The sequence below is a fragment of the Ranitomeya imitator genome, chromosome 8 (genome assembly GCF_032444005.1).
Source record: "Ranitomeya imitator isolate aRanImi1 chromosome 8, aRanImi1.pri, whole genome shotgun sequence".
Lineage (NCBI taxonomy): Eukaryota > Metazoa > Chordata > Amphibia > Anura > Dendrobatidae > Ranitomeya > Ranitomeya imitator.
In genome coordinates this window covers 79,799,225-79,871,313 of record NC_091289.1, presented here as the reverse complement: position 1 = coordinate 79,871,313, position 72,089 = coordinate 79,799,225, and positions in this window count along the sequence as shown.

Genomic DNA, 72,089 nt, shown 5'->3' with positions numbered 1-72,089 from the left:
AATTATTTGTTCTCCATTTTACAAAGGGCAAATCTTTTTATACTTTCCAAAGAGGGTTCATTGTTGCAGTAAACCATGTGAAAATGTCATGTCTTCTTATGTTTGCACCACCTATTTTTTTGTGAAAATTTACCAAACCCGATTGACCAGTCGATTCTCTGCTGGCATGGAAAATCTCACATTTCTTAAAATGAATCAGATTTTTATGGACTGACCTGAGTTGGAGAAGTGATATTGCAACCACTAGAGACAGCGCCAGTAGGTGGCGCTTTCAAGTAATAGCCGGAGGTCGGTACACGGGGCAGCAGTATAGTTGGGAGGATAAGCAGGTATCATGGTTGGGAAATAGCTGGAGCAGCAGTAGAATCTTGAAGATAAGCAGCAGAGATGGAAAGAAGCTAGACAAGAGGCTGGGAGCTCAATAATCTCGCAATGAAAGAAGAGCAGTGCCAGGTTTAAATAGGGTAACTCTGCCTTTGGGCAAGGAGGAACAGGCCACAGCAGGCCACAAATGTGCATGTGTCTGCACAAACAGTTAGAAATCGACTCCATGAGGATGGTCTGAGTGCCCGATGTCCACTGATGTGGGTTGTGCTCACAGCCCAACACTGTGCAGGACGATTGGCATTTGCCACAGAACACCAGGATTGGCAAATTCACCACTGGCGCTGTGTGCTCTTCATAGATGAAAGCAGGTTCACACTGAGCACATGTGACAGACGTGACAGAGTCACCGTGGAGAGCAATCTGCTGCCTGCCACATCCTTCAGCATGACTGGTTTGGCAGTGGGTCAGTAATGGTGTGGGGTGGCATTTCTTTGGAGGGCTGCACACTTGTGCTTGCCAGAGGTAGCCTGACTGCCATTAGGTACCGAGATGAGATTCTCAGACTCCTTGTGACACCATATGCTGGTGCGGTTGGCACGGGTTCCTCCTAATGCAGGACAATGCCAGACCACATGTGGCTGGAGTGTGTCAGTAGTTCCTGCAAGAGGAAGGCATTGAAGCTATGGACTGTCCCGCCCGTTCCCCAGACCTGAATTGAACACATCTGGGACATCATGTCTCGCACCATCCACCAATGTCACATTGCACCACAGACCAGGAGTTGGCAAATGCTTTAGTCCAGGTCTGGGAGGAGATGCCTCAGGAGACCATCTGCCGCCTCAATCTGAGCATGCCCAGGCTTGTAGGGAGGTCATACAGGCACATGGAGGCAACACACACAACTGAACATCATTTCCTTGTCTTGAGGCATTTCCACTGAAGTTGGGTCAGCCTGTAATTTGATTTTCCACTTAGATTTTGAGTATCATTCCAAAACCAGACCTCCATGGGATATTCACTTTGATTTACAATGATCATTTTTATGTTTTATTGTTCTCAACACATTCCACTATGCAATGAATAAAGATTTGCAACTTAAATATTTCATTCAGCGATATCTAGGATGTGGTATTTTAGTGTTCCCTTTATTTTATGAACAGTGTACATGAGTCGCCCGCAGGGCAGTGGGGTACTAAGTACCGGGTCCGGTCGCAATGTGGATGTCATGGTGGCTGCGACCCGGTCCGTGGCCCTGGGCCTCAACGATAAAGGGGAAAATGTTCAAAGTTTGTCATGATGCCACCTGTGGTGTTCAGTCAGTAGTTGGGCTGATGCTGCGTTGAAGGGTCTCCTGTGGGGATGTTGCGGCAGCACAGATGTTACACTTCCCAAAGGTAAAGCGGGGTCCCCAGGGGTCCTATGGTGTAGGGCGTGGATGGTATACCCGGTATATAAATGGAGTAGACAAGTTGTAGGTCTTTACCTGGCTTACTGCAGATGGTAGGCCACAGTCCAGGTCACCCGCAACAGGTACATTAGGAGTCCAGGCAGTCCAGAGACAAGTGGAATCCCCTTGGCAAGTCAGGTTGGGGGCCTTCCACTCTGTACTTACTGTGTCTGAGGTCCCTGATACCACTAAGTGCTCCAAACAAGGTCCTAGTTGTTTCAGTTCTTTCCCCTGTCCTGGGACAGGTACCTGTATGGTAGGCAGTTTGAGCCGTGCTTACTGGGATCTTTTCATGGAGACTCCAGGCTCCAAGGTGCTGCTTTACCACAGGTGAACATGGGCAAAGCCCATGTAATCCTATGCCCTCCGGTTCTGCTCTGTGTCTTAGTACTCTGTCATGATTCCAATGGCAGGGAATCACAAAAGGACAAGCACCAACGAGCTCTAGGGTGATGGAACCTGAGCTGACCGCGACCCTAAACCTGAACACACAAATAACAATAGCCGGGGAACGTGCCTACGTTGATCCTAGACGTCTCGCACCAGCCGAAGATCTAACTTCCCCTATTAGAAGAAACACAGACCTCTCTTGCCTCCAGAGAAATACCCCACAGAAATAGCAGCCCCCCACATATAATGACGGTGAAATGAGAGGAAGGCACATACACAGTATGAAAACAGATTCAGCAAAATGAGGCCCGCTAAAACTAGATAGCAGAGGATACAAAAGTAAACTGCGCGGTCAGCAAAAAAACCTTCAAAAAACCATCCTGTAATTACTTGAACTCATGTTCCAACTCATGGAACATGAGGAGCAATTACAGCCCACTAGAGCAACCAGCAGCAAAGAAACAATTATATGCAAGCTGGACAAGACAAAAATAAAGCAAAACGTGGAACAAGAAAATCAAAAACTTAGCTTGTCCTGAAGATTACTGAAGCCAGAAGCTGAGGTAACAAAACACTCTGATAACCTTGATAGCCGGTGGGGAAATGACAAGAAAGCCCGGTTAAATAGGAAACTCCCAAATCCTAATAGAACAGGTGGACACCAGAGACAGCAGAACACAAATCACCCAGTACCATCAGTAACCACCAGAGGGAGCCCAAAAACAGAACTCACAACAGTACCCCCCCCCCTTGAGGAGGGGTCACCGAACCCTCACGAGAACCACCAGGGCGACCAGGATGAGCCCTATGAAAAGCGCGGACCAAATCATCAGCATGAACATCAGAGGCAACCACCCAAGAATTATCCTCCTGACCATAACCCTTCCACTTGACCAAATATTGGAGTTTCCGTCTGGAAACACGAGAATCCAATATCTTCTCTACAACATACTCCAATTCTCCCTCCACCAGCACCGGAGCAGGAGGCTCAAGCGAAGGAACAACAGGTACCTCATACCTCCGCAACAACGACCGATGGAACACATTATGAATAGCAAACGATGCCGGGAGATCCAAACGAAACGACACAGGGTTAAGAATTTCCAAGATCCTATAAGGACCGATGAACCGAGGCTTGAACTTAGGAGAAGAGACCTTCATAGGAACAAAACGAGAAGACAACCACACCAAGTCCCCAACACGAAGTCGAGGACCCACGCGGCGACGGCGATTAGCAAACTGCTGAGCCTTCTCCTGGGACAACTTCAAATTGTCCACCACATGACTCCAAATCCGATGCAACCCATCCACCACCATGTCCACTCCAGGACAATCAGAAGGCTCCACCTGACCAGAGGAAAAACGAGGATGAAACCCCGAATTACAAAAGAAAGGAGAAACCAAGGTAGCAGAACTAGCCCGATTATTAAGGGCAAACTCGGCCAGCGGCAAAAAGGTAACCCAGTCATCCTGATCAGCAGAAACAAAACACCTCAAATAAGTTTCCAAGGCCTGATTAGTTCGCTCCGTCTGGCCATTCGTCTGAGGATGGAATGTAGACGAAAAGGACAAATCAATGCCCATCTTAGCACAGAACGTCCGCCAAAATCTAGACACAAACTGGGATCCCCTGTCAGAAACGATGTTCTCCGGAATCCCATGCAAACGAACCACGTTCTGGAAAAACAGAGGGACCAACTCAGAGGAGGAAGGCAACTTAGGCAAGGGTACAAGATGAACGATTTTAGAAAAGCGGTCACACACAACCCAGATGACAGACATTTTTTGAGAGACAGGGAGATCCGAAATAAAGTCCATGGAAATGTGCGTCCAAGGCCTCTTAGGGATAGGCAAAGGTGACAACAATCCACTGGCTCGAGAACAGTAAGGCTTAGCCCGAGCACAAACCTCACAAGACTGCACAAAAGAACGCACATCCCTCGACAAGGAAGGCCACCAAAAAGACCTGGCCACCAAGTCTCTAGTACCAAATATTCCAGGATGACCTGCCAACGCAGAAGAATGGACCTCGGAGATGACTCTACTGGTCCAACTATCCGGAACAAACAGTCTCTCAGGCGGACAACGATCAGGTTTACCCGCCTGAAACTCCTGCAAAGCACGTCGCAAGTCTGGGAAGACGGCCGACAAAATCACCCCATCCCTAAGGATACCAGTGGGCTCAGAATTTCCAGGGGAGTCAGGCACAAAACTCCTAGAAAGAGCATCCGCCTTCACATTCTTTGAACCTGGCAGGTATGAAACCACAAAATTGAAACGAGAGAAAAACAGTGACCAACGAGCCTGTCTAGGATTCAGACGCCTGGCAGACTCAAGGTAAATCAGATTTTTGTGATCAGTCAAGACCACCACACGATGTCTAGCACCCTCCAGCCAATGACGCCACTCCTCAAATGCCCACTTCATGGCCAAAAGTTCCCGATTACCCACATCATAATTCCGCTCAGCGGGCGAAAATTTTCTAGAAAAGAACGCACATGGCTTCATCACCGAGCAATCGGAGCTTCTCTGTGACAAAACCGCCCCCGCTCCAATCTCGGAAGCATCAACCTCAACTTGGAAAGGAAGCGAAACATCAGGCTGACGCAACACAGGAGCAGAAGAAAACCGGCGTTTAAGTTCCTGAAAGGCCTCCACAGCCGCAGGAGACCAATCAGCAACATCAGCACCCTTCTTAGTCAAATCCGTCAAAGGCTTAACAACACTAGAAAAATTAGTTATAAAACGACGATAGAAATTAGCAAAGCCCAAGAACTTCTGCAGACTCTTAAGAGATGCAGGCTGCGTCCAGTCACAAATAGCCCGAACCTTGACGGGATCCATCTCAATAGTAGAAGGGGAAAAAATATACCCCAAGAAAGAAATCTTCTGGACTCCAAAGAGACACTTTGAGCCCTTTACAAACAAGGAATTAGCCCGCAGGACCTGAAACACCTTCCTGACCTGCTGAACATGAGACTCCCAGTCATCAGAAAAAAACAAAATATCATCCAAATACACAATCATAAATTTATCCAGATATTCACAGAAAATATCGTGCATAAAGGACTGGAAGACTGAAGGAGCATTAGAAAGTCCGAAAGGCATTACCAAATACTCAAAATGGCCCTCAGGCGTATTAAATGCGGTTTTCCACTCATCACCTTGCTTTATTCGTATAAGATTATACGCACCCCGAAGATCAATCTTAGTGAACCATTTAGCCCCCTTAATGCGAGCAAACAAATCAGTCAACAAAGGCAAAGGATACTGATATTTTACGGTAATCTTATTCAAAAGACGATAATCTATACAAGGCCTCAAGGACCCATCTTTTTTGGCCACGAAAAAAAAACCTGCTCCCAAAGGGGACGAAGATGGACGGATATGTCCCTTTTCCAAGGACTCCTTAACATAATCCCGCATAGCAGTATGCTCTGGCACTGACAGATTGAACAAACGACCTTTAGGGAATTTACTACCAGGAATTAAATCTATAGCACAATCGCAATCCCTGTGAGGAGGAAGCGAACTGAGCTTAGGCTCCTCAAAAACATCCCGATAATCAGACAAAAATACAGGAACCTCAGAAGGAGTAGATGAAGCGATAGAAATCAGAGGTGCATCATCATGAACCCCCTGACATCCCCAGCTTAACACAGACATTGTTTTCCAGTCAAGGACTGGATTATGAGTTTGTAACCATGGCAGACCAAGTACTAGAACATCATGTAAATTATACAATACCAGGAAGCGAATCACCTCCTGATGAACAGGAGTCATACGCATGGTCACTTGTGTCCAGTACTGAGGTTTATTCATAGCTAAAGGTGTAGAGTCAATTCCCTTCAAAGGAATAGGGACTTCCAGAGGCTCAAGACTAAACCCACCTCGCTTGGCAAATGACCAATCCATAAGACTCAGGGCAGCGCCTGAATCTACATAGGCATCAACGGAAATGGATGATAATGAGCAAATCAGAGTCACAGACAGAATGAACTTAGACTGTAACGTACTAATGGCAACAGACTTATCAACCTTTTTTGTGCGTTTAGAGCATGCTGATATAACATGAGCTGAATCACCACAATAAAAGCACAACCCATTTTTCCGCCTATAGTTTTGCCGTTCACTTCTAGACTGAACTCTATCACATTGCATTGTCTCAAGTGCCTGTTCAGAAGACACCGCCAAATGGTGCATAGGTTTGCGCTCCCGTAAACGCCGATCAATCTGAATAGCCATAGTCATAGACTCATTCAGACCCGTAGGCGCAGGGAACCCCACCATAACATCTTTAATGGCCTCAGAAAGGCCATCTCTGAACTTTGCAGCCAGGGCGCACTCATTCCACTGAGTAAGCACTGACCATTTCCGAAATTTTTGACAATATATTTCTGCTTCATCTTGCCCCTGAGAGAGAGCTAATAAAGCTTTTTCAGCCTGAATCTCCTGGTTAGGTTCCTCATAGAGCAAACCCAATGCCAGAAAAAACGCATCCACATTAAGCAACGCAGGATCCCCTGGTGCCAATGCAAATGCCCAATTTTGAGGGTCACCCCGCAGGAAAGATATAATAATCTTAACCTGCTGAGCAGGGTCTCCAGAAGAGCGAGATTTCAAAGAAAGGAACAGCTTGCAATTGTTCCTAAAATTCAGAAAACTAGATCTATCTCCAGCAAAGAACTCTGGAATAGGAATTCTAGGTTCAGACATAGGAGCATGTACAACAAAATCTTGTATATTTTGAACCTTAGCAGCAAGATTATTCAAGCTGGAAGCTAAACTCTGGACGTCCATGATAAACAGCTAAGGTCAGAGCCATTCAAGGATTAAGAGGAGGAGAAAAAAAAAATCAGCCAGGCTGCAATTAAGGCTAGGCAGCAACCTCAGAGGAGAGAAAAAAAAAAAACTTCCTCAGACTACTTTTCCTCCTACTTCAGCCCAAACATTTAGGCCGGCTATACTGTCATGATTCCAATGGCAGGGAATCACAAAAGAACAAGCACCAACAAGCTCTAGGGTGATGGAACCTGAGCTGACCGCGACCCTAAACCTGAACACACAAATAACAATAGCCGGGGAACGTGCCTACGTTGATCCTAGACGTCTCGCACCAGCCGAAGATCTAACTTCCCCTATTAGAAGGGGCACAGACCTCTCTTGCCTCCAGAGAAATACCCCACAGAAATAGCAGCCCCCCACATATAATGACGGTGAAATGAGAGGAAGGCACATACACAGTATGAAAACAGATTCAGCAAAATGAGGCCCGCTAAAACTAGATAGCAGAGGATACAAAAGTAAACTGCGCGGTCAGCAAAAAACCCTTCAAAAAACCATCCTGTAATTACTTGAACTCATGTTCCAACTCATGGAACATGAGGAGCAATTACAGCCCACTAGAGCAACCAGCAGCAAAGAAACAATTATATGCAAGCTGGACAAGACAAAAATAAAGCAAAACGTGGAACAAGAAAATCAAAAACTTAGCTTGTCCTGAAGATTACTGAAGCCAGAAGCTGAGGTAACAAAACACTCTGATAACCTTGATAGCCGGCGGGGAAATGACAAGAAAGCCCGGTTAAATAGGAAACTCCCAAATCCTAATAGAACAGGTGGACACCAGAGACAGCAGAACACAAATCACCCAGTACCATCAGTAACCACCAGAGGGAGCCCAAAAACAGAACTCACAACAGTACTCCACAATAGCCTCGGGCTCCGGGTACCCAGATTCTTTGCACACTGACTCCCTGGAGGCCTACTCGTGGCCTCCTGGAGTCCTGTATCTCCTCTGTGCTCCCTTCCTGTCTGTCCTCACTCACAGACTCCCTGTACAGACTGAACTAACTCTGCCTCCAAACCAGGATTTTCATTGAGGGAAGCTGCCCTAAAACAGGGTTTTGAGCTCCCACTCCTGGACTGGATTTGGAAGGTGATGTGTGTGATAACCTGCTAAAGGGAATCTCACTTGTCTCCAGGCATAGCACTACCCTCCCCGAGAGGAAGGCAGCACTACTGTGGTACCCAAACTCCTGGGGTGCCACATGGCGTCCCCCCCCCCCCCCCAACTCCGTTAAATCCAGTACTCCTGGACTGGGAAAGAAAACATAAACAACAGGTTAAAAAGACATTTTTGTAAATACATTGGAAACACATCAAAACAGGTTAAACTTTTCATCCCTTACGGGAGGCACGGTTCTTGAACGTTGCAAAACCAATTTTTAAAAGTATATCTGGCCTTATACCAGGGTGTCTATGTTCATAAATTTAACAGTACCGATGCGAGGGACCCGTCATAAACCCCCAACGTAGGCTTCAAGGCATATCCTGACCAGGTGTTCACCATGCCAGACGGTTTTATCTTCGGTCTGGTGAAACAAAGGACGTTCTATCCATGCCGGCAAGTGGGCAGAACCAGGGTGCACCTTGAGGGTGCCAAACTATTTACAACACAGTTTTGGGGTAATTACTGTCCATAACTCCATTGTCCATATTTTAACTGATAATAAATATAAACAAATCATTTCAAACAGATAACATAAATTATTGACATTTTAGTTCCTGTAACGAGCTGGAATTTGGCCTTTAGTGCTATGGGTAGACCTACATAGTACAAGGATTGCTTTTGACCTCACGCGGTTCACTGTCCTCGCTACTACTGGTGTAATGCACTCTCTTATGGCTACACTTCTGGTGAGTCTACATAGCACTGGTATACTGGACCTTCTGGGACAACTTCTACTCACTGTAGGCAGGGCAGATTCACCGATAGCAGAGGGTTCCACTGCTGGTGTGACATTTTCTGCTTGAACCTGCTGGTGCAAAGTCTCGTCTGATTCAGGATGGTTCTGAGTCACTTTTTCTTGTATTTCCAGCTGGGGAAAAGTTAAGACAGGTATAACCATGGCCTGATGTATCTGAGTCCAAGACTGGGGAAAATCTCCAAGAACTGTGTGAATTTTCTTTTCTTCTTCTTCCATGGGTGGAGATGTTCCTGGGTCTGTCTCTTTTGTTCCTCAGTTTATCAGGGCATGCTTTGAGATGGTCTCTGGATACTGCAGTTGAAGTTTCTCCATCTTTACTGATAAGGCAGAGTTTCGTGTTGTCGAAGTTTGAAGGTACAATAGTATACAGTTCTGCTTCTCACTGGTCGTCAAGTATGTGCATTCTCCTTTTACGTTTGAGCACTTGTTCACCTGGTGACAAGGGAATTGCAGGGGCACGTTGATTATAGTCTCTTTCTTGTTTTTGTCTCGCTTGTGATAGACTTCTTTCGACGCACTCTTGTACTTGGCGGTACTTTTGTGGTCTCTCAGTAACCCAATCTGTTTCTTGTAAGGTATTTTCTGGGTTTAGGACTCCCATGTCTAGATCAACTGAAAGTTTACTAGATCTTCCTCTCATCAGGTATGCTGGAGTGCAGTTGGTGGAATTCACTGGTATGTGGTTGTGCAAATCTACCAAGTCTGGCAACATCTCTGGCCATACATTTCTTTCATGTAAAGGCATGGTCTTCAGTAAGTTGCAGGTTACAGGTTGCAGAATTCTTGAAATACTTCTGCTTCAAATGCTGGTCCTTGATCAGTGAGTACTTTTTCAGGATATCCATGTGGTCTACAGAAGTGCTGTTGGAAGGTTCTGGCTGTTGTCTTTGCTGTCTGGGCCTTGACAAGAACAACTACTTGGAATCTGGAGTAGTGATCCACAATAGTCAAAGCGTAGACGTAGCCTGACCGGCTTGGAGTTAGCTTCACATGGTCTAAGGCCACCAATTCAAGTGGCTGTTTGGTGACTATGGGCTGTAAGGGAGCCCTCTGGCTGTCACGGTCCTTTCTGTGCAGGTTGCATGGGCCACACACTTGGCACCACTTTTCGATGGCTTTTCTCATGCCAATCCAGTGAAACATTCCACTTAACAGGATCTCCAACTTCTTCCATCCGAAGTGTCCTGCTCTATCGTGATATGCTTCCAGGAGCATTGGCGCATCTTGTCTTGGGACCACTATCTGCCAGACTAACTCATGAGTGCGTGGATCAATGTTTCTTCGGCACAGCTTACCATCGTAGATGAATAGTTTGCCTTTCTCCTTCCACAGTTGTTCCACGTCTCTTGTGGATCATCTAGACCAGGGTGTGAATCTGCCTGCATCAGCAGCTCTTTCACCAGATGGACCACGGGGTCACTGTCCTGAGTCTTGGCCAATCCATGGTGGGGCAATGGGCTCAGTGTGGCTTCTGTTGTGAATTCTGTGGCTGAATTCACTCCTGTGGTCACAAGTGGTATTGCAGCCTCTGGGCTTCCTCCCTCAGGTGTTTTGGTGAGCTCGTTGGCTGCCTTGCTATTTAACTCCACCTGAGTCTGTCTTCCTTGCTCCTTGTCAATGTTCCAGTGTTGGATCTGAGCTACTGCATCTTCCCTGTGACCTGCTGCTCTGCTAGATAAGTGTTACTTTGTTTTTGTTTCCGTTTTTTCTGTCCAGCTGTGCTATTCTCTTTTGCTGGAAGCTCTGAGACGCAAAGGGTGCACCGCCGTGCCGTTAGTTCGGCACGGTGGGTCTTTTTGCCCCCTTTGCGTGGTTCTGCTTTAGGGTTTTTTGTAGACTGCATAGTTCTCTTTGCTATCCTCGCTCTGTCTAGAATATCGGGCCTCACTTTGCTGAATCTATTTCATTCCTACGTTTTGTCTTTTCATCTTGCTAACAGTCATTATATGTGGGGGGCTGCCTATTCCTTTGGGGTATTTCTCTGAGGCAAGTCAGGCTTGTATTTCTATCTTCAGGCTAGTCAGCTCCTCAGGCAGTGCCGAGTTGCATAGGTAGTGTTAGGCGCAATCCACTGCTGCTTTTAGTTGTGTGAGGATAGGTTCAGGTATTGCAGTCTGCAGAGATTCCACGTCTCAGAGCTTGTTCTATTGTTTTTGGGTTATTGCCATATCACTGTATGTGCGCTGATTACTGCACACTGTGTTGCCTGATAGCACAGCATAACAGTACAAGGAGCCAAACCAATGATTCTCAATAGAGGGAAAAAAGAAGTCCTGACATCATTTTTTATTTTTTTTTCCTCAGCTCTGTCTTCAGTTTTTTTTTTTTTTTTTTTCCCCTAGACATTAGAGTGCTTCAGGACACAGCTGTGGACATGGATATTCAGGCTCTGTGCTCCTCAATGGATAATCTCGTTATAAATGTACAAAAGATTCAAGATACAATTGATCAGAAATCTATGCTAGAACCAAGAATTCCTATTCCTGATTTGTTTTTTGGTGACAGAACTAAGTTCCTGAGCTTCAAAAATATTTGTAAGCTATTTCTGGCCTTGAAACCTCATTCTTCTGGTAATCCTATTCAACAGGTTTTGATTATTATTTCCTTTTTGCGTGGCGACCCACAGGACTGGGCGTTTTCTCGTGCGCCAGGAGACCCTGCATTGAGTAATGTTGATGCGTTTTTCCAGGCGCTTGGATTGCTTTACGATGAGCCTAATTCAGTGGATCAGGCTGAGAAAAATTAGCTGGCTTTATGCCAGGGTCAGGATGATGTAGAAGTATATTGTCAGAAATTTAGGAAGTGGTCAGTACTCACTCTGTGGAATGAATCTGCACTGGCGGCTTGGTTCAGAAAGGGTCTCTCTGAAGCTCTTAAGGATGTCATGGTGGGTTTTCCTATGCCTGCTGGTTTGAATGAGTCTATGTCCTTGGCCATTCAGATCGGTCGTCGCTTGCGCGAGCGTAAATCTGTGCACCATCTGGCGGTATTGTCTGAGAGTAAACCTGAGCCTATGCAGTGCGACAGGACTATGACTAAAGTTGAACGGCAAGAACACAGACGTCTGAACAGGCTGTGTTTCTACTGTGGTGATTCCACTCATGCTATTTCTAATTGTCCTAAGCGCACTAGGCGGTTCGATAGCTCTGCCGTCATTGGTACTGTACAGTCCAAATTCCTTCTGTCCATTACCTTGATATGCTCTTTGTCATCGTATTCTGTTATGGCGTTTGTGGATTCAGGCGCTGCCCTGAATCTGATGGATTTGGATTATGCTAAACGTTGTGGATTTTTCTTGGAGCCTTTGCGGTGTCCTATTCCGTTGAGAGGAATTGATGCTACACCTTTGGCCAAGAATAAGCCTCAGTACTGGGCCCAGCTGACCATGTGCATGGCTCCTGCACATCAGGAAGTTATTCGCTTTCTGGTACTGCATAATCTGCATGATGTGGTCGTGTTGGGGTTGCCATGGCTACAAACCCATAATCCAGTATTATATTGGAACTCTATGTCGGTAACCAGCTGGGGTTGTCAGGGAGTACATGGTGATGGTCCATTTTTGTCTATTTCGTCATCCATTCCTTCTGACATCCCAGAGTTCTTGTCTGACTTTCAGGATGTATTTGAAGAGCCCAAGTCTGATGCTCTACCTCCGCATAGGGATTGTGATTGTGCTATCAATTTGATTCCTGGTAGTAAATTCCCTAAAGGTCGATTATTTAATTTATCCGTGCCTGAACACGCCGCTATGCGCAGTTATGTGAAAGAATCCCTGGAGAAGGGACATATTCGCCCATCGTCATCACCATTGGGAGCAGGGTTCTTTTTTGTAGCCAAAAAGGATGGTTCGCTAAGACCGTGTATTGATTACCGCCTTCTTAATAAGATCACTGTTAAGTTTCAGTATCCCTTGCCATTAATATCTGACTTGTTTGCTCGGATTAAGGGGGCTAGTTGGTTTACTAAGATTGATCTTCGTGGTGCGTATAATCTGGTGAGAATCAGGCAGGGAGATGAATGGAAAACGGCATTTAATACGCCCGAGGGTCATTTTGAGTATCTGGTGATGCCGTTCGGACTTGCCAATGCTCCATCTGTTTTTCAGTCTTTTATGCATGACATTTTCCGTGAGTATCTGGATAAATTCCTGATTGTTTACTTGGATGACATTTTGATCTTCTCTGATGATTGGGAGTCTCATGTGAAGCAAGTCAGAATGGTTTTCCAGGTACTGCGTGCTAATTCCTTGTTCGTGAAGGGATCAAAGTGTCTCTTCGGTGTGCAGAAAGTTTCATTTTTGGGGTTCATCTTTTCCCCTTCTACTATCGAGATGGATCCTGTTAAGGTCCAGGCCATCCAGGATTGGACTCAGCCGACATCTCTGAAAAGTCTGCAGAAATTCCTGGGCTTTGCTAATTTTTATCGTCGCTTCATCTGTAATTTTTCTAGCATTGCCAGACCATTGACCGATTTGACCAAGAAGGGTGCTGATTTGGTTAATTGGTCTTCTGCTGCCGTGGAAGCTTTTCAGGAGTTGAAGCGTCGTTTTTGCTGTGCCCCTGTGTTGTGTCAACCAGATGTTTCTCTTCCGTTCCAGGTCGAGGTTGATGCTTCTGAGATTGGAGCAGGGGCGGTTTTGTCACAGAGAGGTTCTGGTTGCTCAGTGTTGAAACCATGTGCTTTCTTTTCCAGGAAATTTTCTGCTGCTGAGCGTAATTATGATGTGGGCAACCGAGAGTTGCTGGCCATGAAGTGGGCATTCGAGGAGTGGCGTCATTGGCTTGAGGGAGCTAAGCATCGCGTGGTGGTATTGACTGATCATAAGAATCTTACTTATCTCGAGTCTGCCAAGCGCTTGAATCCTAGACAGGCCCGTTGGTCGTTATTTTTTGCTCGTTTTGATTTTGTGATTTCGTACCTTCCGGGCTCTAAAAATGTGAAGGCGGATGCTCTGTCTAGGAGTTTTGTGCCCGACTCTCCGGGGTTATCTGAGCCGGCGAGTATCCTCAAGGAAGGAGTCATTGTGTCTGCCATCTCTCCTGATTTGCGGAGAGTGTTGCAGAAATTTCAGGCTAATAAACCTGATCGTTGTCCGGCCGAGAAACTGTTCGTCCCTGATAGGTGGACTAGTAAAGTTATCTCTGAACTTCATTGTTCGGTGCTGGCTGGTCATCCAGGAATCTTTGGTACCAGAGAGTTAGTGGCTAGATCCTTCTGGTGGCCATCTCTGTCACGGGATGTGCGTGCTTTTGTGCAGTCCTGTGGGATTTGTGCTAGGGCTAAGCCCTGCTGTTCACGTGCCAGTGGGTTGCTTTTGCCCTTGCCGGTCCCGAAGAGGCCTTGGACACATATTTCGATGGATTTCATTTCTGACCTTCCCGTTTCTCAAAAGATGTCGGTCATTTGGGTGGTCTGTGATCGCTTTTCTAAGATGGTCCATCTGGTGCCCTTGGTTAAATTGCCTTCCTCCTCTGATTTGGTGCCTTTGTTCTTCCAGCATGTGGTTCGTTTGCATGGCATTCCTGAGAATATTGTTTCTGACAGAGGTTCCCAGTTTGTCTCGAGGTTCTGGCGAGCCTTTTGTGGTAGGATGGGCATTGACCTATCTTTTTCCTCGGCCTTCCATCCTCAGACTAATGGCCAGACCGAACGAACCAATCAGACCTTGGAAACATATCTGAGATGTTTTGTTTCTGCTGACCAGGATGATTGGGTGTCATTTTTGCCGTTGGCTGAGTTCGCCCTTAATAATCGGGCCAGCTCGGCTATCTTGGTCTCTCCATTTTTCTGCAATTCTGGGTTCCATCCTCGTTTCTCTTCAGGACAGGTTGAGTCTTCGGACTGTCCTGGTGTGGATTCTGTGGTGGACAGGTTGCAGCAGATCTGGACTCAGGTAGTGGACAATTTGACCTTGTCCCAGGAGAAGGCTCAGCTTTTCGCTAATCGTAGACGCCGTGTGGGTCCCCGACTTCGTGTTGGGGATCTGGTTTGGTTATCTTCTCGTCATATTCCTATGAAGATTTCCTCTCCTAAATTTAAACCTTGTTTTATTGGTCCGTATAGGATTTCTGAGATTCTCAATCCGGTGTCTTTTCGTCTGACCCTCCCAGACTCCTTTTCCATACATAATGTATTCCATAGGTCGTTGTTGAGAAGATACGTGGCACCTATGGTTCCATCTGTGGAGCCTCCTGCCCCTGTTTTGGTGGAGGGGGAATTGGAGTATATTGTGGAGAAAATTTTGGATTCTCGTGTCTCTAGACGGAAACTCCAGTATCTGGTCAAATGGAAGGGTTATGCTCAGGAGGATAATTCCTGGGTTTTTGCCTCTGATGTCCATGCCCCAGATCTTGTTCGTGCCTTTCATGTGGCTCATCCTGGTCGGCCTGGGGGTTCTGGTGAGGGTTCAGTGACCCCTCCTCAAGGGGGGGGTACTGTTGTGAATTCTGTGGCTGAATTCACTCCTGTGGTCACAAGTGGTATTGCAGCCTCTGGGCTTCCTCCCTCAGGTGTTTTGGTGAGCTCGTTGGCTGCCTTGCTATTTAACTCCACCTGAGTCTGTCTTCCTTGCTCCTTGTCAATGTTCCAGTGTTGGATCTGAGCTACTGCATCTTCCCTGTGACCTGCTGCTCTGCTAGATAAGTGTTACTTTGTTTTTGTTTCCGTTTTTTCTGTCCAGCTGTGCTATTCTCTTTTGCTGGAAGCTCTGAGACGCAAAGGTGCACCGCCGTGCCGTTAGTTCGGCACGGTGGGTCTTTTTGCCCCCTTTGCGTGGTTCTGCTTTAGGGTTTTTTGTAGACTGCATAGTTCTCTTTGCTATCCTCGCTCTGTCTAGAATATCGGGCCTCACTTTGCTGAATCTATTTCATTCCTACGTTTTGTCTTTTCATCTTGCTAACAGTCATTATATGTGGGGGGCTGCCTATTCCTTTGGGGTATTTCTCTGAGGCAAGTCAGGCTTGTATTTCTATCTTCAGGCTAGTCAGCTCCTCAGGCAGTGCCGAGTTGCATAGGTAGTGTTAGGCGCAATCCACTGCTGCTTTTAGTTGTGTGAGGATAGGTTCAGGTATTGCAGTCTGCAGAGATTCCACGTCTCAGAGCTTGTTCTATTGTTTTTGGGTTATTGCCATATCACTGTATGTGCGCTGATTACTGCACACTGTGTTGCCTGATAGCACAGCATAACAGGCTTCCTGTTTGTTAGTGCGCCTGTTCCTCACATAATGAAAGTACTGAGTTGCTCCAGGGCGATGAAAAGCTGGCAGCTCTACCTTTTCCAGTTCCTCTGAATCCTCTTCCACTTGTGGTATGTTGGGCATCCTGGACAATGCATCGGCATTTTTGTGCCCTGCACGGTATTTGATGGTGAATTCATAGTTAGACAACCAGGCCATCCATCGCTGCTCCAAAGCACCTAGTTTCGCCATCTCCAGGTGAGTCAGCGGATTGTTGTCCGTGTAAACTGTGAATCTTGCTGAGGCCAGGTAGTGCTTGAACCACTCTGTTACTGCCTAGACGATGGCGAGGAACTCCAGCCTAAAGAAACTATAATTTTCAGGGTTCCTTTCTGTAGCGCGAATCTTGATGAAGTCTTTAATAAATCTTCTGTAATAGCCTACCAACCCTAGGAACTGCCGGACTTCATGGAGGCTACTGGGTTTTGACCAGTTCTTGATCACGGTGACCTTGTCAGGGTCTGGGGCCACTCCTTCAGAGCTCACCACATGGTACAGGTACTGTACTTTGGATTTCAACAGGTGACATTTAGATGGTTTTACTTTCAAGCTAAAGTTGGACAGGGTTTCAAACACTTCGGCCAGGTGCTTCAGGTGATCTTCATACATCTTGGAGAAGAAAATGAAGTCGTCCAGGTACAACAAGATAGTTTAGAAGTTCTTGTGCCCGAGACAGCACTCCATCATTCTCTGAAATGTCCCTGGGGTGTTGCACAGTCCAAATGGCATGCCATTAAATTCAGCAAGACACATTGGTGTTGAGAAGGCCGTCTTCTCCTGGTCCGCCTCTGCTACGGGAGGCTGCCAGTACCCACTGGTGAGATCCAAGGTAGAAAAGTAATTAGCAGATTTTAACGCAGCCAATGACTCTTCTATTCTAGGCAACGGGTGTTAGGACTGGCGGAACGCACCAAGAAAGGTGATATAGATGCGTTCGCAGTCCGGGGTCCACCGTGCAGGTGAAAACCTGCTGCTAGTAAATACAGGCTATATGGCGGTACACTAAAGTATATACACGTGGGTTCAACCTCATCCAGCGTGAAGCGAGCAATCCTGTTGCGTCACAGGATCGCGGTACCGCACCTAAAGCGCGAGCAAGTAGTCAGCGTACTTAACCCCAACTGGGATTGAAGTCCTATTAGACCCTCGCTGGCACTACACCGCAACTGGGTGTGTAAGGTAACTAAATAAAAATATATGAATGCACAGGAGTGCGAGCAATGCCGCACTGACGGACGCCACCAACCACACTGGCTTGGGTATGGAAAGCGCAAGGCAAGCGCACGGCGCCATACAGGCAGACACAGCAAGAGGACGCTGCAATGTGTGTTTCGTGCTGTTGGATAAGTCGGGCGCTAGATTAGCAAACATACACCTTCCGCGAACAGATATTCAATAGGGAGGGTTATTTAAAGAGCGACTTTCTCTCACAACACACACACATATTTACAAGACAATACTAGCGCATGGCCGTGCGGTCATGCGCAGTTTATATAGTTGCAGCACAGGAAGTGGCTACAGAACTTTTGCCCTTTCAAGACCTGCCAAAAGGACCAATGGGATGTGCTGCAGCACCTGACCATGTGACCCTCGATCTCCAACAGGAGAACTTGCCCTGGGCATGCTCAGTGCGTGCAAACAAGGACTTAGATCCAGAAACGTCCACTCGCCGCTGCCCAGCACTGGCCTTAATGGCAGAAGCAGGAAAAGCAGCAGCAACTCTTCGCACAGAGTCAGACTGAGCGAGACGCTGGGATCGACGTCCCTACTGAGCAGACTCCACTGCGGCTGGAGGAGAATGGGAGACCGCAGCGGAGACGGATCGAGATTCCCCCTGTGCAGCAGAGGAAACTCGACTCCTAACATTACCTCCCCTCCTAGGGCCCCCCCCCCCTTGGGCCTCGCTACGTTCGAAGGCAGCAATGAGCTGCGGAGCCCGAATGTGCTCAACAGGCTCCCAGGACCTGTCCTCGGGACCATAACCCTTCCAGTCCTCCAAATAAAATTTTTTACCACGCACCACCTTGCACCCCAAAATAGCATTCACCTCATAATCGTCCGTAGACGAACCCGATGTCCCAGCAGATGACTCGGAGAACCGGGACATATACACGGGTTTCAAGAGGGACACATGAAAGGTGTCGGTGATACCCAGGCGTGGCGGAAGGGCCAAATGATAGACCACAGGATTAACCTGCTCGAGGACCTTGAATGGGCCCAAGTAGCGAGGAGCAAATTTAGTGGACTCAACTCGCAGCCTGATGTTACGGGCGGAGAGCCACACCAAGTCGCCAGGAGCAAAGGTCGGAGCGGGGCGCCGATGAGCATCGGCGGAGGACCTCATTCTCTCCTTAGAGGCCTGAATGGCATCCTGAGTGCGGTCCCAAATATCCCGTGCCTCCACAGCCCAGTCTGCCACCCTGGAGTCGGCGGAAGACACGGGCATAGGCACAGGTACCCGTGGATGCTGACCATAGTTGAGGAGGAATGGGGTTTGTCCAGTGGAGTCGGCTACGGCGTTGTTCAGTGCAAACTCTGCCCATGATAGCAAGGATGCCCAGTCATCCTGCCTGGCTGAAACAAAATGTCGCAGGTATGTGACCAAGGTCTGGTTGGCCCTCTCTACCAACCCATTCGTCTCGGGATGATAAGCGGACGAGAGATTCAACTCAATACTGAGAAGACGACAGAGCTCTCTCCAGAACCGAGACGCAAACTGGGGACCCCGGTCACTGACAAGATATGCCTAATGAACAACGCTGCCAAGGCCCGTGCAGAAGGTAACCGTGGTAGCGGCACCAAATGCACCATTTTTGAGAAATGATCGGTGATGACCTAAATGATGGTACAGCCGCGAGACTTGGGCAAACCCACAACAAAGTCCATCCCGACCATCTCCCAGGGGATAGAGCAAACCAGCTGGCCTTTGACGCGGAGATTTATTTTTGGCGCAGGAGACACACGCCAGAACATAATCCCTGACATCCCGGACCATATGCGGCCACCAGTACGTCCTCGCCAGTAGCTCAGATGTCCTCTTTGTCCCAAAGTGTCCACCCACCCTGGACGAATGAGCCCAAGAGAGAACCTCCGGTCGCAAATTAATGGGCACAAAAGTCTTGCCCGGAGGCACAGACTCTAGCAAAACCGGCGCCACGGTTCTCAGGCTCTCGGAAGGGACAATAAGCCGAGGCTCCTCTTCCTCCTCCTCAGTTGACATAAGGGAGCGAGAGAGAGCGTCAGCACGGATATTCTTCTCCCCGGCGAGATAATGAAGAGAAAAGTGGAACCGGGAGAAGAACAGGGACCATCTGGCCTGGCGAGAATTTAGCCGCTGGGCTGTCTGCAAATAGACCAAATTTTTGTGGTCCGTGTAAACTTGGAAGGGAAACCGTGCACCTTCCAGAAGGTCAAAATAGTTAAATACGACATCCATACACTGATCAAGAATAAAGACCATATTTTATGCATAGTAGCAGAAATATCTCAGGGCATGTACGATAGGACATAAGCTGGGACAACTGCCAGCATACATATGAAAAAGCTCACAAGGAAAATTGCAGTCAAACAAAGTCCCATTAAAAGTCAAATTTTATTAACAAACAAATGAATAAAAAATCATGTGAACAGGCCTCTGGAAAACAGAGGACGAATGAAGCACAATATGGCGGTACTTAAAGTGACCAAAGGACACGGACACCCATCACTGCGGAACTAATCACATACTCATATATCACCGGGACCCTTGGCCTAAATACATATTATAAGGATCCATGATCCCATATACAGCAACAGTGGCCTATGTACATAACTATATACAAATAAATAGATAACTCTAACATGACCAAGGGACACCCATAGAAGGTTTAGTTACCTACCAGTGCCACAGTGAGAGGTCCGGAGTCCACCTTCCAGAAGGTGTCTCCACTCCGAAAAGGCCAACTTCATTGCTAGCAACTCCCTGTCTCCGATGGAGTAGTTCCTCTCCGCTGGCGTGAAGGTCTTAGAGAAGAAGAAGCATGGATGCTTCCGACCTTGAGCATCCTTTTGGTAGAGGACTGCTCCAGCACCAACGGACGAGGCATCCACCTCCATTAGGAAAGGCTTATCCACATCGGGACGATGTAAGATGGGAGCGCTAGCAAAGTGGGACTTAATAAAAGTGAAGGCCTTGGAGACCTCTTCCGACCACAATTTGGGGTTCGCTCCCTTCTTGGTGAGGGCTACCAAGGGAGCTACCAGAGTTGAGAAGTGGGGAATGAACTGGCGGTAATAGTTTATGAACCCCATAAAGCGCTGCACCGCTTTAAGAGAATGGGGCTCTTGCCAGTCCATCACAGCCTGTAGTTTGGCAGGATCCATAGCCAATCCCTGGGCGGAGATGATATAGCCCAGGAAAGGTAAGGACTCCTGCTCAAACACACACTTCTCCAACTTCGCATAAAGAGAGTTTGCCCGTAGGAGGTCGAAGACTTTGCCAACATCTCTCCGGTGGGAGTCAATATCAGGAGAAAAGATGAGAATATCATCCAGATAGACTACCACCGAGGTGGAAAGCATATCCCGGAAGATGTCGCTGACAAAGTCTTGGAAAACGGCAGGTGCATTACAGAGCCCGAAGGGCATCACCAGATACTCATAGTGCCCATCTCTGGTGTTAAATGCCGTTTTCCACTCGTCCCCCTCACGGATGCGAATCAGATTATAAGCACCCCGCAGATCTAGTTTAGTAAACACTCTAGCTCCCCGAAGCCTATCGAAAAGCTCAGATATCAACGGCAAAGGGTACTTGTTTTTAACTGTGATAGCATTAAGACCCCTGTAGTCTATGCATGGACGTAGTTCTCCATTCTTCTTCTGCACGAAAAAGAACCCTGCCCCAGCAGGTGACACTGACTTCCTGATGAACCCTCTTGCCAGATTCTCTTGTATGTACTGAGACATTGCCTCCGTTTCCGGGAGAGATAATGGATAGACTCGACCCCGGGGAGGCTCAGCACCAGGCAAGAGATCAATAGGACAGTCATAGGGGCGATGGGGCGGAAGAGTCTCCGCTGCCTTTTTGGAGAACACGTCTGCATAAGACCAATATTGCTTGGGGAGAGAGGAGAGATCTGCGGGTACCTCTGTAGTAGTAACCTGAACGCACTCTCGATGACACCTGTTCCCACAAGATTCACCCCATCCCAGAATTCTGCCTGAGGACCACTCGATGTGAGGAGAGTGGTACCGTAACCAAGGTATCCCCAAGAGAACCTCATCAATTCCCTCAGGAATGACGAGTAGAGATATAATCTCCTGATGAGATGGTGACATGGACAATTGTGAAAGGGATAGTTTGATGTGTAATCTGTGTGGGCAGTGTCGACCCATTCACCACTCGTACCGTTACTGGTTGAGATAGTATGACCAGAGGAATTGCGTGACGTTGGGCGAAGGCTGAAGACATAAAATTGCCCTCCGCCCCAGAATCCACGCAGAGTTCTACCGAGTGAGAGGATAAGCCCAATGTTATTGTCCCCTTAAAGGACAATTTGGAGGCAAACGTCGCCGTGTCTAGTGCACCTCCACCAACTACCACTAGACGCTGACGTTTCCTCGACCGCTGGAGACATCTGGAGGCAAGATGTCCAGACTGTTGGCAAAGATGACAAATCTGGAGTGCACGAGCGGTCCGGGACTTAGATCCTGCTCGAGACTCTACCACAGGCTCATGGGGCTCAGGAGCCTGGTCTGGAGATTCCAAAGGTTTGGCGAAGGTGGGAGCCAGCCGAAACCTCTGCCTACACTGGGCTCGCTCCAACCTCCGCTCGTGAAAACGGAGATCAATTCGAGTGGATAGAGTTATTAATTCCTCCAGTGTGGCGGGAATCTCCCTAGTTGCCAGGGCGTCCTTAACGTGGTCAGCCAGCCCTCTCCAAAATATTGGAATGAGGGCTTTATCCGACCACTCCAGCTCAGATGCTAAGGTGCGGAAGTGGACGGCAAAATGACTGACCAAGGACGAGCCCTGAGTCAATGCCAACAATTGGAGCGCTGTATCATGGCTGACACGAGGTCCCAAAAAGACCTGTTTCAGAGTGCTCAGAAACAACGGAGCACTCTGCACCACATGATCGCTACGCTCCCATAGCGGCGTAGCCCACTGCAACTCTCTGTCCGACAGAAGAGACACTATAAATCCCACCTTAGCCCGCTCTGTAGGGAAACGAGAGGCCAGAAGCTCGAGATGGATAGAGCACTGACTCACGAAACCCCTACAAGACTTACTGTCACCAGAGAATTTCTCTGGAAGCGGGAGGCGAGTTAGAGTCGGGACAGGAGCGGCAGTGGACAAGGTGGCTGCAGCAACACTAGCAGCCTGTACAGCGACAGCAGTGACATCCACAGCTGAGGTTGAACGCTCAAGAGCCGCCAACCTTCCCTCCAGCTGCTGGATGTACCGCTGTGAACGCTGATCGTCCATCATTTACTAGCCAGACCCTGGCGCTAGTATTATGTTAGGACTGGTGGAACGCACCAAGAAAGGTGATATAGATGCGTTCGCAGTCCGGGGTCCACCGTGCAGGTGAAAACCTGCTGCTAGTAAATACAGGCTATATGGCGGTACACTAAAGTATATACACGTGGGTTCAACCTCACCCAGCGTGAAGGGAGCAATCCTGTTGCGTCACAGGATCGCGGTACCGCACCTAAAGCGCGAGCGAGTAGTCAGCGTACTTAACCCCAACTGGGATTGAAGTCCGATTAGACCCTCGCTGGCACTACACCGCAACTGGGTGTGTAAGGTAACTAAATAAAAATATATGAATGCACAGGAGTGCGAGCAATGCCGCACTGGCGGACGCCACCAACCACACTGGCTTGGGTATGGAAAGCGCAAGGCAAGCGCACGGCGCCGTACAGGCGGACACAGCAAGAGGACGCTGCAATGTGTGTTTCGTGCTGTTGGATAAGTCGGGCGCTAGATTAGCAAACATACACCTTCCGCGAACAGACATTCAATAGGGAGGGTTATTTAAAGAGCGACTTTCTCTCACAACACACACACATATTTACAAGACAATACTAGCGCATGGCCGTGCGGTCATGCGCAGTTTATATAGTTGCAGCACAGGAAGTGGCTACAGAACTTTTGCCCTTCCAAGACCTGCCAAAAGGACCAATGGGATGTGCTGCAGCACCTGAGCATGTGACCCTCGATCTCCAACAGGAGAACTTGCCCTGGGCATGCTCAGTGCGTGCAAACAAGGACTTAGATCCAGAAACGTCCACTCGCCGCTGCCCAGCACTGGCCTTAATGGCAGAAGCAGGAAAAGCAGCAGCAACTCTTCGCACAGAGTCAGACTGAGCGAGACGCTGGGATCGACGTCCCTGCTGAGCAGACTCCACTGCGGCTGGAGGAGAATGGGAGACCGCAGTGGAGACGGATCGAGATTCCCCCTGTGCAGCAGAGGAAACTCGACTCCTAACAACGGGTATGCATCCTTGTGTGTAATGCGGTTTATCTGCCTATAATCTACACACATTCTCATGGTGCCGTCTTTCTTCCTGACGAGGACTATTGGAGCTGCCCAGGGGCTGCAAGTATCTCTGATTACCCCAACCTCCTTCATCTCTCACATCATACTTTTGGCACACTGGTAATGAGCTGGAGGTACAGGCCGGTACCTCTCCTCGATGAGTGGATGACTTTCCGTGGGGATGTGATGTTGTACTCCTTTTACCTGCCCAAAATCTTGTGAATGTTTACTGAATACCCGTTCATACTCATGGACCACCCAGTAAGCCCCTTGTTTCTGGTGTGAAGGTGCAGAGTCAGTTCCCACATGTAAGTTCTGACACCAAACTTCCATTTGTCCTGCAGAGCCATTGCTTCCGCCTGGTTGGACGGGACCCAGGGTTCTGTCACCTGCATCACATTATTATCAACAGTAAACAGTTTGGCAAGTGTGGCATATCTGGTTAAGTGAACTTCCTTCTCTCCACAGTTGAGAACACGTACTGGTACCCTCCCCTTGCGGACTTCAACCACCCCTCTGGCTGTCAGGATTGTAGGCCTACTGTCCAAATACACAGGTTCTACCCGTGCCTGGTAGTCTTTACCTGTGATACTTAATGCTGTCCGACACCATATCAACATTTCACTCCTGGTATTGCAATGGGGATTGGATCACTCCCTGTGACTCTGCCAATTTCTCCAGCAATTAGTTCTACCTGTTTTCTTTGTACCAGGGCTCTGATTTCCTTTTGCAGGATTCTCTGTTCACTGCAACCAGCAATTTCTTCCACCTGTTGTAACAAGACAATAACCTCGACCAGACAATTTTCAATAAAATTAGTACCAATGGTCATCAAAGGGTTACATTCACGTCGATCAATATCAACAATCACCCTCCCTTGGGCTTTTCATTCTACCCGCCCCACTCTAATGGTGACCTCCTTGTATCCCACCTGCGGCAAAGGCTTACCATTACTGGCTACTATTGTTAAGTCACTATCTGGACCACGGGTAATGTCTGTATCAGCCCAATAATGCTTATAAAGAATGTAAGGCATAGTTGTAACCTGTGAACCGGTGTCCAACAAAGCGTTCATTGGGATGCCGTCGATCACAATGGGGAGAACTGGTCGTTTTCCGACGTACTTGGCTCGCCAGTTGTGTGGGCCTGGTCGTCCTATTCCTGGGGGTTGGCCCTCTGCTCGTTTAAATGGCAGTACCTTGCAATGTGTCCTGCCTGGTTGCAGTAGCGGCAGATGAGTCGTCCATTCTGGTAATAGCGGTCGTCGTCTCTCCCTCTGGTTGGCGGGATCCTCTTCTGTCGTTGCCAGGGGACGTCCTCTGGTCTGGAAGCCAGCTTGATCTTCTCCTTAGGGGATTCCTGTAGAGACTGTACTGTCCGGGCTAATGCGGCAACACTTTTGGTCAGCTCCTGCACCTGGAGGCATAGTCCTATGGAAGAATCCTCATCTAGGACCTGTGCATCAGCTTCAATGGGGACCTGAGGATGTGATGCCACCTCCTGATGGTACGTGAGGACTTGACGCTTAAGAGGCACTGCATGGCTGGGTGGAGGTTCATGCAACAGCCGGATGGCTCTGTCCTTAATTTCTGCAAAGTCCAGGTCAGGGTTTTGTAATGCCAGGATGCGTAACTGAGACCTGTGGGTGTTGGACAGGAGTCCCTCAATGAACAGCTCTTTTAAGAGTTTATCTCCATCCTGTACACTGTTAGGATCCAATTAGTTAACAGCCCAGAGCGCCTCCTGCAAATTAAGGGCATAGTCCCGTATACTGTCTTGTGCTTTTTGCCTACACCCGAAGAACTTCATTTTTATCTCTGCAGCGGTGCGGATGTCAAAGGTGACTTTGAGTTTAGCAAAGATCTGCTGCACAGTCCTTTTGTCTACATCCGGCCAGGATTTTACCTCTCTCAGGGCCGCACCAATCAATTGGCCAGTTAGGATATTAATTTGCTGATGATCTGTCAAAGGATAAATTTCAAACAGGCTGCAGAGCCTTTCTTTAAACTCATTTAACGTATGTGATTCTCCGGAATACTGTGGAAGCCATGCTGCTCTAGGTATATACGGCATGAAGAGGGGCATGTTTGGTGCTGTAGCTGTAGCGGTGTCCGGCCAGCTTGCTGGAGCTGCGGACTCTCTGGGGCCTGGTAGCTGTATAGGGCCTGCGGCTGGGTCCACCGTGGAGCCTGAGGGCATCACTGTGTCTGTAGGTGCGTCCGCTGTGGGGCCCGGGGCTGCTATCGAGCCTGCGGCTGCAACTGCCATCAGTTTCCCTCTCGGGTCAGACATGGCTCTTCCCCCTCGCTAACCTGGTAGAAGCTGGGTCTCTCTATTTCCTCCGGTGCTCCGTCCAGCACTTTACAGCGTCTTCACTTCCGGTGTTCCTGGCAGCGCGGCACCCCTTTCTCCTGCTTCGTGCTCTTTCTTGCTGGCTCCGCCCGTGAAGGTACGTCTCTTCTCCCTCGCACTCCAGCGGTGTGGCAATGGCGGCATTATTTCAATATCACACAGTATAACACAGTCCATTGTAATCCATGGTGCACAGTACTCGGCGATGCCAGGGCATGAAATCCTGTTCGTGATGCCAAAGTTGAGTCGCCCGCAGGGCAGTGGGGTACTCGGTACCGGGTCTGGTTGCAAGGGGGATGTCACGGTGGCTGCAACCCAGTCCATGGCCCTGGGCCTCAACGTTAAATGGGAAAATTATTAATACCGGAGAAACATGAGTCAAAACTGGCCACAAAGTAGCAAAACATTACATTTATTGAAAATTTTTATTATTAATTTTCACCTAAAACATACATAAAATGTATAGCAAATAACAGTTCATAGAAAATACATTGTGACTATATCCGTGGATGCAACTAATGATCCAGGTATACAGAACAGGACACATGTAAATCAAGTGTTAACACAGAGTGCATATAACCTACATGGTATAATCACATAATTGCACAGGCTATGCTGATAAAATCGCCATCTATATCTATATATATAATTGCCTAAGGGTTTTTCTGTTTGTCTGTCTGTCCTGGAAATCCCGCGTCTCTGATTGGTCGAGGCCGCCAGGCCTAGACCAATCAGCGACGAGCACAGTGACGATGATGTCATAAAGGACGTAGATATCCCACGTTTCTGATTCAGCGACGGGCACAGTATCGACGTAGATGTCATAATGGTTGCCATGGCGACGATGATGTCATAAAGGTTGCCTCGACCAATCAGCGACGGGCACAGTCTGCCGCGAATTCTGGAATCATCATTGTCCATATACTACGGGGACATGCATATTCTAGAATACCCGATGCGTTAGAATCGGGCCACAATCTAGTCTATATATATAATTGTCTAAGGGTTTTTCCATCTGTCTGTCTGTCTGTCTTTCTGTCTGTCTTGTCTGTCTGTCCTGGAAATCCCGGCTCTCTGATTGGTCGAGGCCGCCAGGCCTCGACCAATCAGAGACCGGCACAGCATCGACGTAGAAATCCCGCGTCTCTGATTGGTCGAGGCCGCCAGGCCTCGACCAATCAGCAACGGGCACAGCGACGATGATGTCATAATGGTTGCCATGGCGACGATGATGTCATAAAGGTTGCCTCGACCAATCAGCGACGGGCACAGTCTGCCGCGAATTCTGGAATCATCATTGTCCATATATTACAGGGACATGCATATTCTAGAATACCCAATGCGTTAGAATCGGGCCGCAATCTAGTATATAATAATTGTCTAAGGGTTTTTCCATCTGTCTGTCTGTCTGTCCTGGAAATCCCGCATCTCTGATTGGTCGAGGCCGCCAGGCCTAGACCAATCAGCGACGAGCACAGCGACGATGATGTCATAAAGGACGTAGATATCCCACGTTTCTGATTCAGCGACGGGCACAGTATCGACGTAGATGTCATAATGGTTGCCATGGCGACGATGATGTCATAAAGGTTGCCTCGACCAATCAGCGACGGGCACAGTCTGCCGCGAATTCTGGAATCATCATTGTCCATATACTACGGGGACATGCATATTCTAGAATACCCAATGCGTTAGAATTGGGCCGCAATCTAGTATATAATAATTGTCTAAGGGTTTTTCCGTCTGTCTGTCTGTCTGTCCTGGAAATCCCGCGTCTCTGATTGGTCGAGGCCGCCAGGCCTCGACCAATCAGCGACGGGCACAGTCTGCCACGAATTCGCCTCGACCAATCAGCGACGGGCACAGTATCGACGTAGATGTCAATGGTTGCCATGGCGATGATGATGTCATAAAGGTTGCCTCGACCAATCAGCGACGGGTACAGTCTGCCGCGAATTCTGGAATCATCATTGTCCATATACTACGGGGACATGCATATTCTAGAATACCCGATCGACGTAGAAATCCTGCGTCTCTGATTGGTCGAGGCCGCCAGCGACGGGCACAGCGACAATGATGTCATAAAGGACGTAGAAATCCCACGTTTCTGATTCAGCGACGGGCACATTATCGATGTAGATGTCATAATGGTTGCCATGGTGACGATGATGTCATAAAGGTTGCCTCGACCAATCAGCGACGGGCACAGTCTGCCGCGAATTCTGGAATCATCATTGTCCATATACTAGGCTAATATATGGCCTGGCGGCCTCGACCAATCAGAGACGCGGGATTTCTACTTCGATACTGTGCCCGTCGCTGATTGGTCAAAGCCTGGCGGCCTCGACCAATCAGAGACGCGGGATTTCCAGGACAGACAGACAGACAGACAGAAAGACAGATAGACAGGCAGACAGACGGAAAAACCCTTAGACAATTATATATATAGATATGTTAAAGGGGAAAATGTTCAAAGTTTGTCGTGACGCCACCTGTGGTGTAAGTAGTGGGACCGACGCTGCATTGAAAGGGGTCCCTTGGGGGATGTTGCAGCAGCACAGATGTTACACTTCCCACAGGTGAAGAGGGGTCCCAGGGGTCCGATGGTGAAGGGCGTGGATGGTATACCCAGTAAATAAATGGAAGAGACAAGTTGTAACTCTTTACCTGGTTTACTGCAGATGGTAGGCCACAGTCCAGGTCACCTGCAACAGGTACATTAGGAGTCCAGGCAGTCCAGAGACAAGTGGAATCCCCTTGGCAAGTCAGGTTGGAGGCCTTCCACTTTGTGCTTACTGTGTCTGAGGTCCCTGCTGCCACTAAGTGCTCCAAACAAGGTCCTAGTTGTTTCAGTTCTTTCCCCTGTCCTGGGACAGGTACCTGTATGGTAGGCAGATTGAGCCGTGCTTACTGGGATCTTTTCACGGAGACTCCAAGCTCCATGGTGCTGCTGTACCACAGGTGAATATGAGCAAAGCCCATGTAATCCTATGTCCTCCGGTTCTGCTCTGTGTCTTAGTACTCCACAAAAGTCTCGGGCTCCCAGTACCCGGATTCTTTGGACACTGACTCCCTGAAGGCCTACTCGTGGCCTCCTGGAGTCCTGTATCTCCTCTGTGTTCCCTTCCTGTCTGTCCTTGCTCACAGACTCCCTGTACAGACTGAACTAAATAAGTTATTGCTGTAATCATACTGACCCGAAGAATAAAACTGCTTTATCAATTTTAGCAAACGCGGAACGGTATAACCCCCCCCAAAAGAAATTCACCAATTGCTGTTTTTTGTTCATTCTGCCTTAGAAAAATTGGAATAAAAAGCGATCAAAAAATTTAATGTGCCCGAAAATGATACCAATAAAAATGTCAACTCGTCCTGCAAAAAACAAGCCCTCACATGACTCTGTGGACCAAAATATTTTTAAAAATTATAGCTCTCAGAATGTGGTAACTCAAAAAAATATTTTTTGCAATAAAAAGGGTCTTTTAGTGTGTGACCCCCTTAGTTAGGGAAAAATAAAATAAAAAAATGTATTTATTTCCACTTTCCCATTAGGGTTAGGGTTAGGATTGGGGCTAAAGTTAGGGTTGGGGTTGGGGCTAAAGTTAGGGTTAGGGTTGGGGCTAAAGTTAGGGTTGGGGCTAAAGTTAGGGTTGGGGCTAGAGTTGGGGTTAGGGTTTGGATTATGCTTACAGTTGGGTTAGGGGTGTGTCAGGGTTAGAGGTATGGTTAGAGCTAGGATTAGGGTTAGGGGTGTGTTGGGTTGGGGTTAGGGTTAGGGGTGTGTTGGGGTTAGGGGTGTGGTTAGGGTTGGGATTAGGGTTAGGGGTGTGTTGGGGTTAGGGGTGTGTTGAGGTTAAGGGTGTGGTTAGGGTTGGGATTAGTCTTAGGGGTGTCTTGGGGTTAGGGTTGGAGTTAGAATTGAGAGTTTCCACTGTTTAAGCACACTAGGGGCTCTGCAAACGCGACATAGCGTCCTATCTCAATTCCAGCTAATGTTGCATTGAAAAGCCAAATGGCGCTCCTTCCCTTCCAAGCTCTGCCATGCGCCCAAACAGTGGTTTACCCCAACATATGGGTTATCAGCGTACTCAGGACAAATTGTGCAACAACTTTTGGGGTCCAATTTCTCCTGTTACCCTTGGTAAAATAAAACAAATTGGATCAGAAGTAAATTTTTGGTGAAAAAAACTTAAATGTTAATTTTTTTTTAAACATTCCAAATATTCTTGTGAAGCACCTGAAGGGTTAATAAACTTCTTGAATCTGGTTTTGTGCACCTTGAGGGTTGTGCAGTTTTTAGAATGGTGCCACACTTGGGTATTTTCTATCATGTAGACCCCTCAAAGTGACTTCAAATGCGATGTGTTGTAAAAATGGTGTTGTAAAAATGAGAAATTGCTGATGTAAAGTAGACATGTGGGAAATGTTACTTATTAAGTATTTTGTGTGACATATCTCTGTGATTTAAGGGCATGAAAATTCAAACTTGGAAAATTCTGAAATTTTTCGCCAAGTTTCCATTTTTTTCACAAATAAACTCAAGTAATGTCAAGGAAATTTTATCACTAACATGAAGTACAATATGTCACGAGAAAACATTCTCAGAATCACTGAGATCCGTTAAAACGTTCCAGAGTTATGACCTCATAAAGGGACAGTGGTCAGAATTGTAAAAATTAACATGCAAACCACCCTTGGGGGTATAGGGGTGCCCATAGTGGCGATATTTTAGTTCAAAAACTGGGAGCCTATCTCAAGCAATGAACAGATATCAATGTCCACCTTTTATAGGTGCATACATTTACATAATTAGTGCATAGAAGTGTACAGCAATTAGGTAATATCATAAGTGCATCGACATGATTAACAACACTTTTTATAATATACTAGATGGCAGCCCGATTCTAAAGAATCGGGAGTCTAGAATCCATATATACTTTATTTATTCAAATGTAAGAATAATACAATTAATAAATAATAGTAAGAAAGAACAAAAATAATAGGCAGTATATGGAGAAAACACCAAACAAAAGTTCAAAATTGGTGTGAAAATGTCACTGAACCACTTCACAACTAAATATATATAGTTTTGGTAAATGGTATTATCATTTTTTTGACGAAATTCGGCAGGAGCTTGAAGAGCAACGTCACTGGGCCCGCCTCCACGCAGTAGAAACTTGCTGTGAGGTAAAAATTCAAAAATCACACCAAAATGGCGGGCGGAGTGTGTCACAGTACGGCATGTTTCTGATTGGTCGCTCGCAGCAGGCGGCAACCAATCAGACACTGGACACTGTTGACGTCACTTATCTCCGGACATTAGCTCCGGACATTAGCTCCGGACATTAGCTCCGGACATTAGCTCCGGACATTATCTCCGCACATTAGCTCCGGACATTAGCTCCGGACATTAGCTCCGGACAAAGCCACGGAAGTTGGCACAAATTGCAGGAAGTAGTATTCTAGGCAATTAATCTCCGGACATTAGCTCCGGACATTAGCTCCGGACAAAGCCACGGAAGTTGGCACAAATTGCAGGAAGTAGTATTCTAGGCAATTATATATTAGATATCATGATTAAAATGCAATGTGTATATAAAGTGCATACAGTGCCAGCCAAAGTGCATATGACAGGGTTGGCGGAATGCACCGAATATATATTTATTAGAAGAAGTTGGTGCGTTCGCAACCCGGGATCCACCGTGCAGGAAAGCACCTGCAGCTAGATATGGCAGTACAATATAGTAGTATAAACAGACTCTGTTACTTCACAGAGTCTGTTAGCAAAGATAACGCTGTGCCATGTTTTGCTCACAGAGGCACACAGCTACTTAGTAGAGCAGATAGTGGTCATGCAGTCAAATGCAAACATGAAACTCCTCGCCGGAGGTGCCAGCATTCTTGGGGCTTATTTCAGCCGGGTCCCTGAATACACACACACGAAACTCCTTGCCGGAGGTGCCAGCATTCTAGAGGCTTATTTCAGCCGGGTCCCTGACTGCATACAAACATGACCACACTTGCGCTGAGCTCATACATAAATTGATACTAGCGCATGGCCGTGCGGTCATGCGCACCTCTTATAGCTGCAGCACGTACAGGACCTTCCTAGAAGGACCAATGAGAGGCTGCCACAGATGTTGAACACCTTCAGGACCTTCCTAGAGGACCAATAGGATTTGCTGCAGTACCTGAGCATGTGACCCTTGATCTCCAATGAGAGATCTTACCCTGGGCATGCTGAGAAGGGGAAAAGTAGGACTTAGTCCCAAAGACGTCTGCTCGCTGCTGACCAGTACTGGCTACAATGGCAGAAGCTGGAAGGACAGTAGTAACCCTTCGCACAGTGTCAGACTGAGCATGACGGTGGGACCGACGCCTCCGCTGAGAAGGCTCCACTGCGGCAGGAGAAGAATGGGAGACCGCAGCGGAGATGGACCGAGATTCCCCCTGTGCAGAGGCAGGAACTCGACCCCTAACATACAGTACATCAAAACTAATTAATTAATGTTTTAGTATAGATTTGTACTTAATGACTCACCCCATCTTGCAGTTTAGTATACCACCGGGTTTGGCGTCTGCTAGAACCTAATGCGCATAACTCTTTTCACAAAACCGAAAAAGAACTTCCGCGCATGCGCAGTAGAGTTTTATTACACTTATCGCCATTTGTAAAAGGGAATTGATATGTCAAGATTGCACAAGCGCCGATGACGTCGCACATTTAATACCGAGAGCACCAATATGTGTATATTAAACCAACAGACATATTTGAAACTTCGTAACATATGTGACAACAATTGCAAAGCTAATCTATGCATGAAAAATATATAACTCCATATTTATATGAGAAACAAAGATTTTATCCACTTTTGACAAATAGTACTATAAAGTTTCTTCCCTTACTCAATGTGAGTTGAATCGATATGTGATTAAATCTAATTATGATTATCTTTCTCATATAAATATGGTGTTATACAGTATATTTTCCATGCATAGACTAGCTTTGTAATTGTTTTTTGGTTGGCACTAGTGTTGAGCGATACCTTCCGATATCGGAAAGTATCGGTATCGGATTGGATCGGCCGATATTCAAAAAATATCGGATATCGCCGATACCGATACCCGATCCCAATGCAAGTCAATGGGACCAAAATATCGGAATTAAAATAAACCCTTTCTTGCCTTGTAGGTTCATTCTACATGAAGGAAAACAACTAAGAATAATGCCGGATGTATTTGGGGAGGTGGCGGACACATTAAAGTCACAGAGGTTTATCCCAATCAAATAGAATAGCATGTTTTGTTTTTTTTTAAGACGTTCGGAGTGACAAAGATATTGACTATGTAAATTTTTTTTTTTATTTTGTCAGATATTGATGTTTCACTATTCCACGCCCTTCCCCTTCTTTTTTTTCTTTTTTTTTTTTTTTTTTCTTTTCCCACACTTTCATCTTCATCATCATCAGCATCTTTGACATCAACTTCTTCTTCACCTTATTCATCTTCTTCTTCATCCTTTACCTTTTTTTTTTTTGATTACATTCATCATATTCATTTTATTCAACTATTATTATTCTTCCTATTCTACATATTCTTTTTATTCCACTGTTATTATTCTTCCTATTCTACTTCTTCATCATATTCTCATTTGTGACAGGCATTCCCGTAGTTGTTATCTATAAAAGTTGGAAGATTACACCTTCCGTTCTGCCAGTCACAAAAGTTACATTTGTCCGCGTTCAGTTTGGCCTGCAGCATCAGGCTTTATCCAGGGGCACCACGAGGAGGAACGGACTCACCCCCATACACTGCTTAGTCTTCTTCTGCATATAATTTAGATAATATCTTTTGCTCTGATATTAAGTGTTATGCTTAATGTTCTTCTGCTCTTTGTTCTGCAGCCTCTTGTTCTTTTGCTTCTCGGTCTTCCATGTCGTCGTCTCCAGGGTCGTCGTCTCCAGTGTCGTCATCTCCGCCGTCGTCGTCTCAGCCGTCGTCGTCTCCGCCGTCGTCGTCTCCGCCGTCGTCGTCTCCGCCGTCGTCGTCGTCGTCATCGGGGTGGTCTTCCGGGTCGTCGTCGTCGTTATCGGGGTGGTCTTCCGGGTCGTCGACTTTAGGGTCTTCAACTTGGAAATGTAGCAGAAGGTACAAGAAGGCTGAGAAAATGCCAAGAACCAGCTGATGGAACTGGAACTCGGATGGCTACCCGAAGGTACAAGAGCCTATGGAACTACCGAGGACCAGCTGACGTTACTGGAACCCGGTTACTAAGCAGGAGGTACCCGTGCTAAAAAGCACTACCAAGGACCGCCTGACGTTGGCGGAACTCGGATACCCAGAAGGAGGCACCTAAGCCAAAGGCTCTGCCCGGAACCAGCTGACGGTACTGGAACCAGGATGGGGAGCAGAAGGTACAAGAGCAAAAGACACTGCCGAGAACCAGCTGACGGTACTGGAACCCGGATGGGTAGCCGAAGGTCCAAGAGCCAATGGAACTACCGAGGACCAGCTGACGTTACTGGAACCCGGTTACTAAGCAGGAGGTACCCGTGCCTGAAAGCACTACCAAGGACCACCTGACGTTGGTGGAACTTGGATACCCAGAAGGAGGCACCTAAGCCAAAGGCTCTGCCCGGAACCAGCTGACAGTACTGGAACCAGGATGGGGAGCAGAAGGTACAAGAGCAAAAGACACTGCCGAGAACCAGCTGACGGTGCTGGAACCAGGTGGTGGACCTGAAGGCCCACAGGAGAGGAGAGAACAGCTAGGCCGCGAGGCAGCCGCAGTTACCGAACCCCAACAGTCCTTCAGGGGGAGCTGGGCCTACTGGCACTACAGAACCAGCCTTGACTACCAGTTCACGCAGCCCACATAGGAAGCTCCTAAACTGGAGGCACCCTGGAGTTGGCTAACCCGACAGCACCACGACGGGGCAAGCATAGGCGTCTCAGTGAGCTTGACACAACCCGGAAACAGCTGACGGTGCTGAGACCAGGCTTGGCACGAGGGAGTACCTGTGTCAAAAACACTGCCGAGAACCAGCTGGCGGTGCTGGAACCCAGATGCGTTGCCCCAGTGTGCAAGAGCCAATGGCACGACCGAGGACCAGCTGGCGGTGCTGGAACCCGGTTACTAAGCTGTAGGTGCCCGCGCTTAAAAGCACTACCAAGGACCGCCTGACGTTGGCGGAACTCGGATACCCAGGAGGAGGCACCTAAGCCAAAGGCTCGGCCCGGAACCAGCTGACGGTGCTGGAACCAGGAGGTGGACCCGAAGGCCCACAGGAGAGGAGAGAACAGCTAGGCCGCGAGGCAGCCGCAGTTACCGAACCCCAACAGTCCTACAGGGGGAGCTGGGCCTACTGGCACTACAGAACCAGCCTTGACTACCAGTTCACGCAGCCCACATAGGAAGCTCCTAAACTGTAGGCACCCTGGAGTTGGCTAACCCGACAGCACCACGACGGGGCAAGCATAGGCGTCTCAGTGAGCTTGACACAACCCGGAAACAGCTGACGGTGCTGAGACCAGGCTTGGCACGAGGGAGTACCTGTGTCAAAAACACTGCCGAGAACCAGCTGGCGTTGCTGGAACCCAGATGTGTTGCCCCAGTGTGCAAGAGCCAATGACACGACCGAGGACCAGCTGGCGGTGCTGGAACCCGGTTACTAAGCTGTAGGTGCCCGCGCTTAAAAGCACTACCAAGGACCGCCTGGCGTTGGCGGAACTCGGATACCCAGGAGGAGGCACCTAAGCCAAAGGCTCGGCCTGGAACCAGCTGACGGTGCTGGAACCAGGTGGTGGACCCGAAGGCCCACAGGAGAGGAGAGAACAGCTAGGCCGCGAGGCAGCCGCAGTTACCGAACCCCAACAGTCCTACAGGGGGAGCTGGGCCTACTGGCACTACAGAACCAGCCTTGACTACCAGTTCACGCAGCCCACATAGGAAGCTCCTAAACTGGAGGCACCCTGGAGTTGGCTAACCCGACCGCAACACGACGGGGCAAGCATAGGCGTCTCAGCGAGTTTGACACAACCCATAAACAGCTGACGGTGCTGAAACCAGGTTTGGCACGAGGGAGTACCTGTGACAAAAACACTGCCGAGAACCCGCTGGCGGTGCTGGAACCCAGATGCGTTGCCTATTAAAGATTGTCTTCCTAGAGCCCCAACTAGCGGTGCTGGAGCAAAGGGTAAGGAGGGGGAGCAGAGTGTAGGCCGAAGCCTGCACTGGTGGCAGCTTTTGGTCGGTTGTGCCAGCGTGGCTTGTGCTGGACACGATGCCGGCTACACAGCAGGGGAACAGCTGGCGGTGCTGAACCCCACTAACACATTGGCTGGTGTTTTTCTCTGTGCAGCTAGCACTTCCAGGCTACAACTGGCGGTGTTATAGCCCAGGGTGAGCAGGAGGAGGAGAGGAGCAGAGTGTAGGCCGAAGCCTAGTTGAACCAATTTCAAAGGTAACCTTTAACCCCCCCTCGGGTGTTGCAAGGTACAAGAGCCACACCTTCAACTGCATTAATGATGCACAAGTCAAAGGTTGCTCTCTTAATTTTGCTCCTTGCACACGCTGAATAAAACACGTACACTATTTAGCCCATTATACTGTTAAACAGTAGTGGAGGCGTGACTTGTCTTTTTAAGGAGACGCAGCACAGGTGTACAAATTTACACCTAGGTGCTGGGCGCAGATTCCTTACCGTTGTTATTTGCAGTACAGGAAACTGCGCTCTTGTGTTATCCCTTGGCAATACTCTGTTAGTGCAGGCCGTCTCATGACCTCATTTCATGTTGGCCGGTGCGGTTAAAGATGGACATGAATCCCAGACCCACAGTGCCTTTTCCTAAAGTCACACTGCGGTGCTGGGATTCGTGGCCTTATGCAGTAAATATGTTCGCCGCTCACACATGTCCTTACACCTGCTTCAGACTGGGCGGCCTCAGCTGATCCCTTATCGCATGCCGCGGCCATGAGGCCGCACAGTTTGAAGAAGGCGGAAGGAGGGGAGTGAAGACAGGGGAACATATGCACTGCTCGTGCCCATCAATCACACCCTCGCAGTCAAAATATATGAGACAACGAGGGGCGTTGTGTCGGGCAGGGCGGACGCACAGGCACAGCCAGCCAACCAATGATGTCAGAAGACGGGCAGCGCTAACAATGGGGGTGCTGCGTGTCATTAGAAAGGAAAGTCACACCTCAGGGACAGTGGAATGGTCTCTAATGAGACACATTTTGTACGTGTTGAGTTCCACGTGGGCAAGGAGAAAAAAGTCAGCCACCTTGTACAAATGCAGCAGTACTGCTGTACAAGGTGGCTGTTATACATAGAAACACCTGGGGGTGGGGGGCAGGCTCCCTTCAATTTCAGTTCATGTGCCTGCGTGGCGTTTGCAGGACACGTTGCCGGCTACACAGCAGGGGAACAGCTGGCGGTGCTGAACCCCACTAACACATTGGCTGGTGTTTTTCTCTGTGTAGCTAGCAGTTCCGGGCAAAAACTAGCGTTGTTTGAGCCCAGGGTCAGCAGGAGGAGGAGAGGAGCAGAGTGTAGGCCGAAGCCTGCACTGGTGGCAGCTTTTGGTCGGTTGTGCCAGCGTGGCTTGTGCTGGACACGATGCCGGCTACACAGCAGGGGAACAGCTGGCGGTGCTGAACCCCACTAACACATTGGCTGGTGTTTTTCTCTGTGCAGCTAGCAGTCTTGGGCAAAAACTAGCGTTGTTTGAGCCCAGGGTCAGCAGGAGGAGGAGAGGAGCAGAGTGTAGGCCGAAGCCTGCACTGGTGGCAGCTTTTGGTCGGTTGTGCCAGCGTGGCTTGTGCTGGACACGATGCCGGCTACACAGCAGGGGAACAGCTGGCGGTGCTGAACCCCACTAACACATTGGCTGGTGTTTTTCTCTGTGCAGCTAGCACTTCCAGGCTACAAGTGGCGGTGTTATAGCCCAGGGTCAGCAGGAGGAGGAGAGGAGCAGAGTGTAGGCCGAAGCCTAGTTGAACCAATTTCAAAGGTAACCTTTAACCCCCCCCTCGGGTGTTGCAAGGTACAAGAGCCACACCTTGAACTGCATTAATGATGCACAAGTCAAAGGTTGCTCTCTTAATTTTGCTCCTTGCACACGCTGAATAAAACACGTACACTATTTAGCCCATTATACTGTCAAACAGTAGTGGAGGCGTGACTTGTCTTTTTAAGGAGACGCAGCACAGGTGTACAAATTTACACCTAGGTGCTGGGCGCAGATTCCTTACCGTTGTTATTTGCAGTACAGGAAACTGCGCTCTTGTGTTATCCCTTGGCAATACTCTGTTAGTGCAGGCCGTCTCATGACCTCATTTCATGTTGGCCGGTGCGGTTAACGATGGACATGAATCCCAGACCCACAGTGCCTTTTCCTAAAGTCACACTGCGGTGCTGGGATTCGTGGCCTTGTGCAGTAAATATGTTCGCCGCTCACACGTGTCCTTACACCTGCTTCAGACTCGGCGGCCTCAGCTGATCCCTTATCGCATGCCGCGGCCATGAGGCCGCACAGTTTGAAGAAGGCGGAAGGAGGGGAGTGAAGACAGGGGAACATATGCACTGCTCGTGCCCATCAATCACACCCTCGCAGTCAAAATATATGAGACAACGAGGGGCGTTGTGTCGGGCGGGGCGGACGCACAGGCACAGCCAGCCAACCAATGATGTCAGAAGACGGGCAGCGCTAACAATGGGGGTGCTGCGTGTCATTAGAAAGCAAAGTCACACCTCAGGGACAGTGGAATGGTCTCTAATGAGACACATTTTGTACGTGTTGAGTTCCACGTGGGCAAGGAGAAAAAAGTCAGCCACCTTGTACAAATGCAGCAGTACTGCTGTACAGGGTGGCTGTTATACATAGAAACACCTGGGGGTGGGGGGCAGGCTCCCTTCAATTTCAGTTCATGTGCCTGCGTGGCGTTTGCAGGACACGTTGCCGGCTACACAGCAGGGGAACAGCTGGCGGTGCTGAACCCCACTAACACATTGGCTGGTGTTTTTCTCTGTGCAGCTAGCAGTTCCGGGCAAAAACTAGCGTTGTTTGAGCCCAGGGTCAGCAGGAGGAGGAGAGGAGCAGAGTGTAGGCCGAAGCCTGCACTGGTGGCAGCTTTTGGTCGGTTGTGCCAGCGTGGCTTGTGCTGGACACGATGCCGGCTACACAGCAGGGGAACAGCTGGAGGTGCTGAACCCCACTAACACATTGGCTGGTGTTTTTCTCTGTGCAGCTAGCAGTTCCGGGCAAAAACTAGCGTTGTTTGAGCCCAGGGTCAGCAGGAGGAGGAGAGGAGCAGAGTGTAGGCCGAAGCCTGCACTGGTGGCAGCTTTTGGTCGGTTGTGCCAGCGTGGCTTGTGCTGGACACGATGCCGGCTACACAGCAGGGGAACAGCTGGCGGTGCTGAACCCCACTAACACATTGGCTGGTGTTTTTCTCTGTGCAGCTAGCACTTCCAGGCTAGAACTGGCGGTGTTATAGCCCAGGGTCAGCAGGAGGAGGAGAGGAGCAGAGTGTAGGCCGAAGCCTAGTTGAACCAATTTCAAAGGTTACCTTTAACCCCCCCTCAGGTGTTGCAAGGTACAAGAGCCACACCTTGTGCAGCATTAATGCTGCACAAGTAAAAGGTTGCCCTATTTAATTTGCTCCTTGCACACGCTGAATAAAACACGTACACTATTTAGCCCACTATACTGTCAAACAGTAGTGGAGGCGTGACTTGTCTTTTTAAGGAGATGCAGCACAGGTGTCAAAATGTACACCTAGCTGCTGGGCGCAGATTCCTGAGCGTTGTTAGTTGCTGTACAGGAGTCTGCGCTATTGTGATCCCTTGGCCATGCGCTGTGAGCGCTTCCTGTCTTCTGACCTCATTTCATGTCGGCCGTTGCAGTTAGCGATGGACATGAATCCCAGACCCACAGTGTGTTTTCAAAAAATCACACTGCGTGGCTGGGATTCGTGGCCTTGTGCAGTAAATAGGTTTGCCGCTCACACATGTCCTTACACCTGCTTCAGACTGGGCGGCCTCATCTGATCCCTTATCGCCTGCCGCGGCCATGAGGACACCCAGTCTGAAGAAGGCGGAAGGAGATGAGTGAACACAGGCAAACATATGCACTGCACATGCCCATCAATCACACCCTCGCTGTCAAAATAAATAAGACACCGAGGGGCGTTGTTTCAAGCAGGGCAGACGCACAGGCGCAGCCAGCTAACCAATGATGTCAAAAGACGGGCAGCACTAACAAGGGTGGTGCTGCGTATCATTAGAAAGGAAAGTCACACCTCAGGGACAGTGGAATGGTCTCAATGAGACACATTTTGTACGTGTTGAGTTCCACGTGGGCAAGGAGAAAAAGTCAGCCACCTTGTACAAATGCAGCAGTACTGCTGTACAAGGTGGCTGTTATACATAGAAACACCTGGGGGTGGGGGGCAGGCTCCCTTCAATTTCAGTTCATGTGCCTGCGTGGCGTTTGCAGGTCACGTTGCAAGCTACACAGCAGGGGAACAGCTGGCGTTGCTGAACCCCACTGACACATTGACTGGTGTTTTTCTCTGTGCAGCTCGCATGTCCGGGCAAAAACTGGCGGTGTTAGAGCCCAGGGTCAGCAGGAGGAGGAGAGGAGCAGAGTGTAGGCCGAAGCCTGCACTGGTGGCAGCTTTTGGTCAGTTGTGCCAGCGTGGCTTGTGCTGGACACGATGCCGACTACACAGCAGGGGAACAGCTGGCGGTGCTGAACCCCACTAACACATTGACTGGTGTTTTTCTCTGTGCAGCTAGCAGTTCCAGGCAAAAACTAGCGGTGTTTGAGCCCAGGGTCAGCAGGAGAGGAGCAGAGTGTAGGCCGAAGCCTGCACTGGTGGCAGCTTTTGGTCAGTTGTGCCAGCGTGGCTTGTGCTGGACACGATGCCGACTACACAGCAGGGGAACAGCTGGCGGTGCTGAACCCCACTAACACATTGACTGGTGTTTTTCTCTGTGCAGCTAGCAGTTCCAGGCAAAAACTAGCGGTGTTTGAGCCCAGGGTCAGCAGGAGAGGAGCAGAGTGTAGGCCGAAGCCTAGTTGAACCAATTTCAAAGGTTACCTTTAACCCCCCCTCAGGTGTTGCAAGGTACAAGAGCCACACCTTGTGCAGCATTAATGCTGCACAAGTAAAAGGTTGCTCTATTTAATTTGCTCCTTGCACACGCTGAATAAAACACGTACACTTTTTAGCCCACTATACTGTCAAACAGTAGTGGATGCGTGACTTGTCTTTTTAAGGAGATGCAGCACAGGTGTCAAAATTTACACCTAGCTGCTGGGCGCAGATTCCTGAGCGTTGTTATTTGCTGTACAGGAGTCTGCGCTATTGTGATCCCTTGGCCATGCGCTGTGAGCGCTTCCTGTCTTCTGTCCTCATTTCATGTCGGCCGTTGCGGTTAGCGATGGACATGAATCCCAGACCCACAGTGTGTTTTCAAAAAATCACACTGCGTGGCTGGGATTCGTGGCCTTGTGCAGTAAATAGGTTTGCCGCTCACACATGTCCTTACACCTGCTTCAGACTGGGCGGCCTCAGCTGATCCTTATCGCCTACCACGGCCAGGAGGCCGCACAGTCTGAAGAAGGCGGAAGGAGATGAGTTAAGACAGGCGAACATATGCACTGCTCGTGCCCATAAACCACACCCACAAAATAAATATGACAACGAGGGGCGTTGTTTCTAGCAGGGCGGATGCACAGGCGCAGCCAGCTAACCATGATGACAAAAGATGGGAAACGCTACCAAGGGGGGTGCTGCGTATCATTAGAAAGGAAAGTCACACCTCAGGGACAGTGGAATGGTCTCAATGAGACACATTTTGTACGTGTTGAGTTCAACGTGGGCAAGGAGAAAAAGTCAGCCACCTTGTACAAATGCAGCAGTACTGGGGGTGGGGCCAGGTTCCCTTTAATTTCAGTTCATGTGCCTGCGTGGCGTTTGCAGGTCACGTTGCCGGCTACACAGCAGGGGAACAGCTGGCGGTGCTGAACCCCACTAACACATTGGCTGGGGTTTTTCCCTGTGCAGCTAGCACTTCCGGGCAAAAACTAGTGGTGTTTGAGCCCAGGGTCAGCAGGAGGAGGAGAGGAGCAGAGTGTAGGCCGAAGCCTGCACTGGTGGCAGCTTTTGTTCTGTTGTGCCAGCGTGGCTTGTGCTGGACACGTTGCCGACTACACAGCAGGGGAACAGCTGGCGGTGCTGAACCCCACTGACACATCACCTAGTGTTTTTTCTGTGTAGACAACACTTCCAGGTGGCAACTGACAGTGTTGAAACCCAGGAAATCAATGAGGAGCAGAGTGTAGGCCAAAGCCTGCAGTGGAGCAAGTTGAAAGGGAACCTTTAACCCCCCCCCCCCCTTGCATTTGTTGCTGAAAGAGCCATCTTGTACAGCAGTAATACTGCACATGGAAAATGGTGGCTCCGAAAATTATGCTCCTTGCAAACGCTGAAGTACACACTCATATAATGTGTCCCCTCACACCGTCAAACCATCCCGGAAGTGGGACTTTCCTTTGTAATGTGACACAGCACAGCCGTCATTCCAACCCCCTTGGTGCCGGGCGCCACCTCCTCAACGTTGTTTGGTTCTGTCACGGAGCCCGCGCTGTAATGTTATCCCTTGGCCATGCACAGTTAGCGGTGGCCGTCTTCTGACATCATGTAGGTGTCAGGCTGGCAGTGCCTGTGCGTCCAAGCTGCCCGAGATCCAACCTTGCAGTGTCATCTAATGTAGTCCCACTGCGGGCCAGGGATCCATGGGCATGCGCAGTGCATATCATCGCCTCTCACTCACCTCCTTCCTGCTTCTTCAGACTGTGCGGCGTCACGGCCGTGGCATGCTATTAGGGATCAGCTGACGCCACCTAGTCTGAAGAAGCGTGAAGAAGGGGAGTGAGAGGCTAGTAGATGCACTGCGCATGGCCATGGATACCAGGCCCACTGTGGGATCACATTAGACGACACTGCGAGGTGTGATTTCGGGCAGCGTGGACGCACAGGCGCAGCCAGGACGACAACAAATGATGTCAGAGGACGGGCAGCACAAACTGTGCATGGCCAAGGGATAACATAACAGCGCAGGGTCCATGATGGAATCAAACAACGCTAAGGAGGCAGCGCACGGTGCCAAGGGGGTAGCAATGACGGCTGTGCTGCGTCACATTACAAAGGAAAGTCCCACCTCCGGGACGGTTGGACGGTGTGAAGGGACACATTACATGAGTGTGTAGTTCAGCGTTTGCAAGGAGCATAATTTCAAGAGCGACCTTTCCCTTGTGCAGTATTAGAGCTGCACATGGTGGCTCTTTCAGTAACAAACGCCTAGGGGGGGGGGGGGGGACAGGTCCCCTTACATTTTAGTTGTGCCAGCGTGGCGGTCGCATGACACGTTGCCGGATACACAGCTGGGGATCAGCTGACGTTACTGAACCCCAATAACAGAGGAGCGACTGTTGACTGTGCAGACAGCACTTCCAGGCACCAACTGGCGGTGTTAGAGCCCAGGGACAGCAGGAGGAGCAGATTGGAGGTATTGCCGCACACACAGCTGGGGATCAGCTGACGTTACTGAACCCCAATAACAGAGGAGCGACTGTTGACTGTGCAGACAGCACTTCCAGGCACCAACTGGCGGTGTTAGAGCCTAGGGACAGCAGGAGGAGCAGATTGGAGGTATTGCCGCACACACAGCTGGGGATCAGCTGACGTTACTGAACCCCAATAACAGAGGAGCGACTGTTGACTGTGCACACAGCACTTCCAGGCACCAACTGGCGGTGTTAGAGCCCAGGGACAGCAGGAGGAGCAGAGGAACAGAGTGTAGGCCGAAGCCTGATTGTAGCAAGTTGAAAGGGAACCTTTAACCCTCCCCCCCCCAAGACGTTTGTAGCTGAAAGAGCCATCTTGTGCAGCACTAACGATGCAAAAGCAAAAGGTGGTTCTTTTAATTATGCTCCTTGCAAACACCGAAGTAAACACTAAAAATGTGTCCCCTTATACCGTTAAACCGTCCCGGAGGTGCGAATTTCCTTCGTAATGGGACACAGCACAGCTGACATTCCTATCCCCTTGGTGCCGTGCGCTGCCTCCTCAGCGTTGTTTTAAGCTGTCATGGAGCCTGCGCTGTTCTGTCAGAAGACAGGCAGCGCTAATTGGGCATGGCCAAGGGCTGACATAATTTGGTTTCAGGCTGTCACTGCCTGTGCGTCCACGCTGCTCCAGATCCCACCTCGCAGTCTCGTCCAACGTAATCCCACTGCGGGCCTTGGAACCATGGACATGCACAGTGCATATCCTCGACTCTCACTCCCCTCCTTCCCTCTTCTTCAGATTGTGCGGTGTCACGGCCGTGGCATGCTATTAGGGATCAGCTGACGGCGCACAGTCTAAAGAAGGCGGAGGGAAATGAGCGAGAGCCCGAGGGGAAGATATGCACTGCGCATGCCCATGGATCCCAGGCCCTCAGTGTGACTCAATCAGAAGACACAGCGAGGCGGGATCTCGGGCAGCGCGGCCGCACAGGCGCAGCCAGCCTGACACCAAATTATGTCAGAAGACAGGCAGCGCAAATAGGGCATGCCCAAGGGATAACAGAACAGCGCAGGCTCCGTGACAGCTTAAAACAACGCTGAGGAGCCAGCGCATGGCATCAAGGGGGTAGGAATGACGGCTGCGCTGCGTCACATTGCGAAGGAAAGTCCCAGCTCCGGGACAGTATAACGGTATCAGTGAACACATTTTATAAGTGTTAAGTTCTGCGTGTGCAAGGAGCTAAAAAAAAAGAGCTACCTTTTCCTTGTGCAGCATTACTGCTGCACAAGATGGCTCTTTCAGTAACAAACGACGGGGGGGGGGGGGGGTGGGACAGGTTCCCTTACATTTAGGTTGTTGTGCCAGCGTGGCGGTCGCAGGACACATTGCCGGCTACACAGCTGGGGATCAGCTGACGTTACTGAAACCCAATAACACTGGGTCGTATGTTTTTACTGTGCAGCCTGCACTTCTGAGCCGCAACTGGCGGTGTTGGAGCCCAGGAATAGCAGTTCAGGTGGTAGTAAGATGAACACAGCAGAAGACCTGGATGACACCCAATTACTTAATCAGGCAGAGGAGTGGCAAATTCCTGCGAGATCCAGGCCTGGTTCATTTTCAGGAAAGTAAGCCGGTCAATGTTATCGGAGGATAGTCGCATGCGACGGTCTGTTAGTACACCACCTGCGGCACTAAAGACACGTTCCGATAAGACACTAGCCGCAGGGCAAGCCAGCACCTCCAATGCATACTGGCTTAGCTCTGGCCATGTATCCAGCTTAGAGACCCAAAACTTGAACGGGGAAGAGCCGTCTGGGAGTACAGTAAGAGGGCAAGCCATGTAGTCTGTCACCATCTGACGGAACCGTTGCCTCCTGCTGACTGGAGCCGCCGGTGATGGTGTAGACATTTGGGGCGGGCACACAAAAGTGTGCCAGAGTTGTGCCATACTGGGCTTGCCTTGGGCAGAGGCACTGCTTCTGCTCCCTCTTTGGGCAGAGCCTCCCCCACTGCCTCGACGCACTGAGCTGCTTTGTAAAGCACTAGCAGCACTCCTCTCAGTTGGACAGGAGAAGATGATGGAATTCACCAGTGTGTCGTGGTACTCCCGCAATTTACTCTCCCGGGTCAACGCAGGGATGAGGTTTTGGACGTTGTCCCGGTAGCGAGGATCGAGGAGGGTGAACACCCAATAATCAGGCATGTTGAGAATGTGGTCGATGCGGCGGTCGTTTCTCAGGCACTGCAGCATGAAATCCACCATGTGCTGCAGAGTGCCAACTGGCCCAGAAACGCTGTCCCCTGCTTGAGACATGATCTCTGCCCGCTCGTCATCACCCCACCCTCGCTGTACACACTGACCACTGGACAATTGTGTCGCTCCCTCCTCTGGACGGAGCTCTTCCTCCTCCATTGACTCCTCCTCATCCTCCTCACAAATTGGCCCCTGCGTACCCCTTTGTGAGGAACCACGTGGCGCTGACTCTCCAGAAGCTGATGGAAAAGGTGACTCCTCATCCTCCACCTCTTCCACAACATCATCCCTTAACCCTTGCAAAGTTTGCTGAAGCAGGCAGATAAGGGGGACAGTCATGCTGACTAGTGCATCATCTGCACTTGCCATCCGCGTGGAATAATCAAAAGGACGCAAAACCTGGCAGACGTCCTTCATAGTGGCCCACTCTGTGGTTGTGAAGTCTGATCGGCGCTGACTGCGACTTCTTTGCGCCTGATGCAGCTGGTACTCCATAACTGCTTGCTGCTGCTCACACAACCGCTCCAACATATGTAACGTGGAATTCCACCGGGTAGGTAGGTCACATATGATGCGGTGTTCCGGAAGGCGGAATCGGCGCTGCAGAGCAGCAATGCGGGATCTGGCCAAGCTGGAACGCCGCAAGTGAGCACACTCTAGGCGGACCTTGTGCAGCAGGGCATCAAGATCCCTCAGAAAACTCTGCACAACCAAATTGAGCACATGTGCCAGACATGGGATGTGAGTGAGGTTGCCAAGGGCCAAAGCTGCCACCAGATTTCGGCCATTGTCACACACTACCATGCCTGGCTGGAGATTCGCTGGCAGTAACCACACATCGCTCTCCTGCTTGATGGCATTCCAGAGCTCCTGCGCTGTGTGGCTTCGATGCCCCAATGAAACTAGTTTCAAGACGGCCTGCTGACGTTTGGCCACGGCTGTGCTCATGTCGGTCATAGGTAAACGTTCACGGGTCCATGTGGAGGTGGACTGTGACGGATCCTGCAGAGAGGAATCTGAGGAACTGGTGTAAGAGGAGGAGTCGATGCGTACAGACTGGATTCCTGCAATCCTTGGAGTGGGCAGGACACGTCCTGCGCCACTCGCACGATCTGTACCTGGCTCAACAACATTAACCCAATGGGCAGTGAGGGAAACATATCGCCCCTATCCATGCTGACTGGTCCACGCATCGGTGGTGAGGTGGACCTTGCTACTGACGGCGTTCAGTAGCGCATGTTTTATGTTTGCCTCAACATGCCTGTGCAGGGCAGGGACAGCCTGCCTGCTGAAGTAAAAGCGGCTGGGCACCTTGTACTGTGGGACTGCCAATGCCATCAAGTCACGGAAGCTGTCAGTCTCCACCAGCCTGAACGAGAGCATTTCCAGGGACAACAGTTTGGCAATGCCTGCATTCAGAGCCTGTGCTCGGGGGTGGTTGGCCGAGAATGCCCGCCTTTTCTCCCATGCCTGTACTACCGATGGCTGTAGAGTAGACTGGGAGTGTGAGGATGACTGGGAAGGTGGTGCTGTGGGTGGAATTACACTAGGTCTCTGGACAACAGTGGAGGAAGAGGCAACACGAGATGAAGAGGTGGTAGCTGCCGCTGTTGGTTGGCCTACGTCTTCACTGTGTTTCTGTAACTCCACCGCGTGCCTGGTCCGCACATGTTTCCACATATTTGTGGTATTGAGGTTGCTGACACTTTTACCTCTTTTTACTTTCTGATGACACAGCTTGCATTTGACAAAACAAATGTCATCTGCAACTGTGTCAAAAAAGGACCAGGCACTGCAAGTCTTGGGAGCGCCCTTTTTGGCTTTGGAAAGAGACAGGCTCCTAACGGGTGCCAAAGTGGAGGCTACAGGCTCCGCAGTCTTCCCCCTCCCTCTCCCTCTTTGGCCCGTAAGGGGAAGCTCTTCCTCAGAGCTGCTCCCACCACCTTCCTGTTCCTCACGCCACGATGGGTCAAGGACCTCATCATCTCCACTACCCTCTGCCACCAACTGCTCCTCCTGGGTAGTCTCAGCAGCACAGTACGCATCAGAAAGCGGCACCTGAGTTTCATCATCAGATGCGTACTGCGCTGTGGTCACCGGAGGTACTGGCCCACCTGCCTCTTCAGAGTCAGAGAGAAAAAGCTGTTGGGCATCACTGCACACTGCCTCTTCTTCCATTTCTCCAATGCTGCTTGGCTGGCCCCCTGTTTCCAAGCCAAGAGATTCAGAGAACAGAAGTAGAGACGGCTCCTGTCCTGGGCTCTCTGACTGCCTGGCCAATTTGGCAGGTGGTGAAGAGACAGATGGCTGCTCTCCAGTGCTCTGTGCCTGAGAGGATGTGGCACTAACTGAAGTCGATGCCGAGGCGTTAGCTGCCATCCACCCGACAACGGCTTCAATTTGGTCTTCACGCAGCAGCGGTGCACGGCGCTCTCCGACAAAGCTGCGCATGAAGGACTGTTCCCTGCTGAAACTGAGTGACGACGAGTCACCGGCGCCCGCAGCAGGCACAGAATCACCACGTCCTCTCCCTGCTCCTCTCCCTGCTCCGCGCCCACGCCCACGTGCCTTACTCCCTGCCCTCTTCATCTTGGTTGACAGATAAAGATAAGCAGAAAAGTACTAAGGCCTTAGCGTGCTTATTCCTGAAATGCTCCTCCTAACAGGTGTAAGAAACACTAATGTTGTAAAGTGTGGGCTAAACTTTATTATTTTTCAAATGTGGCCTACACAAGTGTTAAGTTGTGTTTGGTGAACTTTACTTTTTTTTTTGTGCAGATCGGGCTACAGAGCTAGTTTAAATCACACGGAGACCGTGCAGACAGCCGTAAACGGCGCTGCAAGGCCAAAAAACCCTCCTCTAGGTTATCCTATGTAGTGTTTTTCCACTATTTAGCTGGAGACGGGTGGAAAGACACTAATAGGAAGTTTTTTTTTTAAATTTTAAACAGGCTGCACTATTTGAAAAAAAGGAAATTGTTTTTCAAGGTATGAGGCAGTAACGCACCCTGAGCTGAATCCAACCGGCTAGAGCTGCACACAGACTACAGGGCGAGCTGCGCTCACACAGAGACCGTGCAGACAGCCGTAAACGGCGCTGCAAGGCCCAATAAACCCCCTCTAGGTTATCCTATGTAGTGTTTTTCCACTATTTAGCTGGAGACGGGTGGAAAAACACTAATAGGGAATTTTTTTTAAAATTTTTAAACAGGCTGCACTATTTGAAAAAAAGGAAAATTTTTCTCAAGGTATGAGCCAGTAACGAACCCTGAGCTGAATCCAACCGGCTATGGCTGCACACAGACTACAGGGCGAGCTGGGCTCACACGGAGACCGTGCAGACAGCCGTAAACGGCGCTGCAAGGCCCAAAAACCCCCCTCTAGGTTATCCTATGTAGTGTTTTTCCACAATTTAGCTGGAGACGGGTGGAAAAACACTAATAGGGAATTTTTTTTAAAATTTTTAAACAGGCTGCACTATTTGAAAGAAAGGAAAATTTTTCTCAAGGTATGAGCCAGTAACGAACCCTGAGCTGAATCCAACCGGCTATGGCTGCACACAGACTACAGGGCGAGCTGGGCTCACACGGAGACCGTGCAGACAGCCGTAAACGGCGCTGCAAGGCCCAAAAACCCCCCTCTAGGTTATCCTATGTAGTGTTTTTCCACAATTTAGCTGGAGACGGGTGGAAAAACACTAATAGGAAATTTGAGAAAAAATGTGCAGCAGGCTGCACTATGAGCAAAAAAGGACAACTGTGTGAGGCAGTGTGAACCCCCCCTGAGCTGAATACAACCGGGTATATGGCTGCACACAGACTACAGAGTGAGCTGCACACACACACGCACACACACACACACACACAGAGACCTTGCAGAACGCTGTTAAAACAGCGCTGCAAGGCAAGAGCAAGGTGAACAGTGAAGAACACACAGCGTTTTGCTAAATTAGCCTTTGGAAAGGAAAATAAAGCAATTAGCTAGCTCAACTGGCCCTCAGTTAGAACACAGCGTCCTGTCCCTAACTGAAATCACAGCAGAGTGAGCGCAAAATGGCGGCAGCGTTTTTTATAGTGCAGAGTGACATCATTTCAGCAGCCAATCACAGCCTTGCCAGTACTTACATGCCCACCATGCTAAACAGGATGTGCCCACACTTCCAATCATTCCTCATTGGCTGCTGCGTGCAGTTTGAATTCTGGGAACTTCCGATTCCGGTATCCGATACGCGGGAAGTATCGGAATTCGGTATCGGAATTCCGATACCGCAAATATCGGCCGATACCCGATACTTGCGGTATCGGAATGCTCAACACTAGTTGGCACTGCATGAACAGTATATGCACATTGTATGTTAATCATGACATATATTATAAAAAATGTTGTTTATCATGTCCATGCACTTATGATATTACCTAACTGCTCTACACTGCTATGCACTAATTATGTATATGTATGCACCTATAAAAGGTGAACGCTGATATTTGTTTGTTGCTTCAGAAAGAATCACAGTTTTTGAACCGAAACGTCGCCATTATAGGCTATTAAATAAACACTGTTTTCACCTTATACTGGTGTGCTGCCTCCATTTTTTGCTTCCTACATAGAGGATTGGTTGCTGTCTTCTAGGCACGGCACGCAGACACACTGTTGCCTGCTGCGTTTCTCTTTTTTCTCTTATATATATATATATATATATATATATATATATATATATATATATATATATATATATATATATAATGTATATATATATAGATAGATAGATAGATAGATAGAGAACACAGCAGCATATGTACATAAAGCTAGGCCATGTGAAAACACAGACAAATATTCAATATGAATTATACTTCTCAAAAATATTTTTCATAAAAAATTTTTCAAATTTTTTTTTTCATAAAACTTACAGTTATAGATAAAATGAAGATTCTTAGCGCATAAATTGGCCAATTCATGTATGGCCATCAACCACAGCAAGGTGATCTCCCTCTGATAGGTCCTACACTACTGTACATGCCACTTTTGGGCCACCAGCCTACAACTCTGGACAAACCATGTCACTTCGAGCTAAACCTACAATTTATGGGCAGGTAGAGTAGATTACCACCACCACCAAATTTAAAAAAAAATAATTTCTTTTTTTAGTTTTTTTTTTAAATTTTTTTATGAAAAATATTTTTGAGAAGTATAATTCATATTATGTAGGACCCATCAGAGGGAAATCACCTTGCCGTGGTTGATGGGCACACATAAATTGGCCAATTTATGCGCTAAGAATCTTCATTTTATCTATAACTGTAAGTTTTATGAAAAATATTTCTGAGAAGTATAATTCATATTGAATATTTGTCTGTTTTCACATGGCCTAGATTCATGTATATGTGCTGCTGTGTTCTTCTTTATCTATATGATGCAGCTTGCAGCTTGCACATGTTCACATTAGGAGTGCTGGTTGGTTTCTCTCTCTCTCTCTCTCTCTCTCTATATATATATATCTATATATATAATTGTCTAAGGGTTTTTCCGTCTATCTGTCTTTCTGTCTGTCTGTCTGTCTGTCCTGGAAATCCCGCGTCTCTGATTGGTCGAGGCGACCAGCACAGCGACGATGATGTCATAAAGGACGTAGATATCCTACGTCTCTGATTGGTCAAGGCCACCAGGCCTCGACCAATCAGCGACCGGCACAGCGACGATGATGTCATAAAGGACGTAGATATCCTGCGTCTCTGATTGGTCAAGGCCACCAGGCCTCGACCAATCAGCGACCGGCACAGCGACGATGATGTCATAAAGGACGTAGATATCCTGCGTCTCTGATTGGTCAAGGCCGCCAGGCCTCGACCAATCAGCAACGGGCACAGCGACGATGATGTCATAAAGGATGTAGAAATCTCACGTTTCTGATTCCGCGTCGGGCACAGTATCGATGTAGATGTCATAATGGTTGCCATGGCGACGATGATGTCATAAAGGTTGCCTCGACCAATCAGCAACGGGCATAGTCTGCCACGAATTCTGGAATCATCATTGTCCATATACTACGGGGACATGCATATTCTAGAATACCCGATGCGTTAGAATCGGGCCACAATCTAGTATATATATATACTGCTCAAAAAAATAAAGGGAACACTTAAACAACAGAATATAACTCCAAGCAAATCAAACTTCTGTGAAATCAAACTGTCCACTTAGGAAGCAACACTGTTTGACAATCAATTTCATGTGCTGCTGTGCAAATGGAATAGACTACAGATGGAAATTATTGGCAATTATCTCCTGGTTGCGCTTCCAACCTCTGGACACTATGCTGACAGACACAGCAAACCTTCTTGCCACAGCTCACATTGATGTGCCATCCTGGATGAGCGGCACTACCTGAGCCACTTGTGTGGGTTGTAGAGTCCATCTCATGCTTCCACGAGTGTGAAAGCACAACCAACATTCAAAAATGACCAAAACATCAGCCAGAGAGAATTGGTACTGAGATGTGGTCTGTGGTCCCCACCTGCAGAACCACTCCTTTATTGAGGGTGTCTTGATAATTGCCAATAATTTCCATCTATTGTCTATTCCATTTGCAGAACAGCATGTGAAATTGATTTTCAAACAGTGTTGCTTCTTAAGTGGACAGCTTGATATCACAGAAGTTTGATTAACTTGGAGTTATAGTCTGTTGTTTAAGTGTTCCCTTTATTTTTTAAGCAGTGTACACACACACACATATATATATATATATATATATATATATATATATATATATATATATATACAGTACAGACCAAAAATTTGGACACACCTTCTCATTTAAAGATTTTTCTGTATTTTCATGACTACGAAAATTGTACATTCAGATTGAAGGCATCAAAACTATGAATTAACACGTGGAATTATATACTTAACAAAAAAGTGTGAAACAACTGAAATTTTGTCTTATATTCTACGTTCTTCAAAGCAGCCACCTTTTGCTTTGATGACTGCTTTGCACACTCTTGGCATTCTCTTGATGATGAGCTTCAAGATGTAGTCACCAGGAATGGTTTTCAATTCACAGGTGTGCCCTGTCAGGGTTAATAAGTGGGATTTCTTGCCTTATAAATGTAGTTGGAACCATCAGTTGTGTTGTACAGAAGTCTGGTGGATACACAGCTGATAGTCCTACTGAATAGACTGTTAGCTGCTTCTTTCTTGCCATAATACTAATTCTAAGTAAAGAAAAACGAGTGGCCATCATTACTTTAAGAAATGAACTTCAGTCAGTCCGAAAAATTGGGCAAACTTTGAAAGTGTCCCCAAGTGCAGTGGCAAAAACCATCAAGTGCTATAAAGAAACTGGCTCACATGAGGACCGCCCCAGGAAAGGAAGACCAAGAGTCACCTCTGCTTCTGAGGATAAGTTTATCCGAGTCACCGGCCTCAGAAATTGCAGGTTAATAGCAGCTCAGATTAGAGACCAGGTCAATGCCGCACAGAGTTCTAGCAGCAGACACATCTCTACAACAACTGTTAAGATGAGACTTTGTGCAGCAGGCCTTTATGGTAAAATAGCTGCTAGGAAACCACTGCTAAGGACATGCAATAAGCAGAAGAGACTTGTTTTGGCTAAAGAACACAAGGAATGGACATTAGACCAGTGGAAATCTGTGCTTTGGACTGATGAGTCCAAATTTGAGATCTTTGGTTCCAACCACCGTGTCTTTGTGCAACACAGAAAAGGTGAACAGTTGGACTCTACATGCCTGGTTCCCACCTTGAAGCATGGAGGATGAGGTGTGATGGTGTGGGGGTGCTTTGCTGGTGATACTGTTAGAGATTTATTCAAAATTGAAGGCATACTGAATCAGCATGGCTACCACAGCATCTTGCAGCAGCATGCTATTTCATCCGGTTTGCGTTTAGTTGGACCATCATTTATTTTTCAACAGGACAATGACCCCAAACACACCTCCAGGGTGTGTAAGGGCTATTTGACCAAGAAGGAGAGTGATGGGGTGCTTCGACAGATGACCTGGCCTCCACAGTCACCAGACCTGAACCCAATCGAGATGGTTTGGGGTGAGCTGGACCGCAGGGTGAAGGCAAAAGGGCCAACAAGTGCTAAGCATCTCTGGGAACTCCTTCAAGATTGTTGGAAGAACATTCCCGATGACTACCTCTTGAAGCTCATCCAGAGAATGTCAAGAGTGTGCAATGCAGTCATCAAAGCAAAAGGTGGCTACTTTGAAGAACCTAGAATATAAGACATATTGTTAGGAGTCGAGTTTCCTCTGCTGCACAGGGGGAATCTCGATCCCTGTCTGCTGCGGTCTCCCATTCTGTACCGGCCGCAGTGGGGCCTGCTCAGCGGAGGCATCGCTCCCAGCGTCTTGCTGGGACTGATTCTGTGCAAAGGGTTACTGTTACCTTTTCTGGCTCTCCTGTTGTACCCTGCACTGATCTGCGGCGAGCGGGCTTCTCTGGGACTAAGTCCTTATTTGCACACACTGGGCATGCCCAGGGCAAGATCTCCCGTTGGAGATCGAGGGTCACATGCTCAGGTACTGCAGCACATTCCATTGGTCCTCCAGGAAGGTCCTGAAAGGGCAAAACTTCAGTAGCAGCTTCCTGTGCTGCAACTATATAAACTGCGCATGACCGCACGGCCATGCGCTAGTATTGTCTTGTTAATATGTGTGTGTGTTGTGAGTGAAAGTCGCTCTTTAAAATACCCTCCCTATTGGATGACTGTTCGCGGAAGGTGTATGTTTGCTATCTAGCGCCCGACTTATCCTACAGCACATTACACACATAACAGCGTCTAGTTGCTTTGACCGCCTGTACGGCGCCGTGCGCTTCCTCTGCGCTTTCCTTACCCAAGCCTGGGTGGTTAGTGGTGTCCGTCAGTGCGGCACTTCATGCACTCTCGTGCCTTTATATACTTTTTTAATAGTTTCCTTACACACCCAGTTGCGGTGTTGTGCCAGCAAGTGGTCTAATCGGACTTCAATCCTGTGTTGGGGTTGTGTTCGCTGACTTCTTGCTCGCGCTCTATGTGCGGTACCGCGGTCCTGTGACACAACGGGATCGCTTCCTTCACGCAGGGTGAAGTTAACTCGTGCGTGTATACTTGTAGTACCGCCATATAGTCCGTCTTACTAGCAGCAGGGTTTTTACCTGCACGGTGGACCTCGGACTGCGAACGCACCTAGTTTCATATCATCTATACTTGGTGCGTTCCGCCAGTCCTTAACACATATTTTCAGTTGTTTCACACTTTTTTGTTAAGTATATAATTCCACCTGTGGTAATTCATAGTTTTGATGCCTACAGTGTGAATGTACAATTTTCACAGTCATGAAAATACAGAAAAATCTTTAAATGAGAAGGTGTGTCCAAACTTTTGGTCTGTACTATATATATATATATATATATATATATATATATATATATCGTATATACTTGTGTATAAGCTGAGATTTTCAGCCCAATTTTTTGTGCTGAAAATGCCCCCCTCGGCTTATACACATGTCTATTGTCCAGGAACACTGGCAGGGAAGCGGCATAGCAGCGGCAGGAGCCAGCAGCTGAGACACAGTGACAGCTGCTGCTGCAGTGGCTGGCTAACAGAAGAGATCATACTCACCCTCCGTTGCTGCATCTTCATCCCTGCATCTCCGTTGTCCCGGAGCTGGCTTCTCTCCTCTCCTGTGCTGAGCAGCCACGTGGATTAACGATTAACCTGACCAATTCGAGCATTGCTGAAGCATCCCCAGATCAACACCTGGTCGTCTAATGGTTAGACAGAGACCTGGAGAGGCATACAAGCCACAGAGCCTTGCACCCACTGTAAAATTTGGTGGAGGATCGGTGATGATCTGGGGATGCTTCAGCAAGGCTGGAATTGGGCGGGTTAATCTTTGCTAAGGATGCATGAATCAAGCTGCATACATGTTATCCTGGAAAAACAGTTGAATCCTTCTGCTCAGGCAACGTTCCCCAACTCTGAGGACTGGTTTTTCCAGCAGGACAATGCACCATTCCACACAGCTAGGTCAATCAAGGTGTGGATGAAGGACCACAACATGAAATTCCTTTCATGGCCAGCCCAATCTCCAGACCTTAACCCCATTGAAAACCTCTGGAATGTAATCAAGAGGAAGATTCAGAGTCACAAGCCATCAAACAAAGAACTGCTGACATTTTTGTACCAGGAGTGGCATAAGGTCACCCAAAAGCAGTGTGAAAGACTGATGGAAAGCATGCCAAGATGCATGAAAGCAGTGATTAAAAACCATGGTTATTCCACAAAATATTGATTTCTGATCTCTTCCTGAGGTAAAACATTAGTATTCTTGTTTCTAAATGATTATTAACTTGTGTTTTTTGCATTATTTGAGGTCCACAAGCAATGCATTTTTTGGTTACTCTGACCATTTCTCATTTTGAGAAATGAAATACAATATGTACACAATAGCAATGATACACTTATATATATATATCTATATATATAAAAACGAGTGTATGTGTGTGTGTATTGATGCCAAAACATGGTATCCATCCACAGACAGCTGTTTCGGGGTGTTTGCCCCTCATCAGTGTGGAGTAGGAAACTGGCTATTAGGAGCAGTGCCTAGTAAAAGGACTATAAACATAAGGATGAATGACCTCGGGGAGATCAAAACATCCAACACCACGGAGACACCATCACGTGTTTCTCAACGCAGTGATCCAGAACACTGCCCCCATCCCTTATGGGAAATATGTAACTGCATGTAGAAAAGCCGCGAAGACACCATCACGTGCCCCTCATCAGGCTAATACCCCGAAACAGCTGTCTGTGGATGGATACCATGTTTTGGCATAGGTGGTTTTTATTTATTGGATGCTGCCCTTCCCGTGGTTGTTCCTTCCCGGTGAAAGACCTGGCTATTCATTGCTTGCGTTGAGAAACACGTGATGGTGTCTCTGCGGCTTTTCTACATAATGGGTATATGGGCATGGAACCATGGGATGGAGGATGTGTATGATGTATACGGGCATGGGACTATGGGGTGGAGGTTATGTATGATGCGTATATGGGCACAGGACTATGGGATGGAGGACGTGTGATGGGTATATGGGCACGGAACTATGGGATGGATGATATGTATGATGGGTATATGGGTACGGGACTATGGGATGGAGGAGGTGTATGATGGGTATTTGGGCATGGGACTATGGGATGGAGGATGTGTATGATGAGTATATGGGCACAGGACTATGGGATGGAGGACGTGTGATGGGTATATGGACATGGGGCTGTGGGATGGAGGATATGTATGATGGGTATATGGACACAGGACTATGGGATGGAGGATATGTATGACGGGTATATGGGCACGGGACTATGGGATGGAGGATGTGTATGATGGGTATTTGGGTATGGGACTGTGGGATGGAGGATGTGCATGATGGGTATAAGGGCACAGGACTATTGGGATGGAGGTTATGTATGATGGGTATATGGGCACGGGACTATGGGATGGAGGACGTGTGATGGGTATATGGACATGGGGCTGTGGGATGGAGGATATGTATGATGGGTATATGGGCATGGGACTATGGGATGAGGGATATGTATGATGGGTATATGGGCACGTGACTATGGGATGGAGGATGTGCATGATGGGTATAAGGGCACTGGACGATTGGGATGGAGGATGTGTATGATGAGTATATGGGCATGGGACTATGGGATGGATGATATGTATGATGGGTAAATGGGTACGGGACTATGGGATGGAGGATGTGTATGATGGGTATATGGGCACAGGACTATGGGATGGAGGACGTGTGATGGGTATATGGGCATGGGGCTGTGAGATGGAGGATATGTATGATGGGTATATGGACACAGGACTATGGGATAGAGGATATGTATGATGGGTAAATGGGCACGGGACTATGGGATGGAGTATGTGTATGATGGGTATTTGGGTATGGGACTGTGGGATGGAGGATGTGCATGATGGGTATAAGGGCACAGGACTATTGGGATGGAGGTTATGTATGATGGGTATATGGGCACGGGACTATGGGATGGATGATACGTATGATGGGTATTTGGGCATGGGACTATGGGATGGAGGATGTGTATGATGGGTATATGGGCACAGGACTATGGGATGGAGGATGTGTATGATGGGTATAAGGGCACAGGACTATGGAATGGGGGATATGTATGATGGGTTTATGGGCATGGGACTACGGGATGGAGGCTGATCATTACCATTTGTAACATATATATAAAATTGAGTATATGTGTGTATGTGTGTGTATATACAGTACAGACCAAAAGTTTGGACACACCTTCTCATTTAAAGATTTTGCTGTATTTTCATGACTCTGACAATTGTACATTCACACTGAAGGCATCAAAACTATGAATTAACACATGTGGAATTATATACTTAACAAAAAAGTGTGAAACAACTGAAAATATGTCTTATATTCTAGGTTCTTCAAAGTAGCCACCTTTTGCTTTGATGACTGCTTTGCACACTCTTGACATTCTCTTGATGAGCTTCAAGAGGTAGTCATCGGGAATGGTCTTCCAACAATCTTGAAGGAGTTCCCAGAGATGCTTAGCACTTGTTGGCTCTTTTGCCTTCACTTTGCGGTCCAGCTCACCCCAAACCATCTCGATTGGGTTCAGGTCTGGTGACTGTGGAGGCCAGGTCATCTGGCGTAGCACCCCATCACTCTCCTTCTTGGTCAAATAGCCCTTACACAGCCTGGAGGTGTGTTTGGGGTCATTGTCCTGTTGAAAAATAAATTATGGTCCAACTAAATGCAAACCAGATAGGAATAGCATGCCGCTGCAAGATGCTGTTGCTGCCATGCTGGTTCAGTATGCCTTCAATTTTGAATAAATCCCCAACAGTGTCACCAGCAAAGCACCCCTAACTAATTCATAGTTTTGAGCCTTCAGTGTGAATGTACAATTTTCATAGTCAAGAAAATAAAGAAAAATCTTTAAATGAGATGGCGTGTCCAAACTTTTGATCTGTACTGTATGTACATGTATCGAGCCACGCCCACTCCACATAACCCTTTCAGTGCTTGGCAGGAACAGACCATATCTAGAATGGAGTTGGAAAGGGAAATGCTGCCTAATTGATCAAGAAGCCCATAGACAGCTTGGCAATAAACAATTCTATGTTAAGTTGCCTTCGGATCCGACTGAGCTGTTTTTGAAGAAACTGCACAAATTGATCAATCAGGCAGCATCCATGGGCTTATCTCAGCTAGCGAGAGGAAATTTTTGTGGTGTGAGAATCCTGTCATTTCCACTTTTTACCTTTTGCCCAAGGTGCATAAGGATGCCCTTAAACCACCAGGTCGACCGATAGTGTCCAGCATCGGGAGCATGTGCGAACGGGCCTGCACATACGTTGATTTTTTCATTCAGCCCATTGCCTCCGCATTATAATCTTTTATTAAGGATACATCAGATTTTATTCGGGCATGCCATAACATCACTCTGACTGGTCAAGAACTCCTTGTCAATTGCGATGTAGAGTCTTTATACTCTAATATTAATCATTCACAGGGCATCCAGGCATTGGAGTTTTTTCTTGACGATCTTTACGGTAGTAACCGCCTGCATGATTCGTTTATCTTGGATTTGCTTAAGTTTATCCTGTACAATAATTTATTTCTTTTTAACAAGATGTACTATAAGCAAGTGTCCGGCGTGGCCATGGGCGCACGTTGCGCACTGGCTTACGCAAACATCTTCCTTGGATGGTGGGAGGAGACCGTTGTTTTCTGTTCTTCGGGATTCAAAGACCATATTAAACATTGGTATCGTTACATCGACGATGTTTTCTTTGTTTGAGTAGGTTCAGAAGCAGCGTGTGTTCAATTTCTTAGGGAACTCAACGACAATTCGTTGAATATTTTTCTTACGCATTCTTGTTCCCCTAATTCAGCTGTTTTTTAGATCTGCAAATTGCGATTGATGGTGTCAGACTGGTGACAGAACTTTAACACCTACATAGCAATGCCCTCACGGCCAACAGGGGGCATACCTTTAAGCCAAAACTAAATAAACCTAGAAAAAAAATCCACCCTAGATCCGGTATGGATAGCATAGGGAAAGGTAATTAACCATAGGTCTGAGCAGATCAAAATAGAGGTACAAGAGAAAAGTATATAACCATAATCTTTATTAGAGTATCAAATATGCACAGAAATATAATAATACAAAATAACGGTACAAAGACAAAAGCGGGTAACAAGAAAGAAGCAGCTAAAAGAGAGCATGTACGAGATGGCAAAATACAATGCTAGAAACAACATGAAAGGAAAATTGAGCACCCTACCCTGACTGCAGACCAAGGGCTATTGAATCGTGCACTGGTGAAATGATCCCATATGTGCACTATAGGAATATAAATAACACCGCTGCAAACAATCCACAATAGGTATATAGGGTTGCGGCGGATATGCAACAAAGTAAAAGCAGGATAAATAAATGTATAAGAGATATATTAAGTGGATATACCATTACCTTGAGACATAGTAGCAATGAAGACCAAGGTACTGCAGGCAGGGAGGGAAGCCTCAACGCGCGTTTCACCTGAGTGGCTTCGTCAGGAGGCGTGGCCGTTAAAAGTACAGGCTGGGGTATATGTGGAGAGGCAGAGCGCCGATGAGCCAATCGGCGCACAATACGGGATGATGCAGGGACCCACGGACAGCTGGGCGAGCCGCGCGTCACAGGACAGACGTCATCTCCGCCCATCCCCATGGCAACGCGGTCCGCCCACAAAGCTGCCCTGGGAACCGCAGCGCATACCCGATGTGCGCTCAGGCCACAGGCAGCTGGGAGGGAGGAGACAGTGCCTAATAAATGCATAGTAAGTAAATAAAATAAAATAGAGATCAGGAACGCTGTTGGCTATGGAAAGTATAAGCCCACTAAATAGATAGCGGCAGATGGCTAGAGTGGAGCAACGCTAAGATCGCACCTACCCGTAAAAAAATATATAACTCTAGATGGGAGCGATATTACCAGAAAAAGTATGTTAGGCGCTAGTATAATGCAACGCGCCAAAAAGAAAAAAACAAAAAAACGGACAGACAGGGTTATGACAAATATACCAAAAGATAAAGCCAAATAAGTGGGCAGCACATCAGGGTCTCTGCATAACCCGCAGGTGCCGAGACTCACGTGCCAGTCATCACAAGGACACAATACAGATGAAAAGACCGTACATAATAATGACATAGCTGATTGTTGCTAGCAAAGAATATTACTACACCTAAACTTATACAAACAACACAATAATAACCATGTATAAAGAAACCATAGGTATACAATATAAATCACTCAAAGTCATCAATACTACAATGTCACTTATAAATTATCGTGTTCAAGTCCGAAGTAATGCACCGAAGGGGAAAAGGACGTACTTCTCAGATAATTTCAATTTGTTGGACCCCATGGATGGAAGCGGAACGAGGATCCAGAAAAGATAAGGCATGAAGATCTCCTCCGTGAATACCTCCCAATGAGCAGGATGAAAAAGCAAATAAGATAAGATCTAAATCAAAATAGAAAACATATAAATAACAGAACGAAACACAGACAAATAATGAATAATAGAAAACAAGAAAATAATAAAATAAAAAAAGATAATTGAATAATAAAATTACCCAGACCTGAACAAAATAAATTAAAAGAATGCTCAAAATTACAGAAAAGACTTGAAGCTGATGGCCTCATTGAGGCCAGTTGGTGAAAGAGTGTTCAACGTGACCATCCAACGTGTCTCTTTTTGGAGGAGTCTCTGTTCAGTATTACCACCTCTGATCCCTGTATAGACGCGATCGATCCCGCGAAAACAAAGGCCTTTCGGGTTACTATTGTAAGCCTCGAAAAAAGGCCTTGGTATAGATTTTAAGAGAGCCGGCTCGGAGCATTTGACTGCATTATAGATGTCCCTGATGTGTTCCTGAACTCGGACTTTGAACGCTCTTGTTGTCACGCCGATATAAATCCGCTGACAGGGGCATTGAGCATAATAGACAATGGCCTGTGTATTGCACGTAATATGGTGGACTATCTTAAAGGTCTTGTCCCCGGCAGAGTTCGAAAATTCCTTCGTTCTGCAAATGTATTTGCAGGCAGAACAATTCCTGTAAGGAAAAACATCCCCAAGGGGGACCCCTCTGGCAAATGCCAAAGGGGTTACCCTTCGGGGGTACATAGTGACTGTCACACAACACGTCTCCCAGTGTACGAGTTTTACGCCACGTAATAAGTGGGTGAGGAGTAATTTGTGTTGTGAATTCTGTGGCTGAATTCACTCCTGTGGTCACAAGTGGTACTGCAGCTTCTGAGCTTCCTCCCTCAGGTGTTCTGGTGAGCTCGTTGACTGCTTGATTACTTAACTCCGCCTGATGCTGCTATCCTTGCTCCTTGTCAATGTTTCAGTGTTGGATCTGAGCTTCTCCTGATTGTTCCTGTGACCTGCTGCTCTGTATAGCTAAGTGCTTTTTGCTCTTTTTGTTGCTTTTTTTCTGTCCAGCTTGTCTTTTGTTTTGCTGGAAGCTCTGAGACGCAAAGGGTGTACCGCCGTGCCGTTAGTTCGGCACGGTGGGTTTTTTTTGCCCCCTTTGCGTGGTTTTGCTTTAGGGTTTTTTGTAGACTGCAAAGTTCGCTTTACTGTCCTCGCTCTGTCCTAGAATATCGGGCCCCACTTTGCTGAATCTATTTCATCCCTACGTTTTGTCTTTTCATCTTACAGTCATTATATGTGGGGGGCTGCCTTTTCCTTTGGGGAATTTCTCTGGGGCAAGTCAGGCCTATTTTTCTATCTTCAGGCTAGCTAGTTTCTTAGGCTGTGCCGAGTTGCCTAGGTAGTTGTTAGGCGCAATCCACAGCCGCTTTTAGTTGTGTTTAGGATAGGATCAGGTGTGCAGTCTACAGAGTTTCCACGTCTCAGAGCTCGTTCTTGTATTTTTGGGTATTTGTCAGATCACTGTGTGCGCTCTGATCGCTAAGCACACTGTGTTTCTGGATTGCCTTCATAACACCTGTCATTAGCAAACATAACAGTACAAGGAGCCTAACTATTGATTCTCAATAGAGGGAAAGAAAAAGTTCTGGCATCATTTTTTTTTTTTCTGCTCTGTGTTCACTTTTTTTTTTCCCCTAGACATTTGGGTGATTCTGGACACAGGTGTGGACATGGATATTCAGGGTCTGTGCTCTTCAATGGATAATCTCGTTATAAATGTACAAAAAATTCAAGATACTATTGATCAGAAATCTATGTTAGAACCAAGAATTCCTATTCCTGATTTGTTTTTTGGAGATAGAACTAAGTTTCTAAGTTTCAAAAATAATTGTAAGCTATTTCTGGCCTTGAAACCTCATTCTTCTGGTAATCCTATTCAACAGGTTTTGATTATTATTTCTTTTTTGCGCGGCGACCCTCAAGACTGGGCATTTTCTCTTGCGCCAGGAGACCCTGCATTGAGTAGTGTCGATGCGTTTTTCCTGGCGCTCGGATTGCTGTACGATGAGCCTAATTCAGTGGATCAGGCTGAGAAAAATTTGCTGGCTTTGTGCCAGGGTCAGGATGATATAGAAGTATATTGTCAGAAATTTAGGAAATGGTCAGTACTCACTCAGTGGAATGAATCTGCGCTGGCAGCTTTGTTCAGAAAGGGTCTCTCTGAGGCTCTTAAGGATGTCATGGTGGGATTTCCTATGCCTGCTGGTTTGAATGAATCTTTGTCTTTGGCCATTCAGATCGGTCGACGCTTGCGCGAGCGTAAATCTGTGCACCATTTGGCGGTACTGCCTGAGGTTAAACCTGAGCCTATGCAGTGCGATAGGACTATGACTAGAGTTGAACGGCAGGAATACAGACGTCTGAATGGTCTGTGTTTCTACTGTGGTGATTCCACTCATGCTATTTCTGATTGTCCTAAGCGCACTAAGCGGTCCGCTAGGTCTGCCGTCATTGGTACTGTACAGTCCAAATTCCTTCTGTCCATTACCTTGATATGCTCTTTGTCGTCGTTTTCTGTCATGGCGTTTGTGGATTCGGGCGCTGCCCTGAATCTGATGGATTTGGATTATGCTAAACGTTGTGGGTTTTTCTTGGAGCCTTTGCGGTGTCCTATTCCATTGAGAGGAATTGATGCTACACCTTTGGCCAAGAATAAACCTCAATACTGGGCCCAGCTGACCATGTGCATGGCTCCTGCACATCAGGAAGTTATTCGCTTTCTGGTGTTGCATAATCTGCATGATGTGGTCGTGTTGGGGTTGCCATGGCTACAAACCCATAATCCAGTATTGGATTGGAATTCCATGTCGGTATCCAGCTGGGGTTGTCAGGGGGTACATGGTGATGTTCCATTTTTGTCGATTTCTTCATCCACCCCTTCTGAGGTCCCAGAGTTCTTGTCTGATTATCAGGATTATTTGAAGAGCCCAAGTCCGATGCTCTACCTCCGCATAGGGATTGTGATTGTGCTATCAATTTAATTCCTGGTAGTAAATTCCCTAAAGGTCGATTATTTAATTTATCCGTGCCCGAACACGCCGCTATGCGCAGTTATGTGAAGGAATCCCTGGAGAAGGGACATATTCGCCCATCGTCATCACCACTGGGAGCAGGGTTCTTCTTTGTAGCCAAGAAGGATGGTTCGCTGAGACCGTGTATTGATTACCGCCTTCTTAATAAGATCACTGTTAAATTTCAGTATCCCTTGCCATTGTTATCTGACTTGTTTGCTCGGATTAAGGGGGCTAGTTGGTTCACTATGATAGATCTTCGTGGTGCGTATAATCTGGTGAGAATCAGGCAAGGAGATGAATGGAAAACTGCATTCAATACGCCTGAGGGTCATTTTGAGTATCTAGTGATGCCGTTCGGACTTGCCAATGCTCCATCTGTGTTTCAGTCTTTTATGCATGACATCTTCCGTGAGTATCTGGATAAATTCCTGATTGTTTACTTGGATGACATTTTGATCTTCTCAGATGATTGGGAGTCTCATGTGAAGCAGGTCAGAATGGTTTTTCAGGTCCTGCGTGCTAACTCTTTGTTTGTGAAGGGATCAAAGTGTCTCTTCGGTGTGCAGAAAGTTTCATTTTTGGGGTTCATCTTTACCCCTTCTACTATCGAGATGGATCCAGTTAAGGTCCAAGCCATCCAGGATTGGATTCAGCCGACATCTCTGAAAAGTCTGCAAAAGTTCCTGGGCTTTGCTAATTTTTATCGTCGCTTCATCTGTAATTTTTCTAGCATTGCCAGAAAAAAAATTGACCGATTTGACCAAGAAGGGTGCTGATTTGGTTAATTGGTCTTCTGCTGCTGTGGAAGCTTTTCAGGAGTTGAAGCGTCGTTTTTGTTCTGCCCCTGTGTTGTGTCAGCCAGATGTTTCTCTTCCGTTCCAGGTCGAGGTTGATGCTTCTGAGATTGGAGCAGGGGCGGTTTTGTCACAGAGAGGTTCTGATTGCTCAGTGATGAAACCATGTGCTTTCTTTTCCAGGAAGTTTTCGCCCGCTGAGCGTAATTATGATGTGGGCAATCGAGAGTTGCTGGCCATGAAGTGGGCATTCGAGGAGTGGCGTCATTGGCTTGAAGGAGCTAAGCATCGCGTGGTGGTATTGACTGATCATAAGAACTTGACTTATCTCGAGTCTGCCAAGCGCTTGAATCCTAGACAGGCCCGTTGGTCGTTATTTTTTGCCCGCTTCGACTTTGTGATTTCGTACCTTCCGGGCTCTAAAAATGTGAAGGCGGATGCTCTGTCTAGGAGTTTTGTGCCCGACTCTCCGGGTTTATCTGAGCCAGCGGGTGTTAGGGGTCGAGTTCCCGCTTCTGCACAGGGGGAATCTCGAGCCACTTCCGCTGCGGTCTCCCATTCTTGTCCAGCCGCAGTGGAGCCTGCTCAGCAAGGACGTCGGTCCCAGCGTCTTGCTCATTCTCACTCAGTTCTGAGAGCTAGTGCTGCTTCTCCAGTCTCTGCCATTAAAGTCAGTGCTGGTCAGCAGCGAGCGGACTTCTCTGGGACTAAGTCCTTGTCTGCATGTACTGAGCATGCCCAGCGTAAGGTCTCCCGTTGGAGATCGAGGGTCATGTGCTCAGGCTCTGCAGCACATTCCATTGGTCCTCTTGGCAGGTCCTAGAAGGGCAAAAGTGCTGTGGCCACTTCCTGTGCTGCTGCTATATTAACTGCGCATGACCGCACGGCCATGCGCTAGTATTGTCAAACAATTGCTAATGTGTGTATGTTGTGAGTGCAAGTCGTCCTTGAAAACCCCTACCCTATTGAATGTCTGTTCGCGGAATGTGTATGGCTGCTACCTAGCGCCCGACTTAGCCTACAGCACTAAACACACATCTCAGCGTCCTGTAGCTGTGCCTGCCAGTACGGCGCCGTGCGCCTGCCTTGCGCTTTCCATACCCGAGTCTGGGTGGTTAGTGGCGTCCGTTAGTGCGGCATCGCTCGCACTCTTGTGCACTTATATCTCTTAAGGTACTCTACACACCCAGTTGCGGTGTTACGCCAGCAAGGGTCTAATCGGGCTCCAATCCCTTCTGGGGTTAAGTCCGCTGACCTCTTGCTCGCGCACTAGTGCGGTACTGCGGTCCTGTGAATTAACAGGATCGCTTTCTTCACGTTGGGTGAGGTTTAACCCACGCGTGTATCCTTTAGTGTACCGCCATATTGTCCGTCTTGCTAGCTGCAGGGTCTTTTACCTGCACGGTGGACCTCGGACTGCGAACGCACCTAGTTTCTTACCATCTATACTTGGTGCGTTCCGCCAGTCCTTAACTTAATACTGGCGCCAAGGTCTGGCTAGTATGGCGGACATTCAGCAATCTTTGCGGTATATCCAGCAGTTGGAGGGTAGGTTGAAGGTTCTCGAGAACTCAACCTCAGCTGTGGATGTTACCGCAGTTGCTGTAAAGGCTGCTGGCGTGGCGGCAGCAACCTTGTCCACTGCCACCCCTGTTCCGACACTATCCCGCCTCCCGTTGCCAGAAAAATTTTCTGGAGATTGCAAAACTTGTAGGGGATTCGTGAGTCAGTGCTCTATCCAATCCACCTCGAGCTCCTGGCTGCACGTTTTCCTACAGAGCGGGCTAAGGTGGGATTTATTGTCTCGCTGTTGTCGGACAGGGCGTTGGAGTGGGCTACGCCGCTGTGGGAGCGTGATGATCATGTGGTGCAGAGTGCTCCGTTGTTTCTGGGCACGCTGAAAAAGGTCTTTCTAGGACCTCAACTCACTCATGATACAGCGCTCCAACTACTGGCATTAACTCAGGGTGAGTCCTTGGTCAGCCATTTTTCCGTCCGATTCCGTACTTTAGCTTCCGAGCTGGAGTGGTCGGATAAAGCCCTTATCCCCATATTCTGGAGGGGCCTGGCTGACCATGTTAAGGACGCTCTGGCCACTAGGGAGATTCCTGCCACACTGGAGGAGTTAATATCTATTTCTACTCGTATAGACCTCCGTTTTAACGAGCGGAGGTTGGAACGAGCCCAGTGTAGGCAGAGGTTTCGGCTGGCTCCTACCTTCGCCAAACCTTTGGAATTCCCAGGCCAGGCATCTGAGTCACATGAGACCTTGGAGGTGACACGAGCGGGATCTAAGTCTCAGTCCGCTCGTGCACCTAAGGTCCGTCATGTTTGCCAGCAGTCAGGACGTCTTGCCTCCAAGAGTCCTCAGCGGTCGGGGAAACGTCAGCGTCTAGTGGCAGTTGGAGGAGGTACACTAGACACGGCGACGTTTGCCTCAAAGTTGTCCTTCAAGGGGACAATTACCATAAGCCCATCCACTCTTACGGTCGAGCTATGCTTGGATTCTGGGGCAGAGGGTAACTTTATGTCCTCCGCCTTTGCCCAGCGTCACGCAATACCCTTGGTGATGCTCGCCCAGCCAGTGACCGTTCGAGTGGTAAATGGGTCAACACTACCTTCACAGATTACCCACCAAACCATTCCTTTCACGCTATCTGTGTCTCCATCACATCAGGAGATAATCTCCCTATTAGTCATTCCTGAGGGAATTGATGAGGTCCTGTTGGGGATGCCATGGCTTCGTTACCATTCTCCTCATATTGAGTGGTCCTCTGGGAGAATTTTGGGATGGAGTAAATCCTGTGAGGGTAGATGTCAGAGGGAGTGCGTTCAGGTTGCTACTACACAGGTACCCGCAGATCTTTCCTCTCTCCCCAAGCACTATTGGTCCCATGCAGACGTGTTCTCCAAAAGAGCTGCGGAGACTCTTCCGCCTCACCGCCCCTATGACTGTCCTATTGACCTCTTGCCTGGTGCTGAGCCTCCCCGGGGTCGAGTCTACCCGTTATCTCTCCCGGAGACGGAGGCAATGTCCCAGTATATTCAGGAGAATCTGGCAAGAGGATTCATTAGGAAGTCAGTGTCACCGGCAGGGGCTGGGTTCTTCTTCGTACAGAAGAAGACTGGAGACTTACGTCCATGCATAGACTACAGGGGTCTTAACGCCATTACCGTTAAGAACAAGTACCCATTACCCCTGATATCTGAGCTCTTTGATAGGCTACGGGGAGCAAAGGTATTTACAAAGTTAGATCTGCGGGGTGCTTACAACCTGATTCGCATCCGTGAGGGGGATGAATGGAAGACGGCTTTTAACACCAGGGATGGGCACTATGAATATCTAGTGATGCCCTTTGGGCTCTGTAATGCCCCAGCCGTTTTCCAAGACTTTGTGAACGACATCTTTCGGGATATGCTCACCACCTCGGTCGTAGTCTATCTGGATGACATTCTCATCTACTCTCCAGATATAGACTCCCATCGGAGAGATGTTCGCAAAGTCTTCGACCTCTTACGGGCAAACTCCCTCTACGCTAAGTTGGAGAAGTGTGTGTTTGAGCAGGAGTCCTTGCCTTTCCTTGGTTATATCATTTCTGCCCAGGGTTTGGCTATGGATCCTGCCAAGCTACAGGCGGTAATGGACTGGCAGGAACCCCATTCTCTTAAAGCGGTGCAGCGCTTTATGGGGTTCATTAATTACTATCGCCAGTTCATTCCACACTTCTCAACTTTGGTAGCTCCCTTGGTCGCCCTCACCAAGAAGGGAGCAAATCCCAAGTTGTGGTCAGAGGAGGTCTCCAAGGCCTTTCTCTCGATTAAGTCACACTTCGCTAGCGCTCCCATCCTACATCGCCCCGATGTAGATAAACCATTCATCTTGGAGGTGGATGCCTCATCCGTTGGTGCTGGAGCAGTCCTTTTCCAAAAGGATGCTCAAGGCCGGAAGCATCCTTGCTTCTTCTTCTCCAAAACTTTCACACCAGCGGAGAGGAATTATTCCATCGGGGACAGGGAGTTGCTAGCCATGAAGTTGGCTTTTTCAGAGTGGAGACACCTCTTGGAGGGAGCTCGCTTTCCCTTCCAAGTCTTCACTGACCACAAGAACTTGGTGTATATACAGACGGCCCAGCGGCTAAATTCTCGCCAGGCTAGATGGTCCCTGTTTTTCTCCCGGTTCCATTTTACCCTCCATTTTCTCTCCGGGGAGAAGAACGTTCGTGCCGACGCTCTCTCCCGCTCCGTAGTGTCATCTGAGGAGGAGGAGGAGGAGCCTCGGCTTATTGTCCCGCCTGAGAGCCTGAGAACTGTAGCTCCGGTTTCGCTGGAGTCTGTGCCCCCGGGCAAGACTTTCGTGCCAGCTAACTTGCGACCGGAGGTTCTCTCTTGGGCTCACTCCTCCAGAGTGGGTGGGCATTTTGGGACCAAGAGGACATCTGAGCTTTTGGCGAGAACATATTGGTGGCCGCATATGGTCCGAGATGTCAAGGACTATATTCAGGCGTGCGTTTCTTGCGCCCAGAATCGGTCTCCTCGGCAACGGCCTGCTGGGTTGCTTTACCCTCTACCGGTGGCAGACAGGCCCTGGGAGATGGTCGGAATGGACTTTGTGGTGGGCTTACCCAAGTCGCGTGGCTGCTCCATTATTTGGGTTGTCACCGACCATTTCTCTAAGATGGTACATTTGGTACCGCTTCCTCGGTTACCCTCAGCACGGGCCTTGGCGGTGTTGTTCATGAAGCATGTTTTCTGATTGCATGGTATGCCTGATAAGATTGTCAGCGATCGGGGTCCCCAGTTCGCGTCTCGGTTTTGGAGAGAGCTCTGCCGTTTGCTCAGCATAGAGTTAAACCTCTCCTCTGCATATCATCCCGAGACGAATGGGTTGGTGGAGAGAACCAACCAGACTCTGGTGACATATTTGCGACATTTCGTCTCCGCTAGGCAGGATGACTGGGCATCTTTGCTACCTTGGGCGGAATTTGCCTTGAACAACGCCGTAGCCGATTCCACTGGCCAAACTCCTTTTCTCCTTAATTACGGCCAGCATCCGCGTGTTCCTGTGCCCATGCCCGTGTCATCCACCGATTCTAGGGTGGCAGACTGGGCGGTGGAGGCACGGGACATCTGGGACCGCACACAGGATGCCATTCGGGCCTCCAAGGAGAGAATGAGGGTTTCGGCTGATACACACCGGTGTCCCGCTCCGGTCTTTGCTCCCGGCGACTTAGTGTGGCTCTCCGCCCGTAACATCAGGCTGCGAGTTGAGTCCACTAAGTTTGCTCCTCGCTACATTGGCCCGTTTAAAGTTCTGGAACAGGTCAACCCTGTGGTTTACCGTTTGGCCATTCCTCCACGCCTTGGTATCACCGATACCTTTCACGTTTCCCTCTTAAAGCCCGTTCGTTTGTCTCGGTTTTCTGAGTTATCTGCTGGGACATCGGGTTCATCCACGGATGAGTTTGAGGTGAATGCTATTGTGGGAAGCAAGGTGGTACGTGGCAAAAAATTTTATTTGGTGGATTGGAAGGGTCATGGTCCAGAGGATAGAACCTGGGAGCCTGTGGAGCACATTCGGGCTCCGCAGCTCATTGCTGCCTTCGAACGTAGCGAGGCCCAAGGAGGGGGGGGCCCTAGGAGGGGGGGTAATGTTAGGGGTCGAGTTCCCGCTTCTGCACAGGGGGAATCTCGAGCCACTTCCGCTGCGGTCTCCCATTCTTGTCCAGCCACAGTGGAGCCTGCTCAGCAAGGACGTCGGTCCCAGCGTCTTGCTCATTCTCACTCTGTTCTGAGAGCTAGTGCTGCTTCTCCAGTCTCTGCCATTAAAGTCAGTGCTGGTCAGCAGCGAGCGGACTTCTCTGGGACTAAGTCCTTGTCTGCATGTACTGAGCATGCCCAGCGTAAGGTCTCCCGTTGGAGATCGAGGGTCATGTGCTCAGGCTCTGCAGCACATTCCATTGGTCCTCTTGGCAGGTCCTAGAAGGGCAAAAGTGCTGTGGCCACTTCCTGTGCTGCTGCTATATTAACTGCGCATGACCGCACGGCCATGCGCTAGTATTGTCAAACAATTGCTAATGTGTGTATGTTGTGAGTGCAAGTCGTCCTTGGAAACCCCTACCCTATTGAATGTCTGTTCGCGGAAGGTGTATGGCTGCTACCTAGCGCCCGACTTAGCCTACAGCACTAAACACACATCTCAGCGTCCTGTAGCTGTGCCTGCCAGTACGGCGCCGTGCGCCTGCCTTGCGCTTTCCATACCCGAGTCTGGGTGGTTAGTGGCGTCCGTTAGTGCGGCATCGCTCGCACTCTTGTGCACTTATATCTCTTAAGGTACTCTACACACCCAGTTGCGGTGTTACGCCAGCAAGGGTCTAATCGGGCTCCAATCCCTTCTGGGGTTAAGTCCGCTGACCTCTTGCTCGCGCACTAGTGCGGTACTGCGGTCCTGTGAATTAACAGGATCGCTTTCTTCACGCTGGGTGAGGTTTAACCCACGCGTGTATCCTTTAGTGTACCGCCATATTGTCCGTCTTGCTAGCTGCAGGGTCTTTTACCTGCACGGTGGACCTCGGACTGCGAACGCACCTAGTTTCTTACCATCTATACTTGGTGCGTTCCGCCAGTCCTTAACAGCGGGTATCCTCAAGGAAGGAGTCATTGTGTCTGCCATCTCCCCTGATTTGCGGCGGGTGCTGCAAAAATTTCAGGCGAATAAACCTGATCGTTGTCCAGCAGAGAAACTGTTCGTCCCTGATAGGTGGACTAATAAACTTATCTCTGAACTTCATTGTTCGGTGTTGGCTGGTCATCCTGGAATCTTTGGTACCAGAGAGTTAGTGGCTAGATCC